This window comes from Talpa europaea (genome assembly GCF_964194135.1).
Source record: "Talpa europaea genome assembly, chromosome: 7".
Classification (NCBI taxonomy): domain Eukaryota; kingdom Metazoa; phylum Chordata; class Mammalia; order Eulipotyphla; family Talpidae; genus Talpa; species Talpa europaea.
Window position 1 is genome coordinate 124,032,674 of NC_140074.1, and position 72,089 is coordinate 124,104,762.

The 72,089-nt window shown below is 42.1% G+C and overlaps 2 protein-coding genes across 2 annotated transcripts; both read left to right on the forward strand.

Moving 5' to 3' along the window:
• Positions 1 to 14,195: 14,195 nt before the first annotated feature.
• On the forward strand, positions 14,196 to 34,894 carry EFCAB3 (EF-hand calcium binding domain 3; the record flags this gene model as incomplete). Its single annotated transcript, XM_084238028.1, has 9 exons — positions 14,196 to 14,269; positions 16,805 to 16,881; positions 22,812 to 22,955; positions 25,023 to 25,094; positions 26,171 to 26,291; positions 27,960 to 28,150; positions 28,765 to 28,949; positions 31,741 to 31,863; positions 34,568 to 34,894. 9 exons carry the CDS (start codon positions 14,196 to 14,198, stop codon positions 34,892 to 34,894), a joined length of 1,314 nt encoding a protein of 437 aa, XP_084094154.1.
• Positions 34,895 to 44,996: 10,102 nt separating this feature from the next.
• On the forward strand, positions 44,997 to 54,855 carry METTL2A (methyltransferase 2A, tRNA N3-cytidine; the record flags this gene model as incomplete). Its single annotated transcript, XM_084238418.1, has 9 exons — positions 44,997 to 45,106; positions 45,298 to 45,389; positions 46,957 to 47,312; positions 48,309 to 48,358; positions 50,535 to 50,595; positions 51,718 to 51,857; positions 52,531 to 52,637; positions 53,557 to 53,622; positions 54,704 to 54,855. The coding sequence occupies 9 exons, from the start codon at positions 44,997 to 44,999 to the stop codon at positions 54,853 to 54,855; spliced, it is 1,134 nt and encodes a 377-aa protein (XP_084094544.1).
• Positions 54,856 to 72,089: the final 17,234 nt, after the last annotated feature.

Below are 72,089 nucleotides of genomic sequence, written 5' to 3' on the forward strand. Positions count from 1 at the left end.
GAATCATTATGTTGTCCACCTGAATGTTTCATGTCAATTATATCTCATTAAAAAAAATGAAGCCAACCCTCCCTGGTGGCACAGAGGTTAAAGTCTCAGCACTATCAAGCTGTTACCAGCCACCGCCAGGGAGGTGACCCACATGGTGCAGCAGACCTCTTCTGTCTTGCCAGCTGCTCCCCTCAGCAGCGTATTTCAGTCAGTCTGCCTGTTCTGTTCCCCACTCTGTCTCTGGTGAATCCTCTTTCACACACCACCCCCTCTCCCTGGCACCTCTGGCCTACACATCATTCTTGTATGCATAAATAAATCTTTAAAAAAAAAATGAAGCCCCCCCCCATCTTCCACCGATCTAACCCCTCCCCATGAAGGTAAACACTGTTTACTTTTGTCTCAATGTTTATCTTTCTTGATTTTTTTTTATGCTTTCAACAGACATTCCAAATCTAGGGCGATAAGTATGTAAAGTTTCTTTGTGCCCTTTGTGCTTGCTTTCCAAATTGGGGTTTATGCTGTATGATCATTGTTGGTGTTTTTCACTATTAATGTCAGTATCCATGTTCTTATTCCATGCCTTTCCTTCCTTAGGACCAAGGGTCAAAATCAAAAAAGTGGAACCCTTTTTGGAAAATATGGGAATTAGACTTACAGATAGGGAAATTGGGGAACTCATGACCCAGTTACCAAGTGGTGGTGAGTATTACAGACATCATTATGCCCTTTAGAGAAACATTGAGCCCTTCTATTAGAACTGCTGAAAGTAATCTTTGTAGTAGCACAATAAACAGATATGAATAGAAAGACCTGATCCTAACTCATGAAGAAATACCACCTCCAAAAATTTTTTTAAAAAATGTTGGGGATGTCTGTATTTGCCCACATCCCCAATATTTTTTTAAAAACATTTTTGGAGATATAAAATTAAATTAAATTTTAAAAAATGTTGGGGATGTTGTTTGTAAGACTCAACCTTGCCTGGGAATGCTACTTGAGAAGCTGGAAGAAAAAATGAATTTTTAAATTTTATTCACAAGGGAACATTTAAAAGAAAAATTAAAGTCAAAAGTTGAAGATGAACTACCTCTAAGGTAAGAAAGGACCTCATCGATTGATTTTAAAACATACCAGTTGAAAGTTCAGCCTCCAGTTTTGAAGATGTTGCCCAAAGGAAAAAGTGTTTCTAGAAAATGGGGGAAGGAGAAGCAGCTTCTGGGAGTGACAGTGCTGACGAGGAGGTTGGGGCCCCAAAAGAGGTGGCAATGCAGTAAAGGTCAGTACATGCCTTTCAAAAAACATGGGAAAATCATGGAAGCCAATGAAAAGCCAAAGTCTGGAATGCGTTTCAATGAAGTTGCCACACAACATAGAGAAGATAAAGCCAGGCAAGGGGGCATCTGGGTTGGCTGACCAGAGGGCCCATGGTGGGACCGTTTCAAGAAGCAGCATTTGCCTTGCCCATAAGGGGGATGAATAAGCCCCTTGTTTACAGCCCTGTGTTTACAGGCCCTCCATAATGTGGTCTTGTCACACTGACCTGTCTCTCAGTCATGTCACATTCACTCCCATGTTAGGGTTATCCCACATTCCATTCTGCTTGGAATGTTCTTCTCCCAGTTCTTTACATAACTATCTTCATTATTCAGACCTCAACCCAGAGAGACCCGCCTCAGAGAGGCCTTCTTTGACCCCACTGTCTAAAGCAATCCCATCCACTATTACTCTTTATTATATTGCACTATTTTATTTTGATAGCTTCTTAACAGTACCTCAAATAATCCTTTTTGTTTATTTACACATTTATTTATTACATGCTTATTGTATCTCCTTTCACTAGATTGTACACTCCATGAGAGCCAGAGCTGCCATTTGGTTTACCTTTGTGCCATCACCTCCCAAACCCCCAAAAGCCTAGCAAAGTGCCAGGCACACAGTAGGACATCATAAATATTTATTGACTATGCAATTAAATAAAAAAGAAAAGTCCGAATCAGGTTCATTTGTCCTGTCTTCCCACACTTAACTATAACCAGTCACTTCTTAGCCTTATTCTGGATGTCTCTAAAGCAAAGAAAAATGGAGTAGACAAGTATGATTCACTAGAGATCAAAGCTTTCTTTGTGTCTAAGATAATACTTATTCTCTGAGGCTAAACCTATAAAGTTATAAGGGAAATTAGGGGGAAAATCTACTGAATTCCTGTGGTCTTCATAATTTCAGATCTTTATATATCAGAAATTTTATGAGTCTCCACATAACCAATCTGGGTTATTCTGGGCCCTTGTAAAAGAACTTGACAAGGAAGCAGGACAGATTACATCCAGGCAAGGCTTTTGTGCACAAGGGAGATAGTATCAGAAAGGGAAGTGATACAGGGGGGCCAGGATAGGGCTCTCAAGCTGCATCATAGTATGTTTGGGGCTGGACAACACCAAGGCATCCACAGGCAGATTCCTTGTTTCGCCATAGGCTGCATGTCTCATTAGCATCTTAAATCTCCACCTGGGGTGTGTGTTTTGGCAAACTAATGAAACCTTGATCACTCCTGGTTAAGGTTTTTACTAACTGCATATGTGGATCCTCTGCATCCCCCACAAATGGTGATGCTATTGTAAAATAGCAGTGTTTGTCATGTCGCGTGGTACCTTCAGTCTAGATGTGGTGCCAGGATGGTCATGATGGGGCCATTTGTTAGTGCGGTAGAATATGTCAAGCAGGTTATCAAAATAAGATGTTAAGCAGCTTCTGCCCGTGTGATTTAGTCTACCTGTTTAATAGGATGCTTGGCAGTTTCCTCCTGTCAGGTCATGATTTAGTTCATCTACACTGTCTCATTAATAACATCAGTTTATCTGATTCTAAAGTTTTATTTCCTTTGCCTTACAGATGATAACAGAGTTGATCTGAAAGATCTGAAGGATGCTATTAGTTATGCCAAGGGTAAGTTGCAAGCTATAATGGAAAGATATTATAAATAGCAACCTAATACTTTGCAATTGGTGGAGAAAAATATTTCTGCTTCACAAATGTTTAAATTATTTCAAAAAAGTGCCACTTTTGTGGATGCTGCTGAAATTGAATAAACAATAATTAATCTATGTTTTTATATCAATGCTATAATATCCTCTGAAAATTTTCCCCAAAGAGCTCTACAGCATAATAGATATCAAGAGCCACATAAATATTCATACCCTTTTCCCAGTACCCCACTCCCAGAAGTTTATAATCAGGAAATAATTCAATTGAATAAAAAGACAAATCTCTGCCTAAACACCTACAGAAAAATTTATAACAGTCTAAATATCTAACAGTATGGGAATTACTATATAAACCATGGTATGTAGCCTAATGGGATATCATGTGTTGAAATGCTAACAAGCCTTAACTGTGGTAAATAAGTACATTTATCAAGTAATGATGTTATGTTGGAAAAGCAGAATACAAAATCATTTTTATATTAGATTTCCACATTGTAAAACTACAATCTTATTGTCAAAGACCAGAAATGGAATATGAAAAAACTAAAAATGTTTTTTTGGTAGGCTACTGAAATTATATTTCCTCTTTTATATTAATCTTTAATGTTATATTAATTTTACAATAAAGAAGAATTACTTCTGACTGTGTTGTGATGAATAAAATTCTTGGAATGCATAGAGACCAGGGAAGCAAATAAGAGGCAGCTTTTTTTATTATTTTTTTATTTGTTTGCATCATTGTTCATTTTTAAACAATATTTGCCTCCCCCCACCCCCTCAGGTGTAGTCCCATAGAGTTTCCATCACCTCAGTCCCCTGTGCTCCTCCCTCCCTCCCTCTGATCCCTCTCCTGCCTCCTCCCCTGAAGTAGGTCTCTGATTTATAATTGTCTGCTTTTGCTTTGTTGTGTTTTGTACTGCTATTATTTTTTTACACTGATGTCTTATTTGGTTCCCCTATATTCCTGCTATAAGTAAAACCATCCGATATTTTTCTTTTTCCTTCTGGCTTATTTCGCTGAACATAATTCCTTCTAGCTCCAACCACATAAGAGGCAACTTTTTTTAATAAATAAAACTGAAATTTTTAAACTGGTCTACAGAAAAAAAATTAAATTTTAACATTACACCGCAGGGCCCTTCTTAAAATTGAACTCTTAGAAGGCATTTAATTTACTATTAATTTTGCAGTAACCCATAAGTCATTTCCTAACCCATGGGGTACTCTGTAGCCACCTTCTGATTCCCTGAACCAGAATTAGACAGGATATTTTTCTGATCCTCCTGTTAATTCTGAGTATATGTGGGTAATGGTATGTATAGGCACATAGCGTTTTTTTTTTTCATTCCTTTTGGATAGTTCTATAATATTTCTGCAATTTATTTCTTACATTTTCTAAGGAGAGTTGATTGATATCAAGCACTTAGACAACTTTCTAGCAAGTAAGGGGTTTTATCTCACAGAAGAAGACATCAAGGACCTGATGCCTCATTTGACATTTAATGGTGAGGGTTTTTTTAATTCTTTTGTCTTCCTAGAAGTATGTCTTTGTTATTTTGTACATAATATTCTCAGAAATTGTCCTCATATGATAAAAGAAAAGTACTTCTCAAACTTAAGTGTGCATTTGAATCACCTGGGCCAATTTTGACATAAAGTGCAAATTTTGATGCAGGTCTGGGGTGCAACCTGAGAGAGTCTACATTTCCAGCAAGCTCCCAGGCAATGCCAGTGTTGCTGGCCCACAACTCACCCTCTGTTCTATCACATTCTGAAAAAATGACACATTAAGATTGTGGCTGTCCTTTCATATCTTAACTCACAAGTATTATTCCAACCTCACCCCCCCCCAAAAAAAGAAATATATTAGAGTAATTGAAATTAGAAATGAGTATTAGGGAGCATAACACAGGAGGAACAAGGGAAGTACAGAGTTAATTATTTGTTTACTAGTTTGTTTACTGGAGGTTTTTTTGTTTATTAATAAACAATCTGTCCTAGTTACATGACTTTCCTGCTGGCTTTTATTTTTTATAGCTACTTTAGATTAGTTTTTTTTTTATTTCTACTATTGTTTTTCAAATATAAAAAATACTGTTTCATCTTTCTTCCCCTCATAGGTGCATTCGCCATTATATCTAACATATGTCCTTCCGATTCACCTTCCCCATGTTAATTTAGATATATGTGTATCTCTTTACGAATCCAATGTGTGATATTTAATTTACTTGAATGATGTGTTATAAAACTCATTCTACTACTGTTTTTCTACTACTGTTTTTCGACCTAGAAGTATTTGGGGTGGTAGACATAAACGTTCAGTCAACAACACTACCTTTTCCCGGTAAAACTTTTTAGAAATTTTTTTCAACTGACATTATTTTTTCATTAAAAAGCATATTAACATGGGGCCTCCCTGGTGGTGCAAGGGGTTAAAACGTAACCTATGAGACTATCCACAGCCACTGCAGCACGAGTTTGAGCCGCGGCCAGGGAGCTACCCACATGGCAGAGCAGACCTCTCCTGTCTCACCCACTGCTCCTCTCAGCACTGTATTTCACTCAGTCTGCCTGTTCTGCTCCCGACTCTGTCTCTGATATCACTCCCCTGCACCTCTGGCCTGTACCCTAGTTCTTGTATGCATAAATAAATAAATCTTTAAAAAAATTAAAAGTATGTTAACACATACCAGGCTTATTACTGCTATTTTTAATAAACTAATAAATATTTTAAAAATATTTTCAACTTTAATATCTAATATGGTAAATATCCATAAATTTAAGGATATAAATAATTCCTGTCACTCAAATGTTTAAGAATCTTTGCTCCCTGAATGATTCTTTTGTCACTACTTTGTCTCAGCTGCCTCCTAAATCCTTCTTTCTTCATGTCTCATCAGCACCTTACTTCCTTTTTTTGCAAGGAAACAGTGAAATTTCAGCGTTATCATATGCACACAGGTTGAGTCAGTAAGTTCTGGCACACCAGCATCATTTGTCCCTGCAAGGATGGTTTGTGCTTTATTCATTGCATTCCCATTTATCTCCTATTTTCACTCCTTCTTCCCCTCATAGATGCATTCTCTGTTATATCTAATATATGTCCTTCCAATTCACCTTCCCCATGTTAACTTAGATATATGTGTATCTCTTTATGAACACAATGTGTGATATTTAATTTACTTAAATGATGAATTATAAAACTCATTCTATATATTATATTACTGAACATTATTTTTAACAACTTTATTGAAATGCAGTTTATAAACTATACAATTCATCCATTTAAATGGGTACCATTCAATGGTTTTTAGTATCCACAGGTATATGCAACTATCCTCACAGTCATTCTAGAACATTTTTTTAAAAAAATTTTATTTTTATATTCCCCATACAACTGCAACCCCCTTATTTTGACCCCAATCCCTCCCCTCCCCGCACCTCACCCCCCATAGAGTGTCTCTGGTCCATAGTTTTTTGTTGATTTTGATTTTCACTTTCTTATAGTTATTCATTTTCCTGGTCCCTTATTTAAGTTTTCTAGATTCCTGCTATGAGTGAGACCATCTGGTCTGGTTTTTTTCTTTTTCTTTCTGGCTTATTTCGCTGAGCATGATCCCTTCCAGCGCCATCCATGTTGCTGCAAATTGCATGTGTTTATCTTTTTTGAATGTTGAGTAATATTCCATGGTGTATATGTACCACATCTTTTTGATCCAGTCATTTATTTTTGGGCATTTGGGTTGTTTCCAAAGCTTAGCTATTGTAAACAGTGCTACTATAAACATAGGGGTGCAGGTGCTCTTTGGAATTGATGTTTCTGTGTCCTTTGGGTAAATACCTAGGAGTGGAATTGCTGGATCATATGGAAGCTCTATGTTTAGTAGGTCAAGAAATCTCCACACAGGGCTTCCCCGGTGGCGCAGCGGTTGAGCGCTGGGTTGCGAAGCTGCCTCCGGCCTCTGCCACGCCAGTTCGATCCCTGGCTGCTCCCCGGCCACCGGAGGAGGGTCCCACATGGCGCGCAGACCTCTCCTGCCACCCGCTGCTCCCCTCAGCAGTGTACTTCGGTCCTTCTGCCTGCTCTGCTCCCCGCTGTGGCTCTGGTGGATTCTCTCACCCTCCCGCGCTTCTGACTGTACCCAGTGCATGTATAAACAAACAAACAAACAAATAAATAAATAAAACATGCCTCTGTTAAAAAAAAAAAAAAAGAAAGAAATCTCCACACAGCTCTCCATAGTGGTTGGACCAGTTTGCACTCCCACCAACAGTGCAGGAAAGTTCCTTTTTCTCCACATCCTCGCCAACATTTGCTCACACCACACACAAAAATCAACTCAAAATGGATTAAAGAACTAGACATAAGACCTAGAACATTTTTATACCTCAAAAGAAACCTCACAGTCTTTAGCTATCACTCCCTATTCCCCTAGCCCTAAACAATCACTAATCTACATGCCGTCTCTATAGATTTGCCTTTTCTAGTCATTTCCTCTAAATGGAACCATGTAACATGTGGTATTTCATGACAGGTTTCTTTCATTTAGCAGCACATTTCAGGATTCATCTGTGTTGTCTCTACTTTATTCTTTTTAGTGGCCAAATAATATTCTATTGCATGGATATATCACATTCTGTTTCTCCGTTCTTCAGTTGGTGGACATTTGAATTGTTTCCACCTTTTGTTATAAACACTTGCATGCAACTTTTTGTGCTGCTATATCAATAATGCTGTTGTAAACTTTTATCAATATGTTTGCTACTATAAACATTATCAATAGCCCTGCATCAAATAATTGTGGGCAACTTTATGTGTTAATATATGTATCTGATTCAAACTGTTTTACAGAAAAGGGGAAAGTTAAAGTGAATTCCATAATGGATGGCCTGAAGAAATTTAAATGTGAGTGGAAATTTATGATACATTATAAAATTGATAATCTGATGGTATGTATTTAATTTATGTGTTTTCTTGGTTATAAAGTAATTCACAGTCATTATAGAAAATTTCTGGATCCAAAACTGAAACAATGAACAAAGAAGTTGTAACAATTCTTAATTCTATAATGCAATGGTAAAAGAATGAATAGAAGGCTTGAAAATCCCGCTGTGAAATTGATCAATTAGTGGCGGTCAGGTAAAATTTGTCTTCTATCCTCTTCCCATACACACACCTCAACCTGGACTTCATTCCTAAGTAATTTTTATTTGCTCTGTATACTGGTATTTTTCAACAAGTATGATTTTTAAAAAAAAAAATTGATGAGCCTCTGCCAACTTGATTGTTTCAAAAAGAAGGACATAAGAATGATTTAAGGCATTTTATACAAATATGTATAAAATGAATCTTTTTTAATTATTTATTTATGTATAGTATACATCATTGTTCATTTTTGTGCAATGTATGCTTTCTTCTGTCAGGTGTAGTCCCATAAAATTCCCACCACAATTCACCCGTGTACCATCACAACAGTCCCTTGTGCTCTTCCCTCCCCTGTTTTGATCCCTCTCCCTCCTCCTCCTCTGCAGAATGTCTCTAATTTATAATTGCCTGTTAATTTTGTTTCTTTATTTATTATTCTTATTTTTTCCTGATCCGTTACTTGGTTCCCCTATATTCCTCCTATAGGTGAAACCATCTGATATTTCTCTTGTTCCTTCTGGCTTATTTCACTGAGCATGATCCCTTCCAGCCCCATCCATGTTGCTGCAAATGGCATGAGTCTATCTTTTTTGATTGCTGAGTAGTATTCTGTTGTGTATATATACCACATCTTTTTGATCCAGTCATTTATTTTGGGGCATTTGGGCTATTTCCATATCTTACCTTCTAAAATAGTGCTGCAATAAAACAGGGGTGCAGGTATTCTTTTGAATTAGTTTGTTATATTGTGTGCAAAAATTTTCTCCCAATCAGTAGGGTGTCTCTTTGTTTTGGTTAATGTCTCTTTTGCTGTAAGAAGCTTTTTAGTTTGATGTTATCCCAGCTGTTTATCTTTTCCCTCACTTTCTTTGCTTTGGGGGCTGAGTCTTTAAAGATGTTACTGAGATGTATGTCATGCAGTGTTTTACCTATACAAGTATCTATAAAATGAACCTAATAAGAGAAGAAAAATTTAAATTCTGGATACCACATTTCATATTTCCAAGTGAATAATGTTTTATTTGTAAAAGAAAAAAAATTTTTGAGTAGGTCCATTATATCCTATCTATTGCTGCTTCTGTTGCTGGTACCAGAAAACTTTCAGAAGTATTGCTTAGTAGCTTTTCACCCCAAAATTTAAAAGTACACTGCTAAATTTAAGGGTGCTGGAAGCAATCCTCCTTGATGATGTATAAGATCAATACTCATCAGTATTGATGCTTATTGAACAGGCACATTTCAAGAAAATACGTCCATAAAAAGAAAAGAAAGTTCAGTGGTCTGTGATTAAAAACAGTGTGGTGGATTTTTACTGGGATTTCTGGACACTGAGAGGTAGTATACTACCATACACAGTCCTATTGATTGAAAGATAAAAACAATAGGAGGTTATGGTGATGCAATTATACAAGACATGAAAGTAAAAATATAGCTGAAAATAAAAGTTTTTAACTTTATAATGATTTTCACTCTTTTATCATCCATACACATATACATTACTTGAACAAATATATCTACATGGGTATGATGGGGGTTGATTTGTATATGGGAGTGGTCATTTCTTAACTGGATATTATTGGTGAAATCATCAAAATTACACAAAAACACATACTTATTTTAAAGAAATCTCAAGAGGCCATCAAAAACTTGTGTCTTAAATAGAAAAGTATGTTAAATATAATTATGTTAGTATTCACAAATCCCTTCTTTTAGTGACCTGTGAAAAAGTATGGTTTAAAAAAAAAAAGCAAGATTTTGCTCTTACTAAAGCTTAGTTTTTTAGTATAATATGTACTCAGTAAATGTTGATTGACTAATAAAGGTAGGTTCTTAATCTCCTGTTTTCTGTCACTGAAGATTCAAAACCAGCAGCTGTGTCAACATCATTCTTGAGGTAACCTCCCAATATGAACCACTCAGAAGAAACAGATGTGTGAAACTAGCAACCCCAGGAAACATAAGTGGGTCACCCAAGTCAGAATGGTTTTTCAAAGTCAAGAAAGCGCAATTTCACATCCTCAGCTAACTTCTAATCGCTCTTTTTTTTCTTCCATTTCTTCTATTTCTCTATTTCTCATATCTTCTCCATGTCCCTATTAATAGATTGTTTTTCTTTCACTCCTGCTTCCCCTATATATTCATCTATTTTTATAGTTTTGTTTTTTTCTTTTCCTTCCAGTCTCTATCAAAATACCCATTTCATTTACCTACCCTTTCACATACTGGCCCACCATCTTTCTTCACTATATAATCCCCATTACACTTGCTGCCACCAAATAAAATTTATTCTATGAAATCTACAGTGCATTAAAGAAAATTTAGACATTTAAAAATATATTTTATAATTTTAGAAATCTCAAACAGTAGTCTCTATTCCACAAATTGGCCAAAATATACTCATTTCCACTTACTAACTTTTCTTTATAGATATAAATATTAAGGGAATAGATCTTATTTCTGAATACAATATTGACATTTTTGTGTGTTTAAACATGTACTCCTGTGATTTAAATTTTCATATTCACATTTCAAATGAGTAGACACAGTCATTTTCTGGACAAGGGCATTTTCACACTTAAGTATCTTTTCCCCCAGTTCACACTTCTATTTTTCCAAGGAATAAAGTTGTGCCTAAGCACAATAACATGAAAATGACACTTCTGTATGAACAACTCCAAGACCTGCTAATATGTATGTTATTTGATGATGAACATTCAAAATTTCACTCTGACCTTCAAAGGTATTTAAGTTATAGGGACTATGTGAGAATTTCTGAAACCACACTTATTGAAAACATAGTAAAATTTTAATAAATATTTAGAAAAACCGGGCCTCCCCAGTGGTGCAGCAGGTTGAGCACAGCACTGTGAAGCTGTCCGCAGCCTCTGTAGCACAGGTTTGATTCCCGGCCAGCCAGGGAGAAACCCTATGGCGTGGGACACCTCTCCTGCCTTGCCCGCTGCTCCCCTCAGCAGTGTCTTCGGTCCGTCTTCCTGTTCTGCTCCCCACTCTCTCTAGTGAAATCTCACCTTCCTGCGCCTCTGACCTGTACCCCAGTTCTTGTATAAATACATAAAATCTTTTTTTAAAAAAATTTAGAAAAACCTACTATGGAAAAATAAAGTAAGCATCTTTTTAGGAACAGAAATCTTCCAAGTCACATTGGTGCCACATTCAGCAGCCAGGAATGGCATGATATTCCTCTAATAAACTGACATCTACACAGGGGAAAAGGCTAAGCGATAGGAAAGAAGAATGAGAAGGTGGAGGAGGGAAGGGGAAAAAAGGGAGAAGGGAAATAAGAGGTGTTTGATAGGTTGGTCTCAATTCTACAGATTATGTCTTTTGTATTAGTATTATCCTCTCCTCTCCCCCTCCAGAAAAACATCTAATTTCTGTGTGCTGCTTTCTGCATGACATTTTTCCTGTATAGCCTTCATAGCCTAAATGTACCACCAGACATTTCCTGTGTTTCCATAAACTGTCTTTCCTAATATTAAAACAGTACATCATTGGCTTTATCTGGTCAGATTAAACCACTAGGAAATTGAGTCATTGTATCCAGCACTTTTCTCCCCAGAGCTAATCTCCTTAAGTTTTAAAAACCAAACTGCCCTGCATTTTGAGAGGATAAAAGAAAAAGAGTTGAATTAGTGCTATTAAGGTATTTGTTTGGTTTTTGTTCTGGCCATGAGATGGGGAAGAGATTTTGTAGCTAATATTTATTTATTATGATACATGCTGTACCCATACATTTCACAGGAGAATTTACTAAAGCATATCTGTATCATTAAAAGGTATATAATTAGCAGTTTGTAACCAAAGTACTAGTGAAAATGAAATGAATAGCAGATCATAACTCCTCTAGAGTCAATAGATTTTCAAAGTTTCACCTCTTTACAAACTACAAAGATGTTAAATGAATAGTCTTGACTTCAGTGCTGGTTCTGTAATGGTTTTCTTTTGGCACTTGACATTAAGGCACCAAAAGAAGCAATATAAATTAAGATGTATATCACATAGAACTGATGTTTGTTTTCTTTTTCAGTCTCCCACTCATCTGGGGAAAAAATATGATAAAATTATATCCTCTTATTCTACTTTTCATAACTTCCAATAGATAGATATAGATATGTTTAATTGTCTCTTGCTCTTGCCTTTAAGCAAAAGGAATGGTGCCTCTACATAAATCCATGAAAATTGCAACTGATACTAAAGGTGAGTGGGAAACCTGATGTAAAGGATCACAATGATAAGGTTTAATACAATGACTTTTTAAAAATCAAATTGTTAGTTTCCGTAATTGTTTTGTTAATTGCTACCTTCTATCTACTTGTTGATAGGGAGGTTGAATACCATTCTGTCTCCAATTGTTTTTCTGAGTTCCTTTTGCCTTACAGCTCATATCACACCACCACACCACATCACTTGTGATTTTTAGATATTTTATATTGCTTTATAATGGGTTTAAGTAAACCATGAGACATCTTATACCTTGAATATTGACTATTATAGTTTTTATTAAAAGATCATATTCCTATCTTTACTCTTTTTATGGCACTCTTTCCAATACTACTGTAGTCTCAAACCTATGGCAGTTGGATTTTTGTGTCCCTCTTCCTAGGCCTAAACAATTAGTGGAAATTATTATTAAGCGTCGTTCAATCAAATAAAATTTTTCACTTGAACAACGTTCAGTTCACTAGTGTTTAACATGAAATTTGTCAATACAGAATTTTTTTTTAAAAAAATGACTTTTACTTTCCTGAAATCCCAGCAGTTTTGAAATGTTCTGACTCTGTAATTTATACCTACAATACCCCAAGGGTACTAACTGAACTACACTGAAAGCACACAGTTACTCTAAACATGGAAGAAGCTCGTGGGTCAAATTCTTACCATGTCCTAAGTCTGAGTAGTGAATGAGGTCACAGTTGAATGATGGAACAAACCCTTTATTGGATTCTTGATCTGATTGAAGGACAGAAGTAGTAAGAAGCAAGGCTTAAAAGTAGGTGAATATCTGGATTTCATAGAAATCTATGCTGAGTCTTTTTTTTTTTTAAATCTACCATCTCTATGAGAGATTGAAGGTAGTTTTTTGATTTTTTTAATGATAATTTTGAGCCACGAGGATGATTTTACAGCCTCTTTCAAGTGCCTAGACTGTTGCGCCTTTCCGGAGTTTCCACACTGTGGTAGGTTTCCAGAGTTTGAACACATATAGTTGAATTGTTTAGAGACAACTTCTCTCTAGCCTCTGAGATGAAGACCTGGGTAAATTGATCACAGTCAAATTTTTTCCTCACAGTTTAATAGTATTTGATTGCCTGTCCTTCCTCATTCCTTATTTCTTGTCTGTGACCCACCAAATACACTCTATGTTTTGAAAAGGTATAGAACCAAGAATAAAATGGGGAAGACCCTCCCACACGGTGTCTTATCCCTAGGCCCTGATTCCCAAATATCACACGTAGAAAGGACTAGGGAGGCCACAGTGGTCAAGAGTTCCTTCAAGGTGGTCTAGGGTAGCAAAACAGTATTCTATCACAACCCCCATAAGAAAGACCAATGGATTCATAAGAACTGACAAGAAAAGGGTAGACGTCCCAGAAGGAAACCCTGGGAAAACCCACTTCCTACCAGACAGGTATCCAAGATACAAACAATTAGGTAAATATTTTGGAAATGCTATATTTTATTCTCTATCAATTATGACAAAGTATTTTACGGATTGCAAAAATAAAACTTGTCTTTAGTTAACTTTTCCATGTATTTCCAAAATGCTTTATCTGTGTCACATGGTACCATGTACTTTTATGTCGGATTAGAGTGACACTATTTGAAGGGGAAACAATGGCAAGAAATTTGTTTAGAGATCTTGGGACTAATAAAGGGATCCTTCCAGCTTTGCATAGCCGACAACTTGAATTTACAGATATTACCATTCCTTGAGGCCCTGAACTTCAGACTCAGAGTTTTGAGCTCAGAAATTTACAAAAGGATTTAGAGAAGTTCATCTGTGATTTGATCATTAATTATACCCTCTGAATTCAGACAGAGTTACTGACCACATGGCAGTTTCTGACCTTAAGCCGAAAGTTAAGCTGAATCCTCTAACTAAAGTACCCAGCTTTGATGGCAAGAGGTAAGTAATGAATGTGTTAAGGTGATAAATATATTAAGATAAAGAATTATTAAGATGATAACTATATTAAATACTTATAAAGGCTATGATGAAGTTATAATGTTCTTCAAATATCTATTCTGTGATAAATTTAGTTATAAAATAATACCTCTGAATTGAAGAGAAAGATTTTTTTATGTAAAGAAAAAAATATATGTACCTACATATCCTTTTTGATTGGAAAAACAAAAAATTCTTCTTCCTGTTCTCTCAAATAATAGGCTATTTTTGTGTGAGGAGGCAGAATACGCTAGAGGACTTAAGAAGTTTTCAGTTATACATTAAGATGTTTTAAGTGCTGGTCCAAAGGAAAATAAATTTAGAGGGTAATAGGAAAACCCAACCCCCTAAGTAAGTAGCTTAGTAGAAAAAATGGTAGCTCAAATATGGCAGGTAAAATGAAATCTGGCTAATAAGCCATGACTGACTTTGAGCTAAAATTGGGAATGGAGGTTTGCCTGTAACATTAACAATACTTTTCCTCAGTCTGATAACTATAAAATATAAAAATCAGTAATGACTGAAGGTGAAAGAGCCTGATCTGTATTTTATCCTGAAAAGAAAGATCCTGAAAAGTCTCTCTCCTCTCTCAAAATTACCCATTTTTTTTGACACTTTGAGAATATTTCTCCTAGTGTCCTTAGCTATGCCATTGGAATATATTAACTACCTTATAGCAGCCAAATCCCTGGACCTCATTGCTCCTATACTCTGTATTACAAGCTTTTTCTTGAAATGACTTCCTTGTCACTGAAAATAGTCAAACAACGCCTAGATAATACCACAAGTAGTAGAGGAAATTCCTACATGAGGTGAGTAGCTAAATGGGGTTGATTCCAAATCTAAGGTGCATCAAACTTTCAAAATATTGTAAAATAAAAAAACCTTTTCCCATGTTTGATCCAACATAAGGTTTGAAATTCATAAGAATATCCTTTCTTAGCATAGCTAATAAAGACTTGGCCTGCCTTATATTACCTGCCCTTCTGCTTTCCTCCTACTTTCTGAGAATTCCTATTTCTCCATCCCCTGCATTTTTCAGTAGATATCATTCAAAAGAAATTTGTATATATTTAAAAATACAATAGCTACTGGGCCTCACCGGTGGCACAGCGGGTTGAGCGCAGTGCTATGAAGCTGTCCGCAGCCTCTGCAGTGTGGGTTCGATTCCCGGCTGGCCAGGGAGATACCCACAGGGCACAGCAAACCTCTCCTGTCTCACTCGCTGCTCCCCTCAGCAGTGTATTTCGGTCCTTCTGCCTATTCTGTTCCCTGCTCTATCTCTGATGAATTCTCCCACCCTCCTATGCCTCTGGCTTGTAGCCCAGTGCTTGTATAAAAAAATAAATCTTTACAATCAATCAATAAAATACAACAAATACAAAATAAACTGAACAAATGCAAACTTAACTTTTCATAAAATCAAATAGATGATACAAAGGAAACACCACAAGAAAATCACTGTTAGTAAAAGCTGAGAAAATAAGACTAAGATAATATCCCATGTTGAAAAGGTTGAGAATGGTACTTATGAAGCCTTATAACTGCCTTTCTTCTTAGATCCCTCTTTGAAAATGAATTGGATCTACTTAGAAATCCTAAAGAATACTAAATTCACAAACCATCATTTTTAAAATTTAATTATCATGCTTACTATTTTATTATGGTTTCATTTTCTTAACTACTTTTCTACTAATATCAAAGATAAATATATTTTAAGTAAAATTAATTCACAAAATTATGATTATTATACATTTATGTAAATTATCATAGAAACAAATGAGATTTTACATAATACATTTTATGTTCCAAAATTAATAAATAACTGCAAAATATTAATATTTTTACTCTTTTTCCAGATTTCATTTTCCTGAGGAAATGAAAGGTCACCCAGGGTTCCAAGCTTTCCAGAAGTATTCTCTAGATAGATAGATAGATAGATAGATAGATAGATAGATAGATAGATAGAGTTTAAATAGAGATAGGAAGATAAAAAGAGAGAGAGCAAACTCTTTCTTATACACACTATAAAAATACAATTTGACAATTAAAGTCATAAAGTAATCATGGTTAAGGATATTGTACATCATAAGGATATTCACCATAAGATTTTTTTATACTAGTTAGAAAATTGAAAAACTTATATTTCTCACAATAGAAATAGTGTAAGATTTACATCCTTTTACTTTGGAGCACCTCCAATTATCTGTGTGAATTTGGACAAGTTATTTAACTCCTCTAAGCCTCTGTTCTTTTCTAAAATGGGGAAAATAAGGTTTTTTAAGGGATTAAGCATGATGGGCAAGTTCAGGGTAGAGGTTGACCTCAGTGGTCACATTTTTTTATTGTCATTCCATGAATATTAGCAGGCCATGTAGGTGGTATGACTCCAGAGATACTGGAATGCTTGCAGTCATTCCAATCAGCAAAAACTGATGACTAGACTAATATTTGCTGGTTTCACATATGCATTAAATCTTTCATGTCTTTTCTCAGGGATAAAGATTCACGGGGATCTCCCCCATTCCGATTACAGTACAAAGAACAAAGGTTGAATGCTCCACAAATACAAGGTAATGAAAATCATCCCCAAAATGAAACTACAAATGGAAGCCCCTTCACACATCTGATCATTTCCTTCTCTAAGAGAAATCTGAGATTTCAAGAATTGTCTACAGTACTCTCTTATTTGAGAGCAAAAAGAAATGGTTTAATTCAAAATCTAATTTGTTGGAAGGAAGGAGTATTACTTTCAAACAGACTTTGTCCATATGGTGATGGTTTGTGAGTGCTATGGTCGTGGGAAAACTATGGGGACTACACCTGAGGGAAGAAACCAATTACTGTACAGAAATAAACAATTATATAAGAAAATAAATAAATTTATTTTTTAGTATTTATTTATTAAGAACCGGGGTGCAGGCCAGATGCATGAGAAGGTGAGAGCATTCACCAGAGACAGAGCAGGGAACAGAACAGGCAGACTGACTGAAATACACTGCTGAGGGGAGCAGCGGGCGAGTCAGGAGAGGTCTGCTGCGCCATGTGGGACCCTCACCGGCCAGCCAGGATCAAACCCACGCCGCAGAGGCTGCAGACAGCTTCACAGCGCTGTGCTCAACGGCCTGCACCACCAGGGGAGGCCCTAAAAAATAATTTATATGGTCCTGACCAAATATTGTTATCTAAAAAATAATTTATGTGTGTGGAAAGAACAAAGTTAAGTAGAAATTAAGTATTGGAGCAGTATAAACACAACTAAAGTTCCAGGATTTCTCATAGAAAAAAAATCATAACAATAAAATGAGCTACTCTGGTGACAGTACATTAATCCAAACAACAAATATTCATTTAAAGCCAATAGTGTCCCGGTAGTGAGAAACATAACAGCTAACAAGTCAAACACAATTTGTAGGGAACACAGACAGCCAAAACAGGAATTTGTTGATCAAAACATATTACAAGCTATGGTAGGAGAAGCATAAAGTGTTACAGGAGCATACAAGAAAGTTTCCTAATTGGAACTTGTTAGGACAGGAGGGGAGTCCTAAAGAAAATGAATAGGGCCTCCCTGGTGCCACAAGGGGTTAAGCACAGCACTGTGAAGCTATCTACAGCCTCTGCCCAGCTGGCCAGGGAGCTGACCCACATGGCACAGCAGACCTCTCCTGTCTTACCCGCTGCTCCCCTCAGCAGTGTATTTCAGTCAATCTGCCTGTTCTGTTCCTCACTCTCTCTCTGGTGAATCCTCTCACCCCCCTGCACCTCTGGCCTGTACCCCAGTTCTTGTATGCATTAATAAGTTTTTTTAAAAAAATTTTTTTAAAAACCAAGAAAGAGTAGTAAGAAATGAGTAGGAGTAATTCAAGTAAAGAGCACAGAGCTGTGTTCTGGGCAGAAAGGGTGAAATCTATAGAGCCCTAAAGGAAAGACAAAGCATGACACACTAGAAAAAAAATTTTTTTTAGGGCCTCCCCGGTGGCACAGCGGTTGAGCGCTGGGTTGCGAAGCTGCCCGCAGCGTCTGCGGTGCCGGTTCGATCCCCCGGCTGCTCCCCGGCCACTGGAGGAGGGTCCCACATGGCGTGCAGACCTCTCCTGCCGCCCACTACTCCCCTCAGCAGTGTGCTTCGGTCCTTCTGCCTGCTCTGCTCCCCGCTCTGGCTCTGGTGAATTCTCTCACCCTCCCGTGCTTCTGACTGTACCCAGTGCATGTATAAACAAAAACAAACAAACAAATAAATAAATAAATAAGCATGCCTCTAAAAAAAAAAAAAAATTATTTTTTAAATTAAAGTAACATTTAGAATAGACCTCAAAATTGTCATGGTCATCAAAGACTGAGTATGAGAAACACATGGAAGCCATGCTATAAATATTTGTTAACTAAGCTGCATAAATGAATGAATATCTTTTTTTTAATTAATAAATTTTATTTTTATATTCCCCATACAATTGCAATCCCCCCATTCTGACCCCAATCCCTCCCCTCCCGCCCCCCACCCCCCAAAAAGTGTCTCTGGTTCATAGTTTTTGTTGATTTTGATTTTCACTTTCTTATAGTTATTCATTTTCCTGGTCCCTTATTTAAGTTTTCTAGATTCCTGCTATGAGTGAGACCATCCGGTATTTTTCTTTTTCTTTTTGGCTTATTTCACTGAGCATGATCCCTTCCAGCGCCATCCATGTTGCTGCAAATTGCATGTGTTTATCTTTTTTGAATGCTGAGTAATATTCCATGGTATATATGTACCACATCTTGATCCAGTCATCTATTTTTGGGCATTTGGGCTGTTTCCAAAGCTTAGCTATTGTAAATAGTGCTGCTATAAACATAGGGGTGCAGGTGTTCTTTGGAACTGATGTTTCTGTGTTCTTTGAGTAAATACCTAGGAGTGGAATTGCTGGATCCTGTGGAAGCTCTATGTTTAGTAGGTCCAGAAATCTCCACACAGCTCTCCATAGTGGTTGGACCAGTTTGCACTCCTACCAACAGTGCAGAAGAGTTCCTTTTTCTCCACAACCTTGCCAACATTTGTTGTTGCTAGTTTTTTTAATATGTGCCATTCTCACTGGTGTGAGATGGTATCTCATGGTAGTTTTGATTTGCACTTCCCTGATTACAAGTGATGTTGAACATTTTTTCATATGCCTGTTGGCCATTCGCATTTCCTCTTCAGAGAAGTTTCTTTTTAGCTCCTCTGTCCATTTTTTGACTGGATTATTTTCTTTGTTGTTGTTGAGTCTCATCAGCTCTTTGCAGATTTTTGTGATCAGTCCTTTATCATTAGTGTTGTGTGCAAAAATTTTCTCCCAGTTGGTGGGGTTTCTCTTTGTTTTTGTTATTGTCTCTTTTGCTGTGCAGAAGCTCTTTAATTTGATGTAGTCCCAGCTGTTGATCTTTGCCTTCACTATCACTGCTTTGGGTGATGTGTCTGTAAAGATGTCTTTGATGTGCAAATCATGTAGTGTTTCGCCTATATTTCCCTTTATGTATTTTATGGTTTCAGGTCTTATGTCTAGTTCTTTAATCCATTTTGAGTTGATTTTTGTATATGGTGTGAGGTAGTGGTCAAGCTTCATTCTTTTGCATGTAGCGACCCAGTTTTCCCAGCACCATTTATTGAACAAACTTTCTTTGCTCCAATGCATAGTCTTTGCTCCTTTGTCAAAGATTAGTTGACCATAAATCTGTGGGTTTATTTCTGGATTTTCTATTCGATTCCATTGGTCTGTATGTCTGTTCTTGTTCCAATACCATGCAGTTTTGATGATTATGGCTTTGTAGTAGAGTTTGAAGTCTGGGAGTGTGATGCCTCCATTCCCTTCTTTTTTTTTCAGGAGAGCTTTGGCTATTCGGGGTTTTTTGTGATTCCATATGAATTTCATCAATAATTGTTCTATTTCTTTGAAGAATGACATTGAAATTTTGATTGGAATAGCATTGAATCTGTATATTGCTTTTGGTAGGATGGCCATTTTAATAATGTTTATTCTCCCAATCCATGAGCAGGGATGTTTTTCCATTTCTTTGTGTCTTCTTCTATTTCTTTTAACAGTGTTTTATAGTTTTCTTTGTATAGATCCTTTACCTCTTTTGTTAGATTTATTCCCAAATATTTGATATTTTTTGTTTTAATAATAAAAGGGATGGTTTTTTTGATTTCTTCTTCTTCAGATTTATTGTTTGTATATAGGAAGGCTACTGACTTTTGTGTGTTGATTTTGTATCCTGCCACTTTACTGAACTTATTGATGAGTTGAATTAGTTTTTCTGTGGAGTTTTTGGGGTTCTCTATGTATATTATCATATCATCTGCAAAGAGTGATAGTTTGACTTCTTCTTTTCCTATTTGGATTCCTTGGATGTCTTTCTCTTGTCTTATTGCTCTGGCTAGGACTTCCAGTATTATATTGAAAAGCAGTGGTGAGAGTGGACATCCTTGTCTTGTTCCAGATCTTAATGGAATTGCTTTCAGCTTTTCACCATTGAGAATGATACTGGCTGTTGGCTTGTCATAGATGGCCTTTATGATGTTGAGATATGTTCCTTGTATCCCAAGAATTTCAAGGGCTTTTATCATGAATGGGTGTTGCACTTTGTTGAAAGCTTTCTCAGCATCTATTGATATTATCATATGGTTTTTATATTTCTTTTTGTTGATATGTTGGATAACGTTGATTGATTTTCGGATGTTAAACCATCCTTGTGTCCCTGGAATGAATCCTACTTGGTCGTGGTGAATTACCTTATGGATACACTGTTGGATTCTGATAGCTAAAATTTTATTGAGGGTTTTTGCATCAGTGTTCATTAGGGAGATTGGCCTATAGTTTTCTTTTTTTGTGTTGTCCTTGTTCGGTTTTGGTATTAGTGTAATGCTGGCTTCATAGAACGTGTTAGGTATTATACCTTCCTTCTCAATTTTTTGGAAGAGTTTGTGAAGGATAGGCACCAATTCATCTCTGAATGTTTGGTAGAATTCATTTGTAAATCCATCAGGTCCTGGGCTTTTGTTTTTGGGGAGGTTTTTGATTACCATTTCAATTTTGCTGCCTGTAATTGGTCTGTTTAGGTGTTCTATTTCTTCTTTATCTAGCTTTGGGTGATTGTAGAGTTGTAGGAATTTGTCCATCTCCTCTAGATTGTTGAACTTGTTTCCATATAACTGTTCATAGTAGTTATTAATTATTCTTTTGATTTCTGCTGTGTCCGTTGTGATTTCTCCTCTTTCATTTATTATCCTATTTATTTGTGCTTTCTCCCTTTTTGCCCTTGTGAGCCTGGCTAGGGGTTTATCTATTTTATTTATTTTTTCGAAGAACCAGCTCTTGGTTTCATTGATCTTTTAGATTGTTTTTTTAGTTTCGATTTCATGAATGAATATCTTTTAACATGAATGTCTTCTAGAAATATCGGGAGAAAATAGAAACAAGTCAGAGATGGTTCCAGCCCTAAAGAACCCTGCCTTTTATCAAAGGAGAAAGCGGTTAACTTTTCACACAACTATAGGGCAAATTATCATTATCCCTATAGGATTAATCACTTGCTTACATAGAGACACCAACACATTAATATCACATGTAATTAGTTTTCTTCTGGTACCATTTGGGGTGTACTTTATTCTAGGTTTATTCTTTGTTCAGTAACTTCAGGAAACAAATGTCTAATTTTGGCTCCAGTTAATAATACCTTGAGTATTTCTTTGGAAAAAATTTGATCCTGTACAAAACATAGACACACATAATTTGGGCCCAAATTGTACATTAGTTTTCTATCACTACTGTAACAAATTACAGCAGCGGCTTAAAACAAGGCAAATCTGTTATCACTTAGCTCTTTGTTCAGAAGCTCGGTTCCTCTTCTCTGCGTCTGGAAGGCAGAAATGAAAGTGCTGGCCAGCCTGGCCTCCGGCCTGGAGAATCTGGAGAAAAAAAATTCTGTTTATTTAGGTTCAGATTTGAGATTTATTCAGAATTATTTATAGAACCTATATGAATAAGGTCCATTTCCCCACTGTCAATCAGGAGCCTCTCTTTGCCCCTTACAGCCATCTGCAGTCCATATCACATTGCCCCACCATCCTCAAACCAGCAACAGCAACAGGGGGTCAAATCCTTCTTAAGCTTTGACCTTCTCTCTCCTTCACCTTCTGCCACATCTCTCTTGCTTCTAGCTACCTAAAGGACACTGATTCAGTTGGGACAATTCAGAAAACCCAAGATTAATCTATTTGAATTACATTTGCAAAGTCCCTTTTGTCAGGTAAAGCAATACATTCAAAGTTCCAGGAATTAGGGTGTGGACATCTCTCAAAGACCAGTTCAAATCCCATGGAAGGGCACTGTCTCTTACCAGAAATATCAGTTATATATCATTTTTCTCTCAATACTTTTTCAGAACATGATCTCCAATCTCCAAACTGTACTCTCTGACCTCATTTCATTAGAATTTGTACTTATCCTTGATAACTGCCCTAACTAATTTAATTCCATTTCTCCAGCCTTCCAAGATGCCTACAACTTCTTTTACAAAGATAAAACTGGCTGCATTGACTTGCATGGAATGATGTGTACTTTAGCAAAGTTGGGAATGAATCTAACCAAACATGATGTCTATAATGAATTGAGGTGTGCTGATATTGATGGTGAGTACTTTGACTTGTTATTTTTTTTTTCATAAAAGGTATGAATGTGAAACTCATATGAATTTACAATTTACCCTTGAACAATGCTGGGGAAAGGAGTACCAACACCATGCAGTGAAAATCTGCATATAACTTGGACTTCTCAAAACTTAATTTCAGGGCCTCACTGGTGGCACAGGAGTTAAAGTCTCAGGGCTATCAAGCTATTACCAGCCACTGCAGCATGAATTCAAAACCCAGCCAGGGAGCTGACCCACGTGGCACAGCAGACCTCTTCTGTCTCACCCACTGCTCCCCTCAGCAGAGTATTTCAGTAGATCTGGCTGTTCTGCTCCCCACTCTGTCTCTGGTGAATCCTCTCACACACACCCCACACCTCTGGCCTACACCCCAGTTCTTGTATGCATAAATAAATAAAAATAAATCTTAAAAAAAAAAAACCCAACAACTTAACTACACTGTCCCTTGGTATACTCAGGAGATGGGTTTCAGGATTCCCAGCAGATATCACAATTCCAAATGCCCAGGTCCCTTATCTCCAGTCCTTTATCATCCTTTCGGTTCTCCATCCTTGGAGTAAACCAACTAACATTCGCAGCAAGTAGAATCCGTGAATGCAAAACTCAAGGATAGAAAAATCCCACATATCTGTGGACCTGCACAGCTCAAACTCAACTTGTTCAAGGGTCAGTTGTTTTTTTTTCCCTCAATGACTGTATAAACATGAGAAATAAACCTTACCTATTTGCCAAAAGTATAAATGTTCCTCTTTAAGGATATCAGTAAGGTTATGTACAAGTTATGAAATCAAATTAATGCTACAAAATGGACTGTTCTTTGAAAAATCTTGTGTTGAAACTAAAACAGTTGGGGCCTCCTGGTGGTGCAGGCGATTGAGCACCACACTGTAAAGCTGTCCACAGCCTCCGCAGTGCGGGTTCGATCCCCGGCCAGCTGGCGAGAATCCCACATGGTGGAGCAGACCTCTCCTGTCTCACCCGCTGCTCCCCTCAGCAGTGTATTTTGTCAGTCTGCCTGTTCTGTTCCCCCGCTCTGTCTCTGGCGAATCCTCTCACCCTCCTGTGCTTCTGGCCTGTGCCCTGGTTCTTGTATAAATAAATAAATCTTTAAAAAAAAAACTAAAACAGTTGTCATGTTATGATACCAAATTCAGATTACCTGTACATTTTGGAGCATGCCTTCAAGTAACAGATACAAAGGCACTGACAATTTCAAAAATGACCTGTTACCAAGGAAATCCAAGCCTTTTGTTTCTGTTTGCATCATGTTTGTGCAAATCTTCCATCATTAGAATCTATCTGTGTTGAATTTTAAATGCCCTAGCATTTTTGTTGATATTTTTGAAGTATATAGATAATGTTTTCATTGACTATGCTGACCCACCAACTTGTAACCCAAAGTGGCATGTTGTGTGGAGAATACACAGTGTGGGAGCGCCTCCCACTGCTGCCAGCGCCCCACTCAATCAGCATCAGTTCTACGTGTGAGTCAGTTGTTTTCAGTAACCCTGCCCAATTTTCCTACATTCCCATCAAAACACACACTCCCCTCACATAGCACTTACTACCCTTTCCTTTTAGAGGAAATGGGTTACAACTTGGGGGCATTATAATAATAGAAATAGTAGAGGGACAGGTATGGAGTGGAAAGGCTGGAGTAGATTCCTGGTAAAAACAGCAACTTGTCAGGAAGTGAAGGGGGGATAGGACTACAGTGGCAGGGTCCCCACTGTGATGTTTTCACTCTGCCACTGCTTCTGTGGGCGGTGGGTGACTAGTGTCATCATGCTAAGGCCTCTTCAAGACCAGTGCTTACCTGAGCATATTTCCAGCCCTAAAACGAATTCTGACTTTAAATATTGAATGAGCTGAAGTGTTTTAATTTTTATAATTAATATATAATCTGATAAGAATATACCTTATATCCTTGCTATATTAAATATAATTTTTATATTTAATATATAATCTGATAAAAATATACCTTATATCCTTGTTATATTAAAATATACATCATATGTTTGTTCTGAGCCTTTGATTTCTATTGCAGGAGATGGGAAGGTGAATTTCTCAGACTTTATAAAGGTGCTAACAGATAAGAACCGCTTCTTTAAGGCCGTGGGTGAGTAAAGATATTACCGAGTGCATGGCAGTTGAATAGTACCAGTTCACTGCATAGTAAATATTATTCAGTTAGATCTCCGATCAGGAAACAAGTCAGGAAGATAACAGACTAGGATCTGCCTGAATTTCGTGCTACCTGTCCTCAACTATTTGCTAAGCAAATCTATAGTTTTAAAATTTTAACTTAAATGGAAGCAGATACAGGAATTGTTTGGAATCCTTGCACAGGATACTCTGCTTTTGGTCTCCAAGGCCAACCCTTAGGGAGTGACTGGTGTAGAAAAACTGGTCTTTTGTCATATTTTAATTCTCTATCAAGTGTATGTACTACTTGGGGAGGTATTCCTCTTACAGAAGAAAAAAAAATGTTTTAAGAAAAATGCTCTCTCATGTAAATTTGGATGTAGATAATTTACTGCTCCTGAAAAATATCCTCATCCTCGCAGCAAAGGCTGGAGATTCTGCTATAAGTTGAAGAGCATGTTTTCATACGAAATTAGAACTGATGGAGGAGCACTAGAAATATTGTGATTAGTCCTCTGAATTGTTTATTTATGAGTTTAACAAGCTATTTCAGAAAACCTCACCAATATCCATGTTTTCTAGGGTAAATAAATTCCAAATATTGTATACAGTTTTTAAAATAAACCCATTCTTAAGCTGCGAACAGTCCTTAGGAGAAACAGAAACTAGTGCTTGCAAGTGCCCCTATAGTAACAGGGGTCTGCTTGTAAACCAGAAATGTGTTTACCAATCACTCCTTTACCTAACTGAACCAGACGCTAGTCCGTAACACAAAGCTCATGTTTATATTAGATGCATTTCTATATTTACTTAGAAGTCACTGAATGAAAAGCTTTTTTTTTTTTTTAATTCTGTGATTATTCTGTCAGTTTGGTCATCAAACAACCTTTCTGACAAATGAAACAGATCTTGAATATTTTCCTATAATTCTCTAGTCTCTGACTTGGTATTAATACTGGAAATACAGCAAAAGGACTGTCAGTTTGTTATGTTTTTTTTTTTTTTAATGGTTTGTTCAGAAGGCATTTTGAAATTTTTTTTCTTCCATAGCTCCAGAAAATCAGACCTGTTTAGATTTGGCTGGCAACCCAGGGATCCTGTTGTTTGAAATCCTATCAAAGCTTGTAGAAACTTCAGCCCTACCCAGAAAGACTATAATGGAAATAGTAAGGTAAGTGACAAAGAATGGGGCAAACGCAGCCTTCTTGGAAACACTTAAGAATATAAACAAGGCATTCACCTCTCACCAACAGTCTACTCCCCAAGGTCCGCTCCAGAGCAAAGGAGGTGTCCGTACAAATGCTCACACACCACAGCTTGAGACCTTATTCCTTCATCCCCACAGCACCGCCTAACTCTGTAACTGCAAAGCCGATCTCAGACACCTAAGGGCCCCATCCAAGGCCCAAGATAGTCAAGAAAGTTCAGCCTCTCCTACCCCTGGCTAGAGAATGCCAGAGGAATAAGACCTTTCCAGGGATGGTTTTGGTGGGCTTGGGAATCTAGTTTGGAATACAAGACCTTCCCCTTCATGCTGGAACCACCAGAGGCCCTCAGGAGGTCATTTGTCTCTGGAATGAGGTACAAGGAACTGAGATCTTCCAAAATAGCCTTTGGACTGGAGCACACATCACCACTGTTTCTCCCACCACCAAAGCCCCAATAATCCTCCTCCATGCCTCATGGGGCCCCTCCTACCTTATACCACCTTCCTTTCTGGTTGCCTCAGTTTTTAAGTTACATTTCAGGGTTTTGTAACTGATTTGTCTGACCCTTTGTTTTGCTTCTCTATACTCCACATAATAGCAGGTTGAGATCTAAGGCATGCTTGTACATAAACAGATGTTTATAGCTTTGGGCTCTATCAAATCAATATATAGCCTGCTATAATTTTTCTTTTTTTTTTTTTTTTTTTTTTTCCGAGTCAGGGTCTCGCTATGTTGCCCAGGCTGGAGTGCAGTGGCTATTCACAGGCGCGATGCCACTACTGATCAGCACGGGAGTTTTGACCTGCTCCGTTTCCGACCTGGGCCGGTTCACCCCTCCTTAGGCAACCTGGTGGTCCCCCGCTCCCGGGAGGTCACCATATTGATGCCGAACTTAGTGCGGACACCCGATCGGCATAGCGCACTGCAGCCCAGAACTCCTGGACTCAAGCGATCCTCCTGCCTCTGCCTCCCTAGTAGCTGGGACTACAGGCGCGCGCCACCACGCCCGGCTAGCCTGCTATAATTTTTCTTACAGGATTTATAACCTACAATGCATAGTAACATATCTCCTAGATCTGTTCCTACACATATGTAAACACAGACACACACACACACTGAGGCTGCAAAGAAGTGGGGTTACTGGAGTCAATCCTACTAGTTTCTTCTTTATATTTTTCTATATTTTCTAACTTCCCTGCAATGAGATTTTCTTTTAATTTTAAAAAAGTGCATTTCAAAACTCAATACAAGATCATAAAACAGAAGGCATGATTGATGCTTGCATTCAAGCAGATACCATTTGTTGAAGGATTTGTTGATGATCATAATCCATAGGTATTTTTCCAGGTAAGATTTGGAGGTCTTGAAAAGAGGAAGGAAACAAAAGTTCAGGGATTATGGCTGTTGGATAGTCCAATGGCCTGTGGAAATTAATAGTTGATATTCTATAAATGTCACAATAATGGACATCCAATAAATAATAAGGAATGGATACACAAATTAAATTTAAAATAAACTTATTCAGTTTGTATAACTTGCAGCTTGAGTATTTTTCTTTTTGTCTAACACTCAAGCACTTTTTCAGTAAATTTACAGCACTTTTTAACATCTCTGTATGACTTTCTTTTTAGCTATTTCCGAAAAAAATTGCAGGAAGCTTCAGGAATATCATGGAATCCCTATACTGTGGATTATGGGAAAAGGAAATTTAAGTCAAATATATGCACACCTCCATGTTCAAGCACGGCTGCCTTTGCTAATGCTGCCCGGATGACCATAATGACAGAAAAAGATTTATTCAAGTTTCTTGAAGAACTCAAGAGTAAGTGCCATTGTCCTCCCCACTGTTGTAAAGGATTTGTTTGTATGTTACTGACCAGAAATAAACAGTAGGGCCTCCCTGGTGGCTCAAGGGGTTAAGACGCAGCACTATGAAACTATCTGCAGCCACTGCAGCACGAGTTCGATCCTGGGCCAGGAAGGTGACCCACATGGCACGGCAGACCTCTCCTGGCTTGCCTGCTGCTCCCTCAGCAGTGTATTTCAATCAATCTGCCTGTTCTTCTCCCCACTCTATCTGGTGAATCCTCTCACCCCCCACCAAACCTCTGGCCTTTACACCAGTTCTTGTATGCATAAATAAATAAATCTTAAAAAAAAAAAAGAAAAACAGTAGAAGCACATGCTGTATAGCATGGCCACTGTCCATCTGAGTGGCCTCTGTCACATGATATCTTGAGAGCCAATGGACAGCCTACCTGAATCCTCCAACACCTGGATAAAGCCATGGATCGGTGGGGAGCAAGAACAAGAGAGTGAAGAAGGGGAATCAAAGCTCCTGAGGAAAATAGACAATGTGCAAAATTGGCACCATATTTGTCTTTTGTGTATTTCTTCTTACATTGTTTGTGTTAACCATTTTGTTTTTATATTTAGGATGCAATCTTCCTTCAGATAGCCCATACTCAAAAATACCCATCTTTCCATTGTTCCCTAATATGGATGGGGTGGTAATGGGAAAGCCATTCAAGGACCTACAGAAATTAGAAATGCTGAGGAGGAAACAGCCTCTGAATTTCTTTGAGAACTATTTTTTCCATAAGAGAGACTGGAAAACACAGGTGAGGTATAGATTTATATCCTATTCATAACTTTAAATTACTTAAGGTTATTAGTTTTAATTTAACAGAACATGTAACGTGCCTTTTTTTTTTTTTTTTGTGGGACCCTCACTGGTGGCCGGGGATCGAACTGGCACAGCAGAGGCTGCGAGCAGCCTTGCAACCTAGCACTCAACCGCTGCGCCACCAGGGGAGGCCCTAATGTGCCTTTTAATGATAAATATTTTCAGTCATTATACTTCAGTATAATGTCGTCATACCTTATGCTTCAAACCAGATTCCAGTGTCATGTTCCTAAGTTTAAACTTAGGTATAAATATTTCATTTATTTTCAACAAATAGTTAAACTTACTGAAAAATGCAATCCTAGTCTTGAGGTTGGGGTATAGGATACTAAAGTATATAAGAATAAAAAGACCCTCAGGTCTACCTCTGACATCTCCCATCAACTTTGGGATCAGAAGCTGCTTTTTTAATTCTCTTAACCGGCTCTGGATCAGGACTGGGTTGGCCACCATGGATGAGAAGCCCACAGTCCAGTGGAGCAATGCTGAGATGAAGAAGCCAAAACTCGGGCTGCCCTTAGACTAGCACCCCACTTATAGTCCCAGCTGCCCCTCTGGCTCTACCAGCACTGTAACCTCTAATTTATTTGACCCCCTCCCAAGATACACTTAGTCATCATGAGTTTTAAGTTCTCAGGCAGGTATGCCCTATTCTCTCAGGAAGCTCTAGCCTTACCCCATGTCTGGCAAAGGTCTCCCAGCCTGAGAATCAAGGATCAAGATTTGACTGGAGATCAGCCCACCCTGTGAGCCAGTTTCTAAAGCTACATTTGTTGGCACACCACTCTGAAGCCATGGGAGGCCCCTCCAGGCATACACTTTAAGATTTCCAGAGGCTAGAGGAGCAGGAAATGAGAAGTTGCTAATCAATGAACATAAACTCTCAATTATGCAAGATGAATAAATTCTAGGGACCTGTTATACAACATCATACCTTAGTTAACAGCACTGTATTGTACACTAAAGAACTTGTTGAGAGGATAGCTCTCATATTGTGTTCTTAGCTCGATAACACAAAATTTTAAGATAAAAGAGTCCAGAGGAGTGTCACAAATGACCTCAAGTTCAGACTTTGTCTTTATCTCTCAGATGTGTGCTTTTAAGGGAGATAAACCTAAAATCTGAATACTTAAGAAAGTAAAGGAACAGAAAGAGATAACTCTGGTAGAAGACTTGTCTATTAAAAATAAGCTAGTATGATATATTAGTGTGGGGAAAATAAAGTTTAAGAAAAATGTAATATAGATGCTATTTAATGATTTTTTTAAATTATCAAAGATTTTAACTATCCCAAATCTGTATGCACCCAACAAATTGACAGATAACAGAATTATAAGGATTAACTTTAGACTACTGAAGGCATTTTGCAAGCTGAAAAAATGTAAGAATAATTCCTAAATAGAATAGGCAAATCCATAATGACAGTTGGAAATTTTTATCACGCATCTCCAGAAACTGACAAAGGAGACAAAAATAAACCAACTCCCCTTACAAAAAACTTGTCTGTTAAAGAAGAGAGACATTGAAGTAGTAACTTATTATAGAATCAGAGTCTAAAAAGTTATTTCAGGATATGGGAGTCTAGAGTGTTTAGTCAGAAGGCACGTAGAACTGTGGTTCTCATTCTCGGCTGCACGACAGGATCACCAGAGAGAGCTTGAAACTGGGTTGTGCCCAGGCCACGCCTTATCCAATTAATTCTGATCTCAGGATGGGGTTCAGGTCTCAGGATTTTTTAAAGTTCCAACATGCAACCAAAGCTGAAAACCACTTCTCAAGGAAAGGAGAAATTGGAGAAGTAGGAGAGAGGCAAATCTGGCTCCATAATTTGCAGGAACCAGTGCAAAATGAAAATGTAGGGCCCCTTGTCTGATAATCATTCAGAACTTGAAGACAGCAACAGTAGAATATTACATCAAACACGGGGCCCTTCTAAGTAAGAGGTCCTGCATAATTACACAGTTCACATGCCCTGGAAAGAAGAAAATTAAAGGGATAAGGTCCAGGGGGAGAAAACACAGGAGGAGACTCTGGCCTTGGAAACTGAGAAAAACTCTTACTCACATATATGAGGATGAGTGGAAATGGGTTAAAAGATGCCGAAACCTTAAGGTAGAAAGATTAATTAAGAGAATTCATATTCGGTGACCTTAAAGAGACAAGATCATTACCTGAGGAAGTTTGACAGCCTGGTTTTCCAGCAGCAACTTTGAGGACTATAAGAGAGCTAACAGCAAGTAAAGAAAAGTAACATCCAGCAGTACTGAGGGCTTGGTAAGACTGGGTAATACACATTTTTAAGGTCAGCACTCACCATGTTTATGTGATTTCCAAATATGTTCAGCAGCCCAGGAACTGGAAGTTAGGTAATACAGGTTGTACTCTGAAGGGTACACACTGGCTTTTAGTGCTTTGTGATGGCTAGGAAAGGTTGGATGTGGATGGTGCTGGCTCTGTGCTACTCTCCAAATCTACTCCACACATAAACCATCATCTGGTCAATACTTCTCTTAATGAGTAGGCTTCATCATTAACACATGACACTATACCAGGTGCCCAAAACAATTGACAAGTGGTTTAGCCAGAACCTTACAAATCACATACAAACTCTTCTGTTTGTTATGTCTGTTGTATAATTCAAATTCAACTATATTACTATTCAACTATATTATATATTCTATTACTATTCAACTATATTACTAACTTTTTTTTTAATATGCCTAAAGGCAGCAAATATAAGGCCTATCAGCTCTCCCTCAGGCTATCCACCTGACATCCTCGCCATTGATCAAATGCTCAAGAGAAAGCAGAACTGGACAGTGGCTGATGTAGCAGCTATTAAACAGCACGTGAGTATTCACTATTGAATGTCTCCCCAGAAAGCAGTGACGGAAGCATTTTCCACTTCAATACTACAATCATAAAACCCAGACCTTTTTTTTCTGCTATCTTTAAAATGAGACAAGCTCTTTTCTCATTTTACCTATTGTAATGACAGTTCTTTCTCTGTATGCAAATGGATTCAAATGGTAATTGTAATTCATGCTGCTGATAACCCATGGAGCCATTCTCAGCACCATTTCTGGACATTCGTTTGTTTCATGCTGAAAACAGCAACTAGGTAAGGTAATAAACCAACAGTCACAGTGAGTGGTGTACTCAGGGAGTCATGATGAGAGAAAGCATCTTCATCGTAGCAGCTCAAGGAATAATAATAGTTTGAGTGTGATTCCTAGTGCCAGGCACTACTCTACCAGTGCTCTACTAATTCACTTATCACCACAACCCTTTGATTGTTATCATTCCTTGTCATTTTACAGATATGCATGAAGAGGTTAAGTGACTGGCCCAAAGGCACACAACTAGGAAGTCATAGAGCCAGAATTATGAACATGCTTTGGTCCCAGAATCCACACTTTTATTTTTTTTTAAATTAACATTTTTAAAAAAAAAAAAAAAGACCCATTTATTTATGCATGCAAGAACTGGCGTACAGGCCAGAAGTTTGGGGGGTGAGAGGATTCACCAGAGACAGAGTGGGGAGCAGAACAGGCAGACTGACTGAAACACACTGCTGAGGGGAGCAGCAGGTGAGCCAGGAGAGGTCTGCTGCACCATGTGGGTCACCTCCCTGGCCTGGAATCAAATTTGTGCTGCTGTGGCTGCAGATAGCTTCATAGGTTGCCTCTTAACCCCTGCGCCACCAGGGAGGCCCAGAATCCACACTTCTAGCTACAACCCTGCCACCCATCTACTTTTGCACCCTTAATTATTAGCAACTTTCATGCCTGACAGAGACAGGTTGGAATGTATTTATTTAATGCCGCCTCCCATCTGCATGTGATACTAGCAATCAAGCTTGATTAACACTTTCTACTTCCCTGGCCTTTTAATACTGCATCTTCACTTCTCCTTGTAACTATGTGTCCTTTCCTTTTTCTTCTCCTTCCTGAGTGTTTATCTCTTTAGCCTTTATATTTCCATTTTCAAGTCTCATCCATTCATTTGTCCAGTATTATCTGGTGTTAACTAAGTTCTGGGACTAGGAGCTACCGCAGAGAAAAAACTACAGACCCTCCCTCAGTGAGCTTAAAGTGAGGGTGGAAAGACATAGAGGAAAGCAGTGGTAATAGACAGGATAAGTGGGACTTGGGGGTCAGTCCTGCACACCACAGGAACACAGGAGTGGACTCTCGACCTCTGTCATCAGTACACACTCACACTGGAGAAGATGGATGCTGCTTACATCCAGAGACCTCCCGGCTGGAGCACAAATTGCCCCAAGGGCTAAGGAGCTTGAGGTCAATAATTTGGGATCCCTGTACCCAGCTACAGCAGAATATTGGGGGATCTCTGCAATAAGCAAAGGAAAAGCTAGGGCTGCTACTCTTTGGGCTGTCATAATGGCCTTCTTATTTCAGCTGCTTCCTGTATACTGATACTTCCTATATAATGATAAGTCATTAGCCTAACTTTGTTCCAGTACTTCTATCCTATCTCATTGCCTACCTAATGAATAACTCTATTCCAGCCCCTCAGAGCATCTCAGCCTAGGCCTGTCCAAAACCACTCATCAATTTGTGCATCAAATTGGCTCTTCCTTGAGGATTCTGTATCTCAGATGATGATACACCCAGTCACTGAAACTAGAAGGCCAGGAGCCATCCTTAATTTAGGTTTTTCTTCATTCCCCACATCCACCAATCACCAAATCTGCCTACTCTCTTTCTCAAGATTTTCCAGACTTGTCCCCTTCACTCCATTCTATCACCACCGCCTTAGCTGAGGCCCTCCCAGGTCTTTCCTGGACAACCTACCTACCTCATAGTCGCTCCCCCTGACCTATTCTCCACAGAACTGCTAGTGACCTAACATGAAGACACAGTCATATCACTGTCCTGCTTGGGCATTCATTATGCTTCCCTCTCGGCGATGGCAGGCTCTCTCAACTATATTTTCTTCTCCACACAACTGAGGGGTGTACCACACTTCCACCAGAAACACATGCTCACTACAGTATGATTCTCACTGAGAGCAAGTCTAGGAGCCCGATAAACAGATAACCTGCCTGCCCCCATCACTCCTTCTCTGCCACTGTGAACTGGACACTATAGCAAAACCAAAGTGCCTGCCCTCTGACCAACTGCGGGATGTCTGTTGCCTTTGAGCCTTGGTGTATGCCATCCCCTCTACCTGGAACACCTCCCCGCACCACCCTCTCCCCCAATTTGATCAAATTCTTGAGGACTCTCAGCTCAGCATTTCCTCATTCTGTTGCCTAGTCTGGACCTAGCCATCCCTGTCTGCCTTCCAGAGCTGATCTCCAGCCCACATCTCCTCCTTGTTTGGGTCCACTGTGTTTTTAATATTTTATAAGGACTTATCATCTCGTTATTCCTAAATAATGTTTTTCATTATCCCTCACTTCTAAGTCACAATGTTCTCAACGATAAACACAGTGACTTTCAAGTAGCCTGGGAATACAACTCTTTAGGGTATCCATAAATCTAAGGTATTTTAAGGTAACTGCAAACTTCTGCTCTCTCACTACAGGTAAAGAGAGCCACGAATACCTATCACTTAGGAATTGCCCTTGAACACCGAAAAGAAATGCTAAACCTCTGGCGGAAGATCCGAGGAGACCTGATTGGGATAGACACTAAAAACGAATCTTTCTATGATACCTTTTCTACTTATACATGGTCCTGGAATGTTTGCCAAGAATTACTCTCCCCAAAGGACTTAAGGTTATATGATGCCTACATGAATAGAAATTCCTTCCACAACTCCGTATTCTGTTCCTCTTCAAATACCAGTGAATGTGACTCAGAGATAGGAAGAAAAAGAAAACGGAAAGGTTTCAAAGGCTTTCAAGAATGAAATTTCTACATTTTTTTCTAAACAGCTCATTGCAAACTACTTTTTCACTGATAGCAAAATTATGGTTTCCTGCTTTTGTCTAGCACAGTCTTAGCAACTGTAAATGTTGACATCTTTTAAATTCTGACCAGTAAAAAAAAATTGTCATAAAATGGTTTCCCTTTCTTAACTCTTGCTAGCAAATATCGATAGACGCCTTGCTATTATTTCCATGAACAAGCAGCCGCACTCTGCTGCCCCTACTTGGCTCAAAAATTGCTTGGGCCTCAGCAAGGAGAAACATTGAAAGATGGAACTTAACCACGACAGAGGGCTGCTCCCGCGAAGTCCTAAGGGCCCTCTTAGAAATTAACATCTGACTTTATGTGACTGTGAGTGATGTGGAACCAAGTTTAGCCAAGGTTTTGCCATTTTGTATATCCTCCACCTTGATATGTTAGTCCTTGTCCAGCCGCATTCCGGAGATAGTTTCAGCAGTCACAACCCTCACTCCACTTGGTGGCGAAAAAGCAGACCACCCCAGCCGCCAATGAGGGCAGTCCTGTCCATAAATGGGACAGCATCTCTAACCGTCCAGTCAGTTTGAAACTGTAACCGCGCGCGCCAAAATGCCTTTGTAGTAGCCAATGAGTAATTGCCAGCTTCTTTCAGAGTTCGCGCCACTCGCGACCCTATAAGATACCCCTGCTTCCTCTATTCGGGGCTCTCGACCTCTGCCGTCGCATCGGTGCGTGTCGAGGGCCCGGTCTCGAGCCCGTAATAAACTCCCTTTTGCATTTGCATCAGCTGTCTTTGGATTCTTGGAGGCTATGCTCGCCGAGTCTGCTGATCTTGGGCACAACATTTGGGGGCTCGTCCGGGATCGGCTAGCACAGACCCCAACCACCAAACGGCTGAAGGGAGCCATTAAAGCGCGCAGGTGAGTGGTGAGGTTTTAGTCTGCAGACCTATAGTATTGAGTACCTGTATTTGTATTTTTTGTGCTCAGTACCTGTAAAATTGTTTGCAAACCTGTAAAAGTACTGAGTACCTGTATTTGTATTTTTTGTGCTCAGTACCTGTAGAATTGTTTGCAAACCTGTAGAAGTACTGAGTACCTGTACTTATATTTTTTGTGCTCAGTACCTGTGGAATTGTTTGCAAACCTGTAATTTTGGTAGCCAGACGCTTAAGTGGACGCGCTGGTAGGTGTCTTGGCGTGGACCAGGGAAGACGTCCCCGGACCACCTGAATGGCTATCCCCTGTGGGGCAGCACTGGGGTAGCATTTGTATGGGGCCCGTTTGAAAAATTTGTTTTTTGGTTCATTTAGTGTGTTTGTTATTCTTAAAACTTTGGTGTTTGTCTCTACCCAGGGTCCTCTAATTGGTTATCCGTACCCCTTGTGGGGCAGCACTGGGGCAGGTCCCCCTTTTGGGGAAAGTTCAAAAAAAAAAAAAACTAATTTTGTTTTATTCCTGGTGTTTGTTGTCTTTGTTGCGTTTGTGTGTTCGTAACCATGGGTCAGGCAATGCCTACTCCACTGTCTTGGGACACAGTCAAGGCAAAAAGTAAAATACTGGGGACTAAAAAGTCACCACAGCTGGCTGGTAAGAAACGCTGCCTCTGATCTCAACAAGCAGCTGCCTGGACATTTTCTCCAGTGTTGAGATCACTGGTATATCTCTGCTGCCTTCCAGCTGTGGGGAAATTAGTCTGTCCCTTTGTCCACCTTAAAAAACAAAAAAACTGAAGTTTACTAAATTGTGGTTTCTCAGTGTTTTTGCAAATATTGGTAAAAATAACTGTTTCTTAAAATTAGTGCATGTGGCAAAAAAAAAAAAAATTTCAAATAAAAATTAAAAAAATCTCTTTGTTCTTGCTTTTTGCCTCCGGAGAATTAATTGTAAATGGCGCCTATAAAAAAAATCCTAAATTTTAAAATTGCGATCTAAAATTGTAGTAAACAAAAGCTAATTTAAAATTTAATAGTTTAGAGCATACATGCCTTAAGGTTTAAGTGTTAAAAAAAAAAATTGGTGCTTTGCTTTGTTTAAATATGTTTACTTGTGCTGTACGAAAAAAAAATAATAATTAACCTGGCCTATGCTAACAAACTTACTTCTAGGCTTTTATCTAAACTTCTCTTGATAAGATCTTGTTCCAGGAAGACTAATCTACTTGTCTTTTCCCCTTGGAAAAAAACAATATATTCTCCCAGTAAAGGACTAGACTTCCTTGCAAAATTCAAGGTAACATCTAAAGCCATATGGACAAGTTACTGAAAAAAATGTATATAGTATTAGGTGTCTATTTTTTTTTTCCTTTTCTTTCTTGCTTTTGTCAATCTATCTGTAACAGGGTGGTCCCCAGGAAAGGGGGAAATTCCAGGTTCCCTGCCCCACCCAAGAGAGGGAGGAAGAAAGCAGGATTAAAAAAAAAAAAAAAATCCAGAAGGAGACCTGGAGGAGGCCCATGGAGCCTAGAGACACATGAAGAAACTGCGCTTGCCTTTTGGTTGTGGACTAAGTAACACAGATGTGGGTGAGACCCGTGGGGAGGAGACAATGGCAACTTTTATCTTGATTTTAATTTTGCTCTTTTCCTTCCGAGCTTGTCTGGTTGTTTCTAACCCTTTCCTGTGGGTCCTCACTGGAAGAGGCCTTAAACTTGTGGCAGGCTTTGGGGCCTGGCTTGGGCCAATCCCATTTGGACAGAGTTTTACCCATGAGGGGACAGAGTTTTACCCACTTTGGGTGCTTAATTTAGAAACTAGATTCTTTGCCTTTCCTGTATTGTCTCCTAATTGTATTAAAGTTCCTTCCCATTAAAGTCTTGTATGTTTTGTGTTGATGCAGCTGATGGCAGAACCTATTTAGAACAGGCAGGTTTGGGGGTCTGGGCTGCCCCTCTCCCTGCCCTGTAACATATCTAGTGCTTGCCTAAGGAAAAAGACTTGGTATATAAAATTGTTACAGTGGCAACTCTGAAGTTGACTTAAAATTCCAGTTCTAAGGAAAAACTAAAACTAAACTAAGGTTTTGCTAAGTTTAATAATAAAAATTTGCTAACCATTTACTGAACTTTCAGGTTTACATTTTGTTCCTTATTGTAAGGAGACTAAAGTTTAATGTCATCTCAACTAAAAAAAATTTTTAATTAAAAATGTGTCTAAGTTGTGCATTCTAAAGAGATAATAAACAACTATTATGGTGTCTTACATGCAGAGATTAGAAACTAGGATGTAATAATTCTAAATACAAGTAAAGTGAAGGTAGTAACTTATACTGTTGTGCGTGTTTTAACTTCTTTTCCCAGGAGTCCTATATCTCTGTATTTTGGCCTTGACTCTATAAACTGTATAATGTTATAATTGTTTTTAATAGTCTGGACTCTGGTTAAAAATTAGTATAAAAATTTTAGCTTCTTAAGTAAATCTAAAAATTTCAGTTTTGTATTTTATGAAATCCCTTGCCTTTTTGGTAATGCATTGCTGAATTTTGGCAATTGCCTATTCATTGCTTGGTTGGAAAAAACCAACTATTTTATCCCATGTGCCCCTGGCAAAGAGGTGTTATATGCAAAAGTGTGTATGTGGAAAATAGTAGCATTTTAGACACAGGACAGGTAAACAAGGTAAAGTAAAATAATTTATATCAAACACCTGTTTTATAGTTAATGACAGAAATGGTGAAAAACTAGTTAGCTTCTTCACAAGAGAGGCAGCATGATAACTTTTGTGTTTCCTGTATTTTTCTCTCCAGTATTATATGTAGACACTATATAAAAAAAAATTTATAATGTTTAATTATTCAAAATTGGGAAAATATTATTCACTGTTTTGGTGTCACTTAATATCCAGGTGGTCTCTAGTCTCTATTTTATAGAGATTGTATAAAACGTATAAAAATGTGTAATTAAAATATGTATCTTTTAGCCATCCTTGTTCTGACATCAGGTGCAGGCTCCAGAGACCAAATCAAGGGCCTAAAATCCTTTTAACACTTTTATTAGACATAGCCTTCAAGGCCTACAGTAATATGGAGGGGACTTGCTAAAAAAAAAAAAAAAAAAAAGGGAGAGAGGCAAGAAAAGGGCCCAGTAGATGGCAGTTGCCATCACAGTATTCTGCCACCTCAGACTCACCCAAGGCCCCATGCGCCCTAGGGCATTCGGGACCTCAACCTCTCAATGGGCTGCCAGCTTGCATCCACTGCCAGCAACCAGGATACCTCAGCTGCAAAAAGCTGTCCCCAGGGCCATGCCTTCAGTGCCATCATACAAGGCTCTGAAAAGGGGGACTGTCCCACTCCCCAGAGAGGGAGGGGGCCAGCCCAAACCACGGGCCAGGATGGGAGGACAGGCTTGACGGTCAGCTGCCTCTGATGAAGAATCCAGTGCAGGAGAAGACCTCTGAAGAAGCCCAGAGGTGAGACAAGCTCCCCTGTTTACTGTTTATATGGATAAGCCTCGGGTGACCCTAGAAGTGGCAGACAAAAAGATCATCTTTTTGGTAAATAAGGGGCCACTTGCTCTGCCTTACTCCAATTCTTTGGATTGACCTACTGGTCGATTGTCTCCCTCACTAGTAAAGATGGCCAGACTGAGCCAAGACACTTTACAGCACTGCTACCTTGCTCGCTACGAGGCTACTTGTTTGTACATTCTCAGTGGTTAAATAAAATAAAAAATAGCTTTGTGTTTCTTTGTCATTGACAAAGTTGCACCAGAAATGTTTATAAAAGTATTTCTTTATAAAACATAAAAATATAATTGTGAAGAATTTTTGTTTGCATGATCATGGTTAGCCAGGTCTCGTTGTGCATTTATGTTGAGCATCGGTTCAAAGAAACTGTTCATTGCAGATTTTAATTGGTACCGGTGAGTCTGTAATTTTGCAACTTGTCTGTTCACATTTAAAAAAATTATCATGTAAAATTTCCATTTTTCTGTAAAAATAGGTACAATAATAATCAAAGTTTTGATGTCCTGAGTCTTCATCTTGGAGAATTACCTTATTCTGTTTAAACTTAACATTTTATGTACTAACATTTAGAGGGCCTCATTTTGATAACTGCAGTAACATTAAGTATGTATAAAACCCTAAAGCCCTAGACCTGTTAATGGCTAAAGTTAAAAAAAAAAAAAAAATTGTGACCTCCTTACTCTTGAACTGAAATCTTTTGCTTTTGTTTTTCTCTTGCTTGGGCCTTACATCCTCAATGCCTTCATCGAGGTCATTTCTCGCCTGGAGACCATCGAACTATGAAGCCTCCACTGTCCTTTCGAGGTCCCTTAGATCATCGCCCTGCAGTGGAGCCCTGACTGTTTCCCCTCATCGCCCACTTTCAGCAGGAAGCAGTTACTGATCAGAACGACGCCCCTTTTCCTAACTTCAGTTAGGGGCTCCATTCGCAGAAGGGGAGGAATAAGACTTAGGGCAAGTTAGGGTAATTAGGCAGTTTTAGGGACAGTGCAGGAGGGGACCTCTGAAGAGTTTAGGAAGGCTTCAGAGATAACAACTAAAGGAATGTATTAACGTTGGCCTTGGTTTCCTTCAAGTAATAACAGAGAGTGTTTTAATTGGAGCAGCAGACTCATTTATGCAAGGAGGAAATAAAAAGGGGTTAGTATTAAGACTGGTGGGCAGCAACCTGTTTTATTCAATAGCTGATGTTTAGTGACCAAATGAATAACTCTGTGACTGGCTAACTGGAGAGAGATCCCTTGTTTGAGCAGAGTAATTCTCATTTGTTACTGAAGATAATACCTCTTGCTGACTAGATAGATGGTTTAGAGTCTGATTTTCAGAGGTCGTGGTCTGAGATGACCCAGAAAAAGTCAGTGTTTTGTATAAGAATGGCAATTTTAAATTTTCCTGTACCTATAAACCTGTGAACACATTATGTGGCTGAACTTAACCATAATTATGAGACTGACTAACGGATAAAAGGCTTGGTAGCTGTTGTTTTCTTAGCTGACTAGCTGTTTTTCAGGAAAAAAAAAAAAAATGGGGGAATGTGGAACCAAGTTTAGCCAAGGTTTCGCCATTTTGTATATCCTCCACCTTGATATGTTAGTCCTTGTCCAGCCGCATTCCGGAGATAGTTTCAGCAGTCACAACCCTCACTCCACTTGGTGGCGAAAAAGCAGACCACCCCAGCCGCCAATGAGGGCAGTCCTGTCCATAAATGGGACAGCATCTCTAACCGTCCAGTCAGTTTGAAACTGTAACCGCGCACGCCAAAATGCCTTTGTAGTAGCCAATGAGTAATTGCCAGCTTCTTTCAGAGTTCGCGCCACTCGCGACCCTATAAGATACCCCTGCTTCCTCTATTCGGGGCTCTCGACCTCTGCCGTCGCATCGGTGCGTGTCGAGGGCCCGGTCTCGAGCCCGTAATAAACTCCCTTTTGCATTTGCATCAGCTGTCTTTGGATTCTTGGAGGCTATGCTCGCCAAGTCTGCTGATCTTGGGCACAACAAGTGACATTCGCTTTTCAATTGTTTGTAAAAGAGGACAGGCAAAAAATGACAGTGACCTTTCAGTTTCAGGGAATAATATCATCATCCCCCAAGGAACCTTAATTAAATTTGGATGTTCCTAAGCCTCCTTACCACATACCTTCAGACCAATCTCTTGGATGACTCTTAAAAACAAACAAGCTCATCCGTTACAAATTTTTATGGCATTGCTTAGTGCATTTAATAAAAGAAACATACATTACTATACTACAAGTTTGGGAGGGTTGTAATTTTATTTTTGAAAAGTACACATAGCATAAATTTTACTTTTAAATTATACTTAAATGTGTATCATTCATTACATTTTTCCTTTTAGAGAAAGGAAAAGACACATTTCATATTAATGGGGACAGAGACTTATCCTGTAAAAGTATAGTAGTCTCTCCTTACCTGAGGGAGATTTGTTCCAGGACACCCCCAGTAGAGGCCAGAAACCACAGATAGTACCTGTGAAAGTTAACATCTATGAAGCCATTTTAAAACAGAGCCAGGAAGCTATTACAAAGAACTTGTAATACCTGACTCATTTGAATTGAGCCAATGACCTTTAAACAGGATCAAAAATCTTTGGACCTGAACATGGGTAATTGTTTTAAGAAAGCATCAAGCAAACAATTGTTTTAAAAACAGACAATTATGGACTTTTAGCCAAGAGAACAGAATCAGTGTTTCTCCTTTCGCCTTTCTAGAGAATCAATAAACAATTATGTATAATCAAGAACAGTCTTAAGCTTATTGTAACTTTTTCTTTAACCACTTACCTCATCTCCCTCTTTTCTTCCCATTAAAAACCCTGATTTTATCCCTCCTAAGGGCACATTCTAGATTTTCTACCTGAATCTGTGTGCCCTGAATTACAATTCTTTGACCCCAAATAATTTCATTTTGCCTTTTTAATTGCCTTCTGAATTTTTAAGTTGACATACCAAATCCAATACTATTTTTCCTTTACATCCATACCTATGATCGTTTAATTTATAAATTATAAACTTATATAAACTATATATAGTACATTTCTAGAAATTAATCCTAAAGAAAATCATGAATGTAAAAAATGATTTAGTTATAAGGTTGTTTATCATGTTGGATTTTTAATAGTAACAAGCTTAAAAGTAGCCTAAATGTCCAGCAAATCATGATGCAGCTATACAAAACAATACTAGGATCATTAATATGATGTTATAAAAGAATAACCAAACAAAAGAATGATATTCACAAGCTATTACCACAGTAAATATAGCCTGGATATAACTGCTAAGAGGCATGAGGGAACTTGATGGGGTTGTTCTAGAACTTAATTAGGATGATTGCACAAATGGATTTTTATGAATACTCATTGAACTGTACACTTAAAATGGATTAATTTAGCTATATGTAAATTATACCTCAATGGTGCTGTAAAAAAGGGAGGTACAAAGCATTTTGTTCTGAAAGTATTTTAAAAGTTATTTCTATAAATAAATTGGGGGGTAAGTTCAGAAGCATAAAAACCAGTATTTAATGGATTAAATCAAGGGTAGAATGGGGATTTTCTTCTTTACTATTGTCTTACTTATATCTTCTAAATGTTCTACAATAAACACATATCTTGTAATAAGCAGAAAATCACAAAAGCTGTTTTGAAGTTATTGAATCAGTTTATTGGATTATATGGGACTGAAATTTTAAGGAGAGCAAATTAGGACACCAAGATCCCTTCCCCAACCCTTCAGTTCCGAAGTACATGCTTGCACAGACCAGAATTTCACTGATTAGAAATGGCAGAAAAGTATGAAACAAATAACTGCCCAAGTGCGCAATTTACACCCAAAACAATAATCCAGAGTTCTTAATCTCTACATGCTTTGAAACTACGGCACCGAGATACGAGATGATTTTCCACAATCACCAGCAGAGGGACCCTTAACTCCTCTGAAACAGAGCTCGCTGGAGCTACAGGCAGATTAAAAGTATGAAACCTCAGGATTCAGAGCCATGTCTTCCAAATTTCTTTCAAATAATTATTTCGGGTTTGTCAAAAAATGGGGGGAAATGTATGATCAACCAATATTAACTGTATGAAAGTTTAAGATACCTTATCACATTTCATAAAAAGGGCCCAAGTTGTTTGACATTTTAAATGACTCTATTAAGAATTGATTAACTTCAAGTGAAGACCAGTGAGCGTTTGCAAGAACTGTTGAGTGGTGGTGGAGAGGAGAGGAGAGGGGAGGAAGCCCCTAGATGAGAGGACAAGATGCCGAGAATAAATATAAACCAACCACCATTACCTGCCAACAGGTGGCCTTGAGAAAAAGAGAAATCCTGGTACTTGTTTTTTGGAAAGGTTTTGTTCAAAATGTTTCAAAGGACCATGAAAATTGCAAAAGTATTTCGTCTTCAAATAAAATACAAGTTCTTTATTATCTTAATTCACTTTTGTATTTAGGTTTAGAGATTGTTCCCATCTCTTTGGTGGAGAAGATATAAAATATCTCACTTGTTCCCTTCAGTTTTGTCTATGGAAAGAATCTTCAAAGAAGCGAAAAAATCACTGGTTTCCAGGGTGCTATAAATAAGTCCAGTTCTTCACTACTTAAATATTTAACTAAGCCTTTCTAGCTCCTCTAAAAGGTAATCATTACTCTTAGGGAAGTCTTCTCAACTAACCTTTTTTCTAGATTCTTTTGGGAATCACTCTGTACGAACTAACAAATATAAGGCTAAACACGTACCAAGATGATAAACTGTATGTGTGAGTATTACAATCTGATTATGCTAATAAACTTGGATAATTCAAAAAGGTAGCTGGTTATAAAATTTTTTTGTATTTATCCGTGGATGTTCCATTTGATAGATATAACTCGTGTTCTCAAAATTAATGTCCTCCATCCCCCGTTCCCTGAGAAGCAGTGGAGATAGAGGTGTGTGTATGCACACACACACACAGATAAGCTATATATATACACATACACAGATAAGCTATATATATATAAGCTATATATATAGCTATAGATATAGATATATATAGCTTATCTGTGTATGTCTCTATACATATATATATAGAGAGAGAGAGAGACATATACACACACGCAGATAAGCTATTTCATAGCTTTTCAGACCATGAAAAGCTGACACAGATGCTGGCCAACTGCCCTATTTCATCAGCCTGCCTGCTACCTTCTTCAATTCTTCTGGCCATCAGCTCTACAGTGGGAACCTGCAGCCTTAATTCTGGAAGTGACTCAAGATTGTTCTTGTCTTGCAACTTAAGGGAAAATGGGGGACCTGCTAGAGCATCCCAGCAGTGACCGCGGTTCCGGGGCAGGTCCCCTACTTCAGGCCGCCCCGCACGTCCACCAGCGCCCTCTCAGGGCAAACACAAAACGGGTGAAACCCCGCCGGCGTCTCCCCCACCCAGGGAGCGCGTCCCGGCCGGACCAGTCCCTGCAGGCGCGGCGCCAGCAACACGCCGACGCGCGACTCTGGCGCCGCCACGCCCCGCCCCGCCCCGCCCCGCTTCCGTCTTTTCCCGCCCAGACCCCGCGTCTTCCGGAAGAGGGCGTGGTCCCGAGGGAAGTTCTCGCGAGACGGAAAAACAGGCATTTCCGGCTCCGGTGTCATGGCTGACTCCTGTGCAGGAGACGCGGCCGCCTCCGCGGGCGGGAAAAGGCCACAGTTCGGCGGCCGCTTGCTGAGCGATCCGGCGCGCGTCTTCCACCACAATGCCTGGTAACCGCCCTGCCCCTCGCCCGGCCTGCGGCTCGCCCTCCGACCCGCCGAGAAGGCCCTGGTCGTCGGCCACGAGTCCCGCTGCCCTGCTCGAGACGCTGCCCAGCGGGGCGAGGCGCGCCGGGGCCGGCGGCTCCCCCTGCCCGCAGCTGGATCGTGAGGCCCCTAAGTTGCCTGTTTGATTTTCCCAGGGACAATGTGGAGTGGTCAGAAGAACAGGCCGCGGCGGCGGAGAGGAAAGTGCAAGAGAACAGTGCCCAGCGGGTGTGCCTGGAGAAGCAAGGTGCGCCCAGGTCGGCCCTCAGGGGCGTCGGCAGCCGGCGTGCTGCGGGGCGCGCTCTCCTGAGAGGCCGGAGAGACTGGACCGCGCGACCCTTGTTACTGCGCGGATACCGGACACGGGCAGTACGGGAAGGGGAGGGGACAGGCAGGGATGGGAAAGGCTAGACCTCAAAACCTTGTTAGCACATACAGGATATTTGGGGTTTGATTTTATTTGGTAGACGGCAACTGTCTTTATTTTGTAGTGGTTGAATTTTCATTTGTCATTTCTAGACCCATGTTAATATGACTGGCCTATGTGGCCACGCGATTGTCTTAGAGAATGTGCTTTCTGCATGAGTACACTTTACCGCTGAAGCTATGTTCAGGTGATCTAAATATTGTGGGGGGGACTAATGCCTGATAGATTAAGTGTCCTTTTCCTGTGTCGTGGCTAAGAGGACTTAGGGATTCTTCTACCTAGAAAAGATGGATGAAACAGCAGAGATAATTCTGACCAAGGAGAGACCTTCTCTGGAGAGGTGGATGATTTCACTGCAAAATATCCTTAAATACCAAAAGTTGGACATGCTGGGACTATTCCTAAGATACAGTTCGAAGGCAGGACTAGGAATTGGAGATTGGTACACACTGAAAGAGTTTTATACAGTTAGAAGAGTTCAGTTACAAAGTATTCACCCTGCATAGTTTGACAGAGACTAGATCAGAGCAAGTTAGAGTTGGAAGGGATTTTGAAAATCATGGAGTCCAATATCCTCTTTTTGCAGTTAATGAAACTTGAACCACAGGACATTAAGTGCCTTGCCTGGAGGTAAGCAGTTAGTACTAGTAGGGTGGAGCAAAATCCAATTTCATATTATATTAGTTAAGGCCGAGTATTGGCAAAGTGCAGAAAACTGAAAAACAGTACTGCCTTTATCACTTAAAACAACAATTTGCTTTAAAAATGTCCAGATTTACTTCATTTCTTGTCTCTCACCTCTCACCAAAATTCCTCATCTGAAGACATTTTTCCCCTTTCGTCAGCATGTTCTGGCTTTTTCTTTTAGCCTGATTCCACTTCTGGAATCATTACTAGTATTCAGTTCTAGGTTCCACATTCTAAAGAACCATAGACATGAATTTAAAGAAGAGCTGCTTGTATCATAACTTGAAGTCATATAGGAAACAACTGAAAAATGTGGGGTATTTGGCTTGTAAAAAGATTTAAAGGGAAAATAATTGCCCTCGAATGCAAAAGAGTTGTTCTGGATGGTCCTGAGAAATAGTAGAACCTTTTAACTGAAGTAATTAAACTTTTTTATTTGTTTTATTTTCTAATCGTTTAAAGTAATCCAAAAATGTAGAAAGTGAACTGATAAGTTACTTGGGAGTTGATCTCTGGGAAGAAGATAGAGAGGAAATTCAAGTATAATGATGATGGGACTAGATGACCTCAGAAGTCCCTCTGGCTCTGAATCTGTGGCCCTTATTTGAGGATACTTCTAAAGTGACATATATGAAGTGATATAATTGACATTAGATGCAAATAGAGATGATTCTTAAAAAATTTTTTTTACTATTCACAGTTGATTATGAAATCAATGCCCACAAATACTGGAATGACTTTTACAAAATCCACGAAAATGGGTTTTTCAAGGACAGACATTGGCTTTTTACTGAATTCCCAGAACTGGCACCAAGCAAAAACCCAGATAACTTGAAGGATTTGCTCTCAGAGACCAAGAATGAAATATGTGAAGGCAGAATCAGTGAGGATGGACCTGGTTTAATAATAGAAGAGCAGCACATGTGTTCTTCAAACAGCCTTGAACATAAAACACAGGTGCTTCCTGTGGAGAAGAATATAACTCAGAAACTCAGTCACCTGGAAATCTGTGCTGAGGAGTTTCCTGGCTCCTCAGCCACCTACCGAATACTCGAGGTAACCTCCCTTTATGCCCCGGTAGGGGGTGAGTGAAGATGTCCCTCTCTTAGAGAGACTAACCACAAAAGTGTTTTCTCTCTGATGTTGGCCTAGAACCACACCCATTTTTTAACTAATAAAATGCCCTAAATGCAGCCCAGATATCTGATGGTCTTGGCAGACAAAGCTAGATTACCTGAGGTGCTAACTGGAAACATCATATTGCATCTCAGACTTGTGTCTTGCCATCTGGACTGGAGTCCCAGGTCACAAAACAATTTAGGCTACTTGCCTTCCAACACAGTTCCAATAAGATGGGGATTGGTTGGGATGCTGCCTGCATCTCGGTCATGGAAGAATACTTGCTTCTGAGTTTGGATGTGTTACAGTGGCCAGGAAGAGCTGCTAAAATGTCTAGGTGGTACTGTGACCTAAGTTCCTACATGGTTACCACACATTACACAGGAAGCAGATTTGGGAGCTGGCTAGTTTTGGTATTGAGTTTTGATATGACCTTGTACTATTCTTCACCTCCCCAAGCCAAATGGAACTTCTGCCTCTCTCTCTGCCTCATAGTGATGAGGATTAGTCGAGGTGCTGTGGCTAAGAATAGTGTTTGGCACTTGGGGCACATAGTAAGCCCGTAGTAGTCTGTTTTTATTACCATACCCAGCGCTCTATTCAAACATGATTACCTTGGTTCCCTTGTGAATGTTTCAGCCCTGACTACTGGAAACTTTTCCAGTAATCATAGAGTGGAGTTCAGTAAGAAAATACTTTCATCTACAGGACCATACCCTTTTTTCTAGACCAGCTTCTGCTAATGAAAGCCCACACTCTTGTCTTTCATCACTACCTCTTTGAGGACCCCCAGGGTCAAGGATTGTTGTGGATGCTGGGTCACTCCACCTTCTCTTACACAGCTAGGCAAGGTTAGCTACTGATTATTTGTCCAGTTTCAGAGAACTCACTCCTTGGAAAGTTCTGCAATTAATAGTTCATATCTGTCTGTAGGTTGGTTGTGGCGTGGGAAACACAGTCTTTCCAATTTTACAAACTAACAAGTAAGTATGTTGTAAAGTTTTTATGACAGCTAAGGGGAAAAGTGGGAGGGGTGTCTTTTCAACTTTTTTTTTTTTTTTTTTTTTTTTGGTAAGTTTTGTGTTTTTTTGTTTTTAATTTATACAAGACCCAGGGTACAGTCCAGATGTGCAGGAGGGTGAGAGGATTCACCAGAGACAGAGCTGGGAACAGAACAGGCAGACTGACGAAATACACTGCTGAGGGGAGCAGTGGGTGAGACAGGGGACGTCTGCCGCGCCATATGGGTTGCTCCAAGGCCAGTGGGGATTGAACTGGCACTGCAGAGACTGCGAACAGCTTCACAGCACTGCGCTCAACCGCCTGCGCCACCAAGGAGGCCCTCAACTCTTTTTTTAAAGATTTGTTTTTTATTTATGTGTATAAGAGCTAGGGTGTAGGCCAGAGGTGGAGAGGGGTGGGAGGTGAGAGGATTTACCAGAGACAGTGGGGAGCAGAACATGTGGATTCAGTGAAATACACTGCTGAGGGGAGCAGTGGGCGAGACTGGAGAGATCTGCCTTGCTATGTGGGTAGCTCCCTGGCCAGGGATCGAACTCATGCTGCAGTGGCTGGCGATGGCTTGATAGTGCCAAGACCCACCTATTTGCGCCACGAGGGAGGCCCCCTTTTCAGCTCTTAATTGCTTCAAACTGGTAGCAGCAGTTTTGGGGGAGCATGGATTATGGAAGATTTAGAAGTCTGCAGTCTCCATTTGTGAATTACTTTGATTTAATTTGATTTGTGGTTTACCTTTGTCCTCAGGAGAATTAGATTTAAAGCCTGTTACGGTGTTAATACAAACATGTTTATTTTCTAGGGTGCTTTTTTCTTAGGAACAGTGGTTGGCTAAGCTGTCATTTCACCACATGTCTCCTATTTTCAAGCTACTCATGGAAGTGACATTCTAGTTCCATGTTCTCCACTGGAACGCATTGTTTCTCAAAGATTCCATATAAACAATTTAGCTAGTTTGGCCTACAGTACTTACTAACAGGATTTAGGAGCCACTAACCTCATTAAAAATGAGCAGTTTAGAAATTTCTAAGAAAATAAGTAGTAGCTTACAGTAGCTTACACTCTTGGAATCATGTTCTTTGTGGAAAATGGAGATGGCGTCTTCGCCATGGCGGGCTTGTGCTTGCTGAATCCACTGGTTCCTGTAATTCATTTGCTTAGAATTGACATCAGACTTAAAGCTTTCAGCTTAGTTTTCCCTGTGCAAGATCGCGCCCTGCAAAGCAGGTCTTGTTTCTTAACTCCTTTCTTTCCTGAGTGGGTCACACTGCGTGTCTTTCCTTGATTCTGTGCCCTCCCAAAATGGCCTCCTTCGTTTCTGTTAGACCATCTTCTTCCTTTCTCACATTCTAGGTCAGGAGTTTCCAGAAAACTGATCTAATTAGTATCTGTCCAGCTGGTCATTTTGCCGTTTGGCGACTTGTGTCTTTCTTGTGATGCCTTAATGCCAACTTCATTCAGGTCAAGGGCTCTTATTTATTCCCTTTTTTGTACCACATCTGGTAAAACTTCTGGGCCCCTTCTCATACTAATATACTCGTTTGTTTTTATATATGAGCATCATTGATTTACAGTTTATTTAAAGTATGCAATGTGGTGATGTTAATTATTTTCAGAGGCGTGATATCATCACCACAGTAAATTTAAGAGTTATCACTCCCAAAAGAAACCCAGTGCGCATCTCCCACCTTCTCTTCCTCCCCCACATCAGTCCTAAGCAACGTCAAATTTACTTTTGTGTATAGATTTGTCTCAGGCATATAAAATAAGAGAAAACAAATTATTTTGAAAATGTTCTGTCCACAGAACTCAAGGAAGGACTGCTAATTTATATACCTCTTTGTTTTGTTCATCACAGCTCTTAATATTCTGATTTCCAGAGTAACACACATCAGTAGAAAACTTGGAAAATAACAAAAAAGCACAAGTATACCTTATCCACAGGGTCTTAAGGAGATACAAATTTTTAAAAAGATTTTAACCAAAATTAAATAATAAATAATTCGTGGCTTAGAGGTGATGTCTTTGATTGAAAGGTACTCTACCGTTTGATATTTTAACTCTGCTACATGGGAAGGAGACTAGACGTAGTCAATTAGTTTGTAATCTAATTGTTGTACTGTTTTTTTCTGCCCACTCCAGTGACCCAAGACTCTTCATTTACTGTTGTGATTTTTCTTCCACGGCTGTAGAGCTGGTCCAGGTAAGTGCAGTGGCTCCTTTAATCTTGAATGATTAAAGGGAAAGGAAGGGGTCACAGCTTGCAGCTGTGGGACTATGCACCAGTGTCTGGCCACTTTTTTTTTTTTTTTAACAATTTATTTATTTATTTATTTTTAATTTTCTAGAGGCATGTCTTATTTATTTATCTATTTGTTTGTTTGTTTGTTTGGTTTATACATGCACTGGGTACAGTCAGAAGCGCGGGAGGGTGAGAGAATCCACCAGAGCCAGAGCAGGGAGCAGAGCAGGCAGAAGGACCGAAGTACACTGCTGAGGGGAGCAGCGGGCGGCAGGAGAGGTCTGCGTGCCATGTGGGACCCTCCTCTGGTGGCCAGGGAGCAGCCAGGGATCGAACCAGCACTGCAGAGGCTGCGGGCAGCTTCGCAACCCAGCGCTCAGCCGCTGCGCCACCGGGGAGGCCCAGTGTCTGGCCACTTTAAACTTAGATTTTGAGGCTTGAAATGAGGTGATTGTTTCAGTCAGTGTTCTTTTTTTTTTTTTTTTTAAGTTATTTATACAAGCACTGGGCACAGTCAGAGGCGCGGGAGGGTGAGAGAATTCACCGGAGCCAGAGCGGGGAGCATAACAGACAGAAGGACCGAAGTACACTGCTGAGTGGAGCAGAGGGTGGCAGGAGAGGTCTGCGCGCCATGTGGGACCCTCCTCCGGTGGCCGGGGAGCAGCCAGGGATCGAACCAGCACTGCAGAGGCTGCGGGCAGCTTCGCAACCCAGCGCTCAACCGCTGCGCCACCAGGGAGGCCCTCAGTCAGTGTTCTTTGAGTTAGAAGTCATAAGAATTCCTAGGAAACATCATAGTACCAAGGGCATAAGGATAGCCAGGACTAGGACTTAGCCCCAAAAAGGTGTCCAGCATCAAGCAAGCTGATTGACTGGGAATCTGGAATATTCCATTTTAAAAACACGTTAGATTCCACAGGCTCTCCTGAAAGTTGTTCCCGATCCTTACCCTTGAGTAAGAATGTGTCTTGATAACTAGAACTCTGGTTCTGGCTGAGGTGGTAGCAGCTGTTACATTTAAAGCAACACCAGAAGCTTTTCTTGAGGTTATGTGAACAGTGTTTGTCTTCCAACTATTTGCAGACAAATTCAGCTTATGATCCCTCTCGGTGTTTCGCCTTTGTTCATGATCTGTGTGACGAAGACCAGAGCTACCCGGTACCCAGCAAGAGTCTCGATATTATCATCCTTATATTTGTTCTTTCAGCAGTTGTTCCAGACAAGTAAGTTTTAAGTCCATTAAGCAGTAGTGTGACGAAAGTAAAGCTGTGGGCATGGGGCTTGATTCAGAGGGTGGCCCTAATATAAAAGGATTATATTTCTGTTCTGACAGTCAGAAAGATGTTACTCCACTAAGATGAGCATCTCCACCATTTTCCTAAATTGGTCTGGAAGTCCAAATTCTATTTCAGCTTTTTATTTAGCGACTGTAGTCGATTCTTTTCATATGATCTCAAGTCCCCAAATTGTGGGGTACAGTCTTTATCAAGTAGAATGACCCTATGTGTATATTCAAAGATTTGGGCCTTTGGGACAGCCAGTCTTGGTTCCCACAGGTGGTCAGGGCTCAACTCAGCTACAGGGACACAAAGGGATGGCGTCCCATGAGGCGCTCCCTGGAGAAGGAAGTGAGCGAGGTGGAGTGGGACTGTCCAGCCAGGGAGCTTGACGGTGGGCACGGGATGTCTCCAGCTGTGGAGGCTCCTCATTCTGAAAAGCAAAGCCACAGCTGAGGTTTGGTATGTGTTCTGGTTCTAATTGAAACAACGAGGAGCTAATATTGCGGGGCTGGGCTGCCAGAACGAGGAGATCCACTGGCTCCTGGATGTGCTGCAGGGGACAGGAGCCCTGGCCTGGGGAGACCTGACCTCTGTTCCTTCCCTCCGCGCCCCTCAGGATGCAGAAGGCCATCAGCAGGCTGAGCGCACTCCTGAAGCCTGGAGGGATGATGCTTCTGCGTGACTATGGCCGCTATGACATGGCTCAGCTCCGCTTTAAAAAAGGTGCCGTACCCCATAATTAATTCCTGTGCTGTGCAAGGAGCTGTTGGCAAATTGATAAGGAAAAGCTCAGTGACCTACCACAAAACTAAGCAAGGGATATTCTAGATTGAAGAGCATGTCCGAATGGCCAATGAACAAAACTTAAAGAAATAAAATAAAAATAACAGTGAGACACCTGTTCTTAAACCTGTTGCTGGTCAGTTCAGAGAAAGATACGCTCCTCTGTTGTTGGTGTAAATCTTGGGAACAGAGTCGGTGCTTCTGGGTAGGGGAATGGTGTGCACGTCCCCGAAGGTGGGCCCCTTGCCGCTGGACTTGGAGGGGTTTCCCTTACACACAACCAAGCAAGAAGAGCACTCTGCCATGGGCATCTTAAACCTGATCCTGTGTGTCTTAAGCAGGTAGGGTAGAGAGGAGAGTCAGACTTGAGGCAGGCAGAGAAGGATTTCCTGCTGAGCTGTTAAATTGAGGTTAGAGGGGGCAGGTGCGGGGGTGGCAGTAGAATTGAACATCTGTGATAAAAACAGTGTTACATATTCATGAAGAGGTATCGACTGAGACTGACGTGGAGAGACTAGGAGAGGGGCAGTTAGCACAGTAGTAGTAGTAGTGGCTGCCTACATTTCCAAGAACTACGTACCGTTTACTTGGGGGCAGGGGGAACAAGCTGTTCTCACCATGCGTCGTCGGAGTACTGTGTTACCTAATGCTGAAGATTGATTATTCCCCTTTGGCTGCTCTCAAAGCACCACTCCCTTGTCCGAGAAATGACGGTTTCCCACAAAAAAATACCGAGTATAACCTGGAGAGGATCCCGTTCTCTGTCCAAGAAATTCATGTCTTGATGCACTTTGATTGGCAGCGAAATTCAAAGAAGTGCTTTAACGTTTCTCTAATTTTTTCCCATATCGCCCTGCAGGTCAATGCCTGTCTGAAAATTTCTATGTCAGAGGTGATGGCACCAGAGTTTACTTCTTCACACAAGGTATGAAACCACTTGTCTTTATTTATGCTAACAATTCCCAAAATACCAGATTAAACAATCCTCACCACACTTGCAGAAGTGAAATCACTGGCCCCTCTTGCCTTTTGTGGTTTTTCCCTATCTTCCCCCACTCCTCACCCTCTACCCTGCAGCCGTCAGCACCTTCACTGTCCACATAGGCCCAGCTTGTAGTCCAGTCCTGCTCTGCTTTTCTGCTATTCCTCTGTCACTCTGTCCAAAGCAGGAAATGTGACTCGTAAGAGTCCAGTGCAGCTGCTTTGCCTTCTAAGCTGGGTCAGGCTTAAGTGCACTTGAGTTCACTCATGGTGGACTCATTTCTCATCGCACTTCAGGTGACCCTGAACCCAGAATACTTTCCTGTGTCTTGACCTTCCCCACACTTCCGCCTCCATTGGGCCTTTTCTTTAGCCTTTGGTTAAAGCAGTGGAACTGCTGCCCAAGAGAAAACGGCCTTGGCATACGTACATGTGGGTGTTCGCCTATAATTCCTCGGATCCATAGAATCCTTCTTGAAAGCTCTTCCCCAACAGCTGACTCTTAGAGAAAATGTCCCTCCGGTCCCAGACAGCCCTTCCCTGATGGTGTGGCTTCCTCTCTTTTTAAAGACACATTTAGCATGGGGCCTCCCTGGTGGCACAGGGGTTAAAGTCTCAGAGCTATCAAGCTATTGCCAGCCCTGCAGCGTGAATTCAATCCCCGGGCAGGGAGCTACCCACATGACACAGCAGACCTCTCCTATCTCGCTCGCTGCTCCCCTCAGTAGTGTGTTTCAGTTGATCTGCCTGTTCTGTTCCCCACTCTGTAGTGAATCCTCTCACCCCCGCACCTCTGGCCTACACCCCAGTTCTTGTATGCATAAATAAAAATAAATCTTTAAAAAAAAAAAAAGACTTGGTGATACCTGGCCAATACAGCATTTAAACGGAAGAGCCCAGCCAACAGTACTCGAAATGAATAAATAATGGCCACAGTCTCACTTCTTTTAACATGGAAAGTGGTAGACATAGTGTTTCTTTCCTTTGGGGTAAAAATACATAAAACATCATCTTTTCAAAACTAGATGAACTGGACACACTTTTCACCAATGCTGGCCTGGAAAAGGTTCAGAACTTGGTAGATCGACGATTGCAAGTAAACCGGGGCAAACAGCTGACAATGTACCGAGTTTGGATCCAGTGCAAGTACCGCAAGCCTCTTCTGCCCAACACCTGAGAGGCATCTGCTCTGACGTGATGGGAACTGTCTGCGGCTTTTTAAAAAGAACATTCACAGATGCTGTCTTGGTGGTGCTGGATAGTTCTTGGATGCAAGCTGACTTGAACCTCAAGCCAAGGAAAAACTGCTTTTTATCAAAATTCTGACAATAGTGCTTCATATTTGTGAAGCCCTTAATATGTGCTTTTCTTAAGTGTTTTCTTGAGATCTCAGAGAATCTTATCATTTTAAAAGCATCAAGAATTATATATGAGGTGTCATTTGACTGTAAGTTGCATTAAATTTGGGGGGAATTCAGATAAGTGGGCTAGGCAATTAATTGCAACTGAATTGATACAAACTTGAACAAAGGTCTCCTTCAGTGGTGGGGAAGCAAGATGGGAAGAATTGTATCTGTCCTTGGATGTTTCCTTGACTCAAAAACATTGCCATAAAGAGCATCGAATTGTGTCCTTGTGAAAGATTTTGTCACAGTCTCCACTTGACCTTGGTTACATGGAACTTCAGACACTATCGCCCCCTCTGAGTAATCTGCGTCTAAAAAATTAAAAGAATCTTCACTTTTAGAAAAACTGTCTTGTGTGTGTATATGTGCCCTTAAATACCTGACTCAAAAGTGATGAGGAGAACTTGTTATGGCCACATCAGTTCACATCTGAGTGTGACCCTCAGTGGTGGTATTACTTTTACATGTTTCCCTCTTGATGACCTGTGGTTATGTGTATGTATTTTATATAAATGTCTGTTTTAGCAAAAAGAATTTTCATTTCTTCATTCCTACCTTTTAGATTTTTAACTCCGGTGTTCTCATTTGTTTTAATTATACATGTGAAAATGTGCTAAGACACAAGCAATGTTTTAAGTAACTCCATATAGTATAGTCCAGAAATAGTCCATGGGTAGGCAATTCTTCTGAACCATGTTTACGAGTAAGTTGCAAGGTGATGGCTAACATTCTGACATACCTTAATGTGTAATTCCCATAACTAAGGCCTTTCTCCTTCTAGCACCAAATACATCCCTCAGAAGCAGAAATCCACAGATACCAAGTTTTCCCAGTAGTCCCAATGAATTTCCTTTATCACCAGAAAAATAAAAGGTCTGTTGTGTTACATTTAGTAGCTATGGCTCAATCTCCTTTTAGTCTGAAACAATCTTTTAGGCTTGCTTTAGTGACCTTGACATTTGAAGATGACAGGTTGTTTTGCAGCCACCCCTCAAATTTGGCTAAGGCTGTGCATCTTGGCAGGAATATCTGATGATGCTGTGCTCCTAGCGCCTCCTCTCTGGAGAGACCTGATTTTAGTTACCTTATTATTGGTGTTAACCTTGATCACTTAATTGAGGTGGTGTCTAAGTTCCTCCACTCAAAAGTTAGTTAAGTTTTGTGGGGCAGTGTTTTGAGACCTAATACCCCTTTCCTTCATCAAAGTTTGCACCCAAGTTTCGGTCTGCTGCTATTTCTTGATTGAATTACTGTGACAATGGTCACCAAATGGTATTTCCTAATCTCCCCATTCTTTCCACTTTGGTCAGCATTCTGTAGGGGACACTTTCTCTTTATTCATTAACTTCATATGAGCGCAGGGGTTTTCCCCAATGATTGTACTCCATTGCCAATGGAATTCCTTTCCAACACACCTACAGCCTTTGCTTCGTCTCCCTTAGTTGAGCTCTTCAAGCACAAGTTGTTCAAGGCTCATCTTGTGTATTCCCTGCCCAAGCCTGCATCAGCCAGTTCCCCCAAGAAGTTCTGGTTTCTTTTGGTGGAGAAAGGTATTTAGAAACCAAGAACTGAGCACTGTGTGTGCTCATCACATATTCCTATCTGCAGACCCTCTGGGTGGATGGAGCTCAGGGCTATGTGTGCATGTTCAACTATTTCTAAACTAGGTAGATCCTAAAAGCTGTTCAAATACCTTTGATTCCAATCACAGGATTTTTTCTAGTTATTTTTCCCTTTGTGCTTGAAGTTCCAACAGTCCCATGATCTTCAATATTCAGGGTCAGCACCCTCATATATAAGCATTCTTTTGCCGCCCCCATGCACAGGTGCCCTCGGGCCCTGACACCCCACTCCAAGCCTCTCACCATTTCCTGGCTCCAGCCACTGGAGCCACCGCCACCCACTGGCCCTGCACTAACACCTACCTTGTTTGTTTTCACCTAATGAGCTTTATATGGTGGAAGGAAGGGAGCGCCCATCTTCCCATTGTGAATGATTTTTTTTCCTATCAGAATGGTAATGTAGGGCTCCCTGGTGGCGCAGGTGGTTGAGTGCAGCGCTGTGAAGCTGTCAATAGCCTCTCTAGCGTAGGTTCCATCCTGGCAGGCTGAGGAGATACCCACATGGCGTGACAGACCTCTCCTATCTCGCGCGCTGCTACCCCAACAGTGTGTTTTGGTCAGTCTGCCTGTTCTTTTTTTTTTTTTTTTTTTAAGATTTTTATTTATTTATACAAGAACCAGGGTAGAGGCCAGATGTACGGGATGTTGAGAGGATTCACCAGAGACAGAGCGGGGAACAGATCAGGCAGACTGACGAAATACACTGCTGAGGGGAGCAGTGGGCGAGACAGGAGAGGTCTGCCGCACCATGTGGGTTTTTCTCCAGCCAGCTGGGATCAAACCCACACTGCAGAGGCTGTGGACAGCTTCATGGTGCGGTGCTCAACCGCCTGCATCACCAGGGAGGCCCATGTCTGCCTGTTCTGTTCCCTGCTGTGTCTCTGGTGGATCCTCTCACCCTCCTGTACATCTGGCCTGTACTCCAGTTCTTGTATAAATAAATCTTTAAAAAAAAAAAAAAAACAGAATGGTAACGTGCTGGCGTGGTAGCAAGGTTTAAGGGAGGCACATCTCACACAATGGCGTGGACACCCGGCCTTCATGCTCATGAACCAGAATAAAATCTGATGAAATTATTTCAAATGAAAAGGCTTGAATCACTGGCATTTCATTTTTCTTTTGAAATGAAGACTAGATCTGTTAATAAATGGTCCTCTAAAGACCTTCCTTTGGCATCTCAAACATTTCAAGGCAACAGGAACAGTTTTTATTCCATCTTCCTGGCATCTGGCTTGAGCTTTGGGCTTAGGTACAAAAAAATGAGTCTTTTCCTGCTTGTTCTCTGCCCTTGCTGAGTAATCTCTCTTTGTTCTCTCACTTTCAGGCTCACTGGAACTCCTTCGGGGACTGCATAAGCTTTCAGCCTTGGACTCTTAAAGGTGGGCAGAGGACGATTAAACATGGCCAGGGTAGATTCAAGTACGACCTGAGTGCCACTTGACTAGGCACAAATTGGCCTGTGATTCTGACTCCAAATTGTACCCCTTGACAATCTCAAGGTAGTGCTGCGTTGGCTGGGAAGGCAGCTCCACATGTGTGGCTGCTCAGGAAGTTGTGTGGTTTAGATTCACGTCTTGAGAGAAGTTTCTGAAACTGGTCTCAGCACTGTTAATATGGCTGAAGAGGTAAGTTCAATGTTGTTTGAAAAACGAGGGCCCACTTAACTTGAGACAGGTGCACTTCAGCTGTTGGCATGCAGCTGTGTCCAGAAGGCCTGGCCTGGGCTGGGGTGTAACAACACGAGAGCCCAGGCCCTCCCAGCACCAAGGGAACCCTGATCCCCATTTTATGTGCTTCCTCCTGAGCCTGGTCCCTGCTCATGCTGTCCCACCTGTTTGCAGTGAGCCCACTACCTGCCTTCATGTGAGTTCATACCTTTTGGGCAAAATCAGGGCTTGAAAACTTAGTAGTGAAAGGACAAGCAAGCTAAGCTACCCCACCTCCCTCTGACTCCCATTCTGCCTACAGACATTACTCTAGTCATTGCGGGGAGTTCTGTCTGAGGCTGAAAAGAAGCGCTCAGGACAAACAGCTTCTTTCAGTCTGTTCACAAAGGCCTGTTCTTTGGTTTGTGGCTGCAGCTGCTATTTTCAGAGCCCGGCTGCATCGATGCGTTGCAGATGTTTAAAATACTTCTTAAGTTGGTATCAGGTTGTGATTTGGGAAACTCGGTTGAAAGGTGGAGGAAGCACCAATGGTGAACTTCACAGGTCAGGACACTGAAATGTGCATTGTGGCCACTTCACTTTAGGCCAGTGTATCTCTTGGTTCAAGATCAGACACTGTCTCTTGACTGTAGTCATCGGAACATGCTGCGCGACCAAAGCACAAGAAAGAGAGCCCCGGGTGGCTGCCAAGCTCCTGTGGCGCCCTAAGACCCAGTAGCCAGTGACCTTGACCAAAGCCTGACACTTGGCCTCTTCACCCTGAGGGGATCCCCAGATTGCATTCATTCATCATCCCCCACCACCACAACCACCGCTCTCCTTTCTCTAAGTTTAGATTTCTCCATTGAAACTTAAAATATCCTTAGAAGCACCATGTTGAAACATTTATCAGCAATAACTCGTTAGAGAAACACCTCCGAGGGGATGAGCAGGACTGGGAAAAGCCCCAAAGCATCCACAGCCTTGCTTCCCAGGACTCGGAACTTGCTGAGTGCTAATGGCTGACACTGGAGCTTGCTAAATAGCAGGTTCATGGGAGGAGCTTTGTATTCTGGACATTCAGCAGAGTAGCAAAGCACTTGGCCCACGATCTGGGCTCAAAGAATAAGGGCTGAATGACAAAATTACCTTTTTTCGTGTTCTGTCCCTTTGCCCCATCTGACTACTACTTCCACAGTTTATGGTTAACTTCAGAGACCTGGAGTGTACAGGTAAATGGTTGTATCACTTCCAACTGGCTTAAAGGTGCAGACGAGGGTCGAAAGGCACAGGGGTCACACACACCCCTGGACAGAAATGTAGGAGGTCACCAGAAGGGCTCTGACAAGTGTGCACTCCACTGCAAACCTGGGCACTCTCTGCTCCTTAGTCCTTGTGTGAGAGGTGACCCCTACCAACTCCTGAGGCTCCACGTCTCAGCAGGATGGACGTGTGCACACGTGCCCCTGCACATCCAGAGTGAGCAGTTCACGCCTGCAGAACACGTTTCTTTTACCGACGTTCCAGCACTACAGTTAATCTACTTGAGCTGTTCAAATTACTTGGCTTCTGAAATTTACCTTTAAATGATTTTCTATCACGGTGGTAAATGTAAAGTATCCTTTGTCATGAGTAGAAAGTATTTCCTGAAAATAAATACAATGTAAAAGAAGGACAATTACAAGTTGGAGCTGGATGCTGTGGCTGGCCAAAGGCCGGCTCAGCCAGGGACTGGAAACCCAGCAGGAGCAGCGTCGGGGCGTTCTCCTGCTTGCCCCAAGTGGAAAAAGTTCAACAGTATAAACTCCCAAAGTACATGTCAGGTGCGTATGTGCCAGCAAGAACCGAGCAGGGTAGACAGGACAGAGGGGCGGAGGCAGCAGTTGGTGGGCTCGCTGAGATGGAGTGGGCAGGAACATTCTCCCAGAAGATCTCCTCTAGGTAGGAGGCCCAGGGGCTCCGCCCTACAGTCTGAGGGAAGAGCTTATGGGATCACTGCTCTCTTTCACCAGAGTGTCACCCAGGTGCATTATGTACTGAGAAACGAGTTAGAAAGATCACCTGTCTCCAGCTGGCCATCAGCTCCAAGGTCTGGCTTCTTCTCCATCCTTCCAGTGCCCATTCAGAATGCGAAGTCAGAGAGACTTCATCCAGGCCAGGTTTGTTCTCCATCCTAGCCCAAGGCCTCTCCACAGCCAGGCCCTGCCAGATCCTCAGTCAGGCCGGGAAGCACCCCAGCTTGATCCCCTCCTTGTATTCGGGGCTGGAGTCCGTGTGTCTGGCTTTGTTCAATCCGGTTGGGGCAGATAGAATAACCAGACCCCTGGGAAAAACTGGGTCCCCATAATCAACCAGTTGTACTCAGTGGATGGAGGTGACAGCAGCCTGAAGAGAGAAGGTCCAGCTTCTAAAAGAAATATTTCACTAGAAAGCTTGCTTAATAGCAGCTTCCAGAAGCCACCTGCACAATTTTCCACCTAACCAGAAAATACTTCCCTCTCAATGCATGAAATCATGTTGGTGCATTGTGTTGGGGTTGATGACGATTCATAACATCTGAAATTTAAATAAGTAAATCGTGAAGTCAGCCCAGCTCATGAGAATAGGGTATAGAAGCCGGGATTTGTTGATCTGTGACCCCAGACGTTTCTGACGCGCCCAGGGGATCTCCCCAGGAAAGAAAAGTGCTTGAGAATTAAAATCAGAAGTTGAATATTAACACACCAGAGCCCATAGAGGGTTCCTTCAAGCTGTTTTGTCCTGAGGTCTCCCATTTGCACCAACAAAGCGACCGCTGAGCAGATCTGTGGTGACACTAACTGGCATTTGCTTAATATTCTTTAAAAAAAGCTTTTCATATGATTAATCCTCACAGCACCCCAGTGAAGTATAATTATCTCCATTTTACAGATGAGGAAATCTGAAGTTCAGGCAGGGTAAATGGTTTAGCAAGGTCAGGGACGAATGTTAATCATATGGTAATTAGCGTCAAGATTAAGAAGGAGTAGTTTTGATATAAATGATATTTGACATAATACATGAGTTTAAACACTCTTGGCTCCAAGCAACTGTGCCTGAGCAGTAAAGCATTGCACCTGCTCAGAGGTTCACCCCGTTGCCTGCAGGGGTGGGGAGATAAAGCAGCCACCCCCACCCCAAACCGGGGGAGGGAAAGGCAGCACTGTCAGGGTCCCCAGAGTAACACAATTATCAAAAGTCCATGAAATCAGCAACATTGTTGGTTTGGCAACGGGCAAATCCCAACCTTTTTATCATTATTTAACATTATTTTCCCCCTATGCTTGAGACATTGCCTGTGAGCATCTGCTCAGCCTGGGGTACAGGGAGGACCCCACACCAGTCCTGGCAGCACAATGGGCTGTGTCCTGTGTAGTCACACAGGGCTGAGCGCTCACAAGGGCCCACACCAGCTTCAGTGCTCTGCGTTACCTTCCTGCTGCTCATCGCCGGCTCCTTCCCCCTTTCTCTATCCTTAGGAAAGAGCAGTGAGTCCCTGAAATTTTTTCTCCCTTTCTAATTGATCAGCTGGTCCTTACCTCTCCAGCTCCAGCTCTTGCTGCCTTTCCAAGCCCCTTTCTGCTCTCCTTATTCAAGGGAGTCCTGTCGGGGGGGCCTTCCTGGCCTGGGCCCCTTGGTGCAGAGACTGCAGCAGAGTGAACAGGCTAATCCACTGTGAGTCTTTAAATGCCGCCACAACCAGATAATTCCCAAATCTATGTCATGAGCTAAGGACTTCATCTGCGGCTTGAGCTAGTTTTATCTAAATACACCCCAGAACTCTCCCCTGGAAGACCCGTGAGCACCTCAAACTCAATCCGTTCAAAACAACTCAAGAGTGCAGGCTGGGGTTGAACTGGAGTCTCCAGTCTATATTGTTCTCGATGTCATCTTGGCCCAGTTACTGGATTCCTCCAGTTCTCAGTTTCCTAAACAGCAGGTGGAGGAGAAACAATGGGATCCACATAATCTGGCAGCTCAGGGGGTGGGGGGCCCTCCTAATGTGTCCCTAATGCCAGGTAGAAGGCAGCATCAAACGCCAGCCTTCATGGGCTAGTCGACATTTACAAGTGTGTAAGACACGCCTCCCTGTATGCTGTGTGTTCAGCAGGAATAGTGATGTTATGGCCTTTGGCAACTTTTAGAGAGAATAAAACTGCATTATTGATTGAATCCTGATAAGATTGTAACAGAAAGCATGATGTACATTTTTTTCTCTAAGATCTTCAAGAGCTATGAAGTAAAGGACAGAGTTTGTCCAGAGGGATGAGAACAGAACCGGCAGAGGCTGGTTAACAGGGTTTGTCATCAGCTGGTGGAATTGTGGGACCCCCCCCCACGTCCACCCCTATGAAAAGTTGACATTTGGGGAGCCATTTTTGAATGGAGCCTGTCAGCCACTGCAAAGACATTGCATTCCCTGTCTTGTTTGAACTAGGTCAGAGACCTTTAAACTGGACCAAAGATCACTGGACTGGGTCAAAAGCAATTGTTTTAAGAAACCACCAAACAAACAAGATCACGAGAACTGATGACTCTAGACTATCTGCCAGGGAAGAGAAGTGGCAGCCAATTGTGTGTAGCCAAGCATGGGCAGCGTAAGCATGCTAATACCGAGCACCTCTTTTCTTTTTTTTTTTTTTAATTTTATTTATTTATTTTTTACAGAGGCATGTTTTATTTATTTATTTGTTTGTTTCTTTGTTTATACATGCACTGGGTACAGTCAGAAGCGCGGGAGGGTGAGAGAATTCACCAGAGCCAGAGCAGGGAGCAGAGCAGGCAGAAGGACCGAAGTACACTGCTGAGGGGAGCAGCGGGCGGCAGGAGAGGTCTGCGCGCCATGTGGGACCCTCCTCTGGTGGCCGGGGAGCAGCCGGGGATCGAACCGGCGCTGCAGAGGCCGCGGGTAGCTTCGCAACCCAGCACTCAACCGCTGCGCCACCGGGGAGGCCCCGAGCACCTCTTTTCTTTTACCACATGTCTCATCTTCCTCTTTACCTCTCATACAAGACCCCAACTTGGTCCCACCCAGGGACACCTGCTGGGCTGTCTTCCTGAATTTGTGTACCCCATATTGCAATTCCTCCATCCCAAATAAATGTGCTCTGCCTTTTTAGCTACTACCCAAATGTTTACATTGATGCCCCATTATTTTCTGTATTTTTAACTCCTCTATTGGTTAAAAGAGAAAAAAAAAATAAAAGGGACAGTTTCGAATCCATTTAGTGGTGCAGAGAGGCCAAGGGCGCTGAAGGCTGAGCACCGCAGATGGGGGTCTGTTGCCTGCCCATCAAGGCCCCACCTGTCCAAGAATTGCCTCAGTTCCCCAGTCCTGCAACTCCTGTGGGAGCAGCCTGCTTTGGCCCTGTAACCTGCTGTCTGTCCTCTGAGGAGCGGACAGGTGTGTGTGCACATGACTGTAGTTAAGCCAATCGGCCGAGCTTGGGGGCAGGAAGTGTGCAGTGTGAGTTTAGGGGCCTCCAAATGCCTTGCGGGCGGGGGGAAGGGCAGCTGGCCGCCTTGGCCTGGAGGCAGGGCAGTCACTAGGTGCGCTGCAGGCAGAGGTCGAAGCAGGTGGAAACAAGCCCTGATGTGGCACAACCTCACATTGGAGGACTAGGGAGGCCGGTGGAGGGCCACCAGAGGAATGGTAGAGTTGGGGTGTTTTCTCACTACAGTGAGGAGCTGTGGGAAGGTTTTCCAGAGAAGATTGACCAATGGGAATTACACCTGAAAGATTAGTGCCCCTGGAAAAGCCATTGCGGAGTGCGGCAAGGGTGAAGAGACTGGAGGCTCGTGAGGTGTCCAGGCAGCTGGATGGACCAGCCTCAGTGGCGGGAATGAAGATGGAGGGAGCAGGAGTCCACACAGGACCCCCATGGAGGAGGCTGTTGGGGGGGCCCGATGGAGACACTGGCAGAGATGGGAAAGGAGGGGAGACTTTGTGATTTCCATCTGGACACGCTAAGTTGGAGGTGCTGAAGTCCGTGCCAGGGGAGATGTGGAAAAGGCTATAGGTTCTGTCCCACTGCGGGGGGGCCGGGGGGGTGGGACAGGGCTGGAAGGCCCTGGCCACTGGATAGCATCAGTTCGCAGTAGCTATTGCCCTTTTTGTTTAAAACAAACAAATCATTTTATTGGAAAAATGCAAAAGGGCAGTTCCCGATGGGTTAAGTTCCGGCGCCGAGGGCCTGATGCTCCGAGGACTGAGGGCATGAGGGCCGACTGCCCACCCCTCTGTCTGAAGAGCTCTTTCCTCCCCTCCCCATCATCCAACCCCAGAGGGAGCCAGGGTGGCTCCTGGCTGTCCTGTTCCTGCCCGGTGACCTGCTCTCTGCCACCGGTGATTGGACAGGGCTGTGCATGTGACACCAGCTAAGCCTGTCAGGGGCATCAGCCAATGTGGGTGGCATGAGTGTGCAGCAGGCGTTTAAGCCACAGGCCTGGATGAGACCCCCTGGAAGCTCCAAGGAGGAGCCCAGCACAAGGCCTGTGGCCCCCCAACATCCAAGAACCGGTAGGAGGAGGCAAGGTTCGAGGAACCAGGGAGGAAGTCGAATGTGTTGCGACCCTAAAGTCCAGGGCAAGCTGCCATGGGTGAACCCCCAGAAGGATCCTTTAGGGCTGGATATAAGGTCCCATGATGGTGGACGGCTGGTATGGCGGTGGTGGACCTGGAAGTTGAATTAGAGAGGGCCTCATCCTTGCCAGGAATCCGAATTTAAAGAAATAGCTGTGAAGGGTATTTGGGAGGCTAATGGGGAAATTTGAAAATAGACCTTCTACTAGATAATACAGTATCCGTGCTCAGCTTCCTGTGTGTGATAACAGCCTGTGGTTATGTAAGAGAGAACCCTGGTACTGAGGAGACACATTATAATATTTATTGTATTTGGAGGAAAAGGCCCAGGGGGGCTGAAACGTGCCTCTGCCCGCTGTGGTTCAACAATAACAAAGTAAACACACTTATTTATGTATTTATTATATAGCTATCGAGATATATATATATATATTACATGTAGGTATATTATCTGTGAGAAAGGAAATGTGGCAAAATGCTCATGGGAAAATCTAGGTGAAGAGTAGTTTAATGTTTTTCAACTTTGCTGTAAGTTTAGATTTTCCCTAAAAAATGGGAAAAAATATATAAGGAGGCAAATGGCATAGTAGCTGGAGCGGAGTGTGAGGGGAAGGGAGGGTTTCACACACAACTTTAAAACAAGAGAGTGTGTGTTTCCACAGGCCCATTACCCGGAGCAGGTGATGCTGGAAGCCGGGATGAGAGGGGCGGGGCACAGTCTGGGGTGGTGCACGTGGAGGTCAGGCCTGGCCCGTAGGGGACAGCGCCTGGGGCTGTGTGGGTCCCGGGGTCTCTTGGTCCGGGGGTCACTGGCCCAGTGACTTCCGTTTTCTTCATGAAGCAAGATGTGAGGCGCTCAGCCTGCGGGGCTGGGCGGACAAGTGGGAGGTTCCAGCAGCCGGGGCGCGGGGCCAGGGAAAAACAGGGAAATTGGTTGTTTTGTGTTTAAGACCTGAATGGAGATTATTCAGCAGTGGAGGGCAGGAGCCAGCAGAGGCGAGATCAGGCTCCTTATCCCCCTTCAATTCTTCTTTCTCTGTGACATGAGGGGATTGAACGGGGAGCTCTCAAAGGCCCCTTCACACCCCTGTACACTGGGGGCCCTTTGGGACGCCCGATGGGGACATTTCACTGAATAGCAGGCGTTTGAGTTTTTTAAGAATCAAGGACAGTTAATAGAAACGAACTTGCCTACTAGGTTTTCTAATCTGGGATAAAACCAGTATCCGCAGACACTTGAAAGGCAGCTGCGTCAGGCTTGGGGCGCCCCTGGGGGAGCGCGGGGTGACCCCGGGCCGCGGGGGCTGGAGGCGCCTCGGCAGGCGCGTGGGGGTGAGCGCGGCGCGGGGCCCCTTGGAGACTAAATCCTGCTCCCGCGGCGCTCGCGGGCGCTGGCATCGCACAGCGTGAAATGAAGCAGCACATTAATGTGATTAACACTGAATAAACCTCCGCGTGTGAGCAAATATAGCATGAAGTGGGTTCCGGAATTTTAAAATATCTATGATTAAAGACAGCCCGCCGGGCTGCGGTGGCATCTGGTGACGAGCCCGGGGCGCTGCGGGGAGGGATATTCCCACGGCCCCTCCCCGAGGCGGGGCGCGGGGGCGGCCTCGACGCCGCGGCCCCTTCGGGGATCCCCCGCCGCCCCCCTGCAGGGGCGGACACGCTAAGCGCGGCCAGCGGCAGGTGTCCGGTGTCACGGAGGGCAGCGCTGCGGCCGCGTCGTCGCGGCTCCCCGGTGGCTCGCGGGGCGCCGGGGTGGGGTGCGGGGGTGCAGGGGGGCGCCTCTCGCCGGAGCAGCCCCGTTAGCCGAGGGCCTGCCCGGGACTCGTGCCGCGGGAGTTCGCGGGGCGCCGGCGCTCCTGACGCTTGACACAGATGGTCTCACTTAGTCCTGGCAGTGGCACGATTAGCCTCAAGAGGAAACCGAGGGCAGAGAGATTAAAGAACTCGCCCGAGGTCACCCCGCAGAATCAGGATTCAAGCTCCCATCAGAAGCTCGCGCTCAGGACCGCCTGCCGGCGCTGTCTCCCAGGAGAGCGCGGCGTGGACTTTGGGGATCCTGGCAGCCACCTTATTGGCAAGCGCTTAGCATGAGGCTGAGCACAGGTGTCAGGGCACCTGGCGTGGCAGGGCCTGAAGGACCCGCGGTCGGACTGGATGAATGAGTGGAGACGTGAATTGCTGTCCTGTAGGGTCTTTCTCTTCAAATTGAAGATTTCCCCGTAGCTTATGAATGTTCAATCTCATTAAGGCAAAAAGGCATCAGAGAATTGTGGGGCCTTTTCTTTATTGACTGTCAAGTCCAATCTGTAGGCTGTTTATGTGCCAAGGTCAGAGATGAGGCTTTAGCTGCTCTCCTTTCATTCATCTGGCAAAGCCTGGAAAATAAAGGTTATTGATGCAAAACTGATTGGCAGGCTGGGGAAGGGAGGTGGCGGGGACAGGGAATATCAGCAGGGCCAGGCTGCTCTGGCTCAGGCCTGCCCCTTTGCTGTGCTGACTTCCTGGCCCCACATCCCTGGGGGGTAGCTCTCAGCACCCACCGCCACCGCAGCCGGTTGGCCAGTGGGCAGCGTTCCTGGAGCCCATCCAGATGGGGAGGAGGAGCCCTTACTCCTGGTTTTGTCTGTTGGAGACAGTGAGATAGGGACAGTCCTGAAACCTGGCTGGACTTGCAGAGAGCCCTGGGGGTAAAAACCAGGAGGTGGGCAACCTTTCTGAAGAGGGAGGTGGACCCAGCGTGGCTGCTCACTGCCAGAAGGGGGAAGGTCACAAATACTCTGGTGGGTTTTTTTTTTATATATCTTTATTTATTTATTTATCCATGCAAGAGTTGGGGTGCAGGCTATTTCAGTCAGTCCACCTGTTCTGCTCCCCACTTTGTGTCTGGCAAATACTCCTTTTTGTCAGGACCAAACTTGATCTGAGAAAGAGCATCCTGACTGTGGGCCACTGAAAATGCTTTCTTAGTTTCTGGAACTCAGAAAGTGGTTTTCCACAGCAGGGTGCTCTCTGGATTTAACCTCCACACTCACACCCACGAAGTAAAATAGTCAATTTAGGAAAAAAAAAAATTAAATTAAACCAAACTCCCATCCCACCCTGCTTTATTTCTTTAGGAAACAGTCCACGTTCCAGGTCTAGTTCAAGCAGGAAATATCTCCTTTTCTGGGCTGATCTGGCCAGGCTGGGGGGCAAAGTCCTCTCTCCTCTTTTCTGTGGCAGGACAGGGTCCAGCTTGCACAGAGCCCCAGAGAGAAACATCCACTAATGAGCAGGGCAGGATCTAGGGCTCGCAGGCCCCCAAATTTCAGTCAGTGAATGAGGAACTATGGTCAGGCACTAGTACAGGACGGTGGTTAAGAAGGGATCCCAGAGGCCCGCACACTTCATTCACCATAATACAAACCACTTCACCATAATACAATAAATGCTATGTTTGTGGCAAGAATGAAGTGTTTTAGGTCCACTGGAGAAAGAAGGGGTGTGGGACAAGCCTTGGAGGTTCTCAAAGTGGTTCTTGCATCAGCAGCTTCAGCCTTACCCAGGAGGTTGTTGAATGTCAAGTTCAATCTGTCAACTCATCCCAGACCCACTGAATCAGACTCTCTAGGGCTGAGGAACCTGGGTTTGAACAAGCCCTCCAGGCAATTCTGATGCAAACTAAACTTTGAGAATCATGCTGGGGCTGGCATACCCCCTGCCACCAGCAGGCCATTTTTGCAAATAAAGTTTAATTGGAACCTTAGCTGGTAGCTGTTGTCCTTTATTTACATGTTCTGTGTGACCACTATTCTATGAACCATCAGAACTGAATAGTTGCAATAGAGACAGTAAGACCTGCAAAACCTAGAATATTTACTATTGGGTCTTTTACAGAAAAAGTTTGCTTCCACGGTGTGGGGTCAGGGAGAGGCTCCCCCCACCCCCAGTCTCCTTCAATGCCACTCGATGCAAAAGATAAAATAACAGAAAGCAGAGTGGGGCTTGAAAATGGGTGGGGAGCTTATGGGCGACTTTTCTGGATATACCCATTGGGGAGTTCCAGAAAAGACTATCTGAAACAAGCAAGTGGTTAGAAGCATAGAGTTCTATCAGCATCCCTGCCAGCCTGCCATGTATCTACCAGCGGTGCCCTGGAAATTATGAGATGCAGTGGGGGGAGAGGGGCAGAATTAAGCGCTCGCAGAGCCTGATACAGTCTTAAAGCCAGCAGGGCGGGGGCTAATGGTGCTGGCAGGCTCTGGAGCTAGGTTGTCTGAATTCCCCTTCATTTTTTTTTGAAAGACTTATTTATTGGGCTGCCCTGCTGGCACAAGGGTTTAAGACACAGCACTATTAAGCTGTCCACAGCCACTGCAACATGAGTTCAATCCCCCGCCAGGGAGCTACCCACATGGCACAGCAGACCTCTCCTGACTTGCCCGCTGCTCCAGCAGTGTATTTCAGTAGATCTGCCTGTTCTGCTCCCCACTCTGTCTCTGATGAATCCTCTCATGCCCGCACCTCTGGCCTGCACCCCAACTCTTGTATGCATAAATAAATCAATCTATGAAAAAATAAAAATGGAGTTATGATGGACATAACAGTAGCTTCAGGCTCACTTGATTCTGCCTATGTCTACCTGGTGAACTGGCCACTACAGTAAGTCTAGGCAATATCCCTCTCCACACAGGAAATAAAATTGGTTTCTTGTGATGAGAGCTTTTATGATTTATTCTCTTAGAAACTTCCAGGGATGCAATGCAGTATTATTAACTGTAGTCACCGCACTGCACGATATATCCCCATCACATTTATTTTATAAAAGTGCTTTTTCTTAGGATTCTCATCTTTTGGGATGAGGATGAGCCGAAGACGTTGAAAACTCACTGCAGCACAAAGCAGATTTTTACCCTCACACCTTGGTGAAACCAGGGTGTGTGAGGCCACAGCATGCCTCCCCCACTGATGTTGCAGCAGCAATGCCCACAGGCAGCCTCTGGATCCACATTTTCCAAGGTCTGCCCCAGGGCATTTGCCCTCACTGTTCTTTGCCCTGAGGACTCTCTAGACCTTTCATTTAGGCAGGGCTCAGATGTGGCATTATGGAGAAAGCTGTCCCTGACTTAGCTCCCTCTGTAAAGTAGCACCCCCACCCCCACCCCGGGGTCGAGCTCTCTATCCAGGCACCCTGCATTCTATTTCCTCCAGCACTCCGTCCCCCGACATGGAATTCTGTGTTTATTGTCTGTTCTTCCTACCAGCATGCACAAGAGCAAAGGTTTGGTTCGGGGCTTTGCTCTTTCTTTTTAAACAGTGCTTCTCACTTCTTTCTACCCAAAAGCCTAGCATGGTTGTCTCTGGAAAGCGCCTGGAGGGTCCTCTCACTCTATTATGAAAAGGTAGTTACTTGCCAGCTCACCCCTATCATTACCACACATACAGAGGTGGGACACATGCCAAACAATGTAACAAGTATGTGGCCATGCCTGCTAAGTGTCTGCTGGAGTGTTCCAGGTAGAGACAGTCAGTGCAAAGGTCCTGAGGTGGGAGCAGGCTGGTGTGCTGGTGTGCTGGAGTGGAGGAGCTGTTATAGGGAATAAAACGGGTCAGCTGGGGGAGGAGCAGGTTTGGGGTGTGTTAAGTTTTGGGATGTTTCAGGTTGGAAGCACCTGACATGCACCGGACAGTATGCTAAATGCTTTCCCAAGTTATCTCTACTGCACAGATAAGGAAATCAAGTCACCAAGATTACGAGTCCCTGCATCTCAGAACAAGAATGTGGGTGGGCTGGGATTGGGACCCGAGGGTTTGTTGTCCAGAGATGCACTGGGCAGTGTAAAGATTTCCTGAGAGGCCTTGCCTGAAATTGGAAAATTTGAGATTAATTTTAATTTTTAAAAAAGATTTATTTAATTATGCATGCAAGAGCTAGGGTGTAGGCCGGAGGTGGGTGGTGGGAGGGCGGGGGGTGGGCAGTGAGGGGATTCACCAGAGACAGAGTGGGGAGCAGAACAGGTGGATCTACTGAAATACACTGCTGAGGGGAGCAGCATGCGAGACAGGAGAGGTCTGCCTCACCAGGTGGGCCAGCTCCCTGGCCAGGGATTGAACTCGTGCTGCAGTGGCTGCTGATAGCTTCACTGTGCTGAGACTTAACCCCTTGACCACCAGGAAGGCCTTGAGATTAATTTTAAAAAGGTGAACTTGCATTCCCCCCAACCCCAACTCTGGAATACCGGGGCCAAGAAGGTCCTCCCCCGGCGGGAATGATGTTTAGGACAAATGAAAGGCAGCACCGCATCCCCGGGGGGTTGGGGCTGCAGTCCTTGCCTCAGTGAGCTGCTGGCAATCTATATCCACCTCTGGCTAGGCTGACACTTGATGCCAAAACAATGGCACGAGATGTGGCAATTCCGAGGTTAGTATCATGGGCTACACTCCAGTTTTTCATATTTTCTGAGATTTGTTTACTTAGAAAGCATTCACAAAGGCCACGACGACTGGACCAGGCATGCTGAAGCGTGGGCAGCGGCCCAGCACCCTGGGGGGTACTGGGTATGGCCATCGCAGGCCTCGTACCAGACCTCTGGACTCCAAACCTGCATTTTAGTAAGATGCCCACGTACAGCTTCAGAAGCCTTGGCCTCGAGCAGAAGTTGAGAAACTTTTCTGTTATAGGGAATGACTGATAGCAGATTGTTTAGGTTTTGCCAGCCTGTTCCAACTGCTCAGCGCGGCTGTTCTAGTACAGAGCTGCCACCGACAGTTTGGAGCGATCAGCGGGGCTGTGTCCTAAGGAAATTTTACTTACGAACATCAGAATCAGAACTTTATATGCTTTTCATGGGTCATGCGTGACTTATTCTTTTTATTTTCTTCCAGCCATTTGAAAACACGGGCCCATCTTCTGACTTGCCTTTATGGGCTGAGCATCCCCAGGTCTCCCAGTTCCAGCCAAAGAGCCCCTCTCTTTTGTTCTCCATGGGCATGGGGCTCCGACTCCTTTTGCCTCATGACCTAACTCTGCTGGCTGATTACTTAAAGAACACAGAAATTCAATGGAAAAGCAGAAATGAAAAATATATATATATATGTTGCCAGTTTCTGCAAATGCAGTATTTGCTGTTTTCCACCTGGAAGTTTTC